General features: G+C 48.7%; 4 protein-coding genes across 8 annotated transcripts; 3 read left to right on the top strand and 1 right to left on the bottom strand.

Moving 5' to 3' along the window:
• The first annotated feature begins 16,806 nt into the window (after positions 1-16,806).
• Positions 16,807-18,943, top strand: b9d1 (B9 protein domain 1). Its single transcript, XM_037476073.2, has 7 exons — positions 16,807-17,060; positions 17,218-17,286; positions 17,555-17,666; positions 17,759-17,855; positions 17,937-17,999; positions 18,276-18,343; positions 18,587-18,943. Exons 1-7 carry the CDS (start codon positions 16,998-17,000, stop codon positions 18,742-18,744), a joined length of 630 nt encoding a protein of 209 aa, XP_037331970.2. The 5' UTR covers positions 16,807-16,997; the 3' UTR covers positions 18,745-18,943.
• A 1,703-nt stretch (positions 18,944-20,646) lies between these two features.
• Positions 20,647-32,989, bottom strand: epn2 (epsin 2). 5 transcript variants are annotated; one of them, XM_037476068.2, is made up of 10 exons: positions 32,682-32,989; positions 27,247-27,942; positions 26,673-26,830; positions 24,565-24,689; positions 24,353-24,457; positions 24,138-24,249; positions 23,652-23,804; positions 23,275-23,367; positions 22,178-22,408; positions 20,647-21,977 (listed from the first exon to the last, which is right to left on the bottom strand). In XM_037476068.2, the coding sequence occupies exons 2-10, from the start codon at positions 27,675-27,677 to the stop codon at positions 21,691-21,693; spliced, it is 1,695 nt and encodes a 564-aa protein (XP_037331965.2). In that variant the 5' UTR covers positions 27,678-27,942; positions 32,682-32,989; the 3' UTR covers positions 20,647-21,690. The 5 variants fall into 5 exon arrangements, with proteins under 5 accessions (XP_037331965.2, XP_037331968.2, XP_037331967.2 ...); XM_037476071.2 differs by having other exon boundaries at positions 23,338-23,367; XM_037476070.2 differs by having other exon boundaries at positions 24,577-24,689; positions 32,682-32,988.
• Positions 32,990-36,030: 3,041 nt separating this feature from the next.
• Positions 36,031-50,725, top strand: grapa (GRB2 related adaptor protein a). The gene is made up of 5 exons (XM_037477317.2): positions 36,031-37,078; positions 39,983-40,080; positions 40,907-41,026; positions 47,200-47,368; positions 49,863-50,725. Exons 1-5 carry the CDS (start codon positions 37,001-37,003, stop codon positions 50,046-50,048), a joined length of 651 nt encoding a protein of 216 aa, XP_037333214.2. The 5' UTR covers positions 36,031-37,000; the 3' UTR covers positions 50,049-50,725.
• Positions 50,726-54,805: 4,080 nt separating this feature from the next.
• Positions 54,806-63,625, top strand: LOC119221137 (protein FAM83G-like). The gene is made up of 5 exons (XM_037477598.2): positions 54,806-55,618; positions 56,402-56,569; positions 58,309-58,433; positions 58,629-60,963; positions 62,847-63,625. Exons 1-5 carry the CDS (start codon positions 55,154-55,156, stop codon positions 63,186-63,188), a joined length of 3,435 nt encoding a protein of 1,144 aa, XP_037333495.2. The 5' UTR covers positions 54,806-55,153; the 3' UTR covers positions 63,189-63,625.
• The last annotated feature ends 6,983 nt before the right edge of the window (positions 63,626-70,608 follow it).

Genomic DNA, 70,608 nt, shown 5'->3' with positions numbered 1-70,608 from the left:
ATTACCGGTAAAAACACTCCTTCAGGGACCCCCCCCCCCCGAGGGTAAGCAGGGCTCAGTGACAGGTGTGTGGGACTCTCTGTGTGTGCGTTTGTGTGTGTGTGTGTGTCACCATGCGGAGCAGAAACATTGCTTGCGGTTTTCAATTCATCGCTCATGTTCTTTCAGCCGGGCCCCAAACTGTTTGTGCAATTTCCTCCGACGAATAAACGTCTTGTGTTGAATAAAGCGACGGTGATTCAGAGCACGGAGCCGGACTTTATTCCTTCATTCCAGAGTCGGACTTTATTCTTCCCGAATACGTCATTAAGACACGTCCAATGTGTCTTTGCATTCTCTGTGGTGACCACCAGGGGGCGACGCCTCTGGTCCTATAGAAGTCTATGGGAAAATGACTACTTCTCTCCTGATTGAAACATTGTAAAACATAGTTTATAGTCTCAATCTCTAGTTTGAAGTGTTCTTCAGTACAGCCTGATGTTCCCGTAGTACTTTATGGTCCATTTAGAGTCAGACAGACCATAGAGCAGGGGATGCTTTAGGGCAGGCTAACTTGTGAATGACAGGTCTCCATCTGAGATGTATACGCCGTCTCTTTGTTCCTCCTCCAAAGCCCAAATATGATCACGTTTGATGGACTTTGAGCCAAGCTAAGCCAAGTGACTGCTTATACTTACACGGTAGAGACATGTTCTCAGCCTGGGAGCAAATGAGCATAAACAAAGCACTACATTAAAAGCCTTATATGATTGGGGAATTAAGTTCGGCTCTAAATTAAAATGTATCTCAAAATTGAAAATGGGGGCTTTAACTGTCTGGTTAATGCAGCCCTGATGACATTCCATCCTGCCACCTTAGTATGACACAGTAACCACAGCCATGATAACATCAAACCCCTCCTCCGCAGAACCAGGACGATGATGTCCAAGGTCTCACGACGAGGACGCTCGACGAAAGCGAGGGAAGTGAGTCTTTATCTTCAGTCAGCTGCAGAAACAGCGTTCCAGCGGCTGAACATCTGGGCCATATCTAGTAGTCATTACTGCTTTAATATGAGCGTGCCAGATTTATCAAATTACTTAAAAGGTAATAAGCAGTAATTGATCTCAAGGTGGCGGCGCAGATGCCTTTTTAATTGTCCACCGAGCCAAATCCCTTGTATGTGCAAACCCACTTTGCAATGAACCGTTCCCGGTTCTGTAATGTTGATGTCTGTATGTAATCATCCCTCTTTGAGCTGAGCCGTGTTTTTCTGCCTCTCAGTGACTGGGGTCACAGCTGGATTCAAACTGTGTTCATCAAAAGTTGTTTATTTTACTGTACATGTCATTTTGACTACAGTAAATCCCACGATTCTTAAAAAACGCCAACCGCGCCGCTTTCATCCTTTTATCCAAGAGGTTTTCGTGGGGTCACCCTACTGTCACTCATGCGGTTACTAAGCAACCAAGACCGGCAATGACGGAGCTGGGATGATTTAGGAGCGAGCCTCGATGACTAAAACTAATTGGAAAAATAGGTCAAATGGATTTCGGGGCAACGTAAATCCGTCACCGGAGCTCACTGCTCGATGCTCTTTTTCCGCGTCGCTTCGTCCGACCTTTCGCCCTGACGTTCGGCTCTAAAAGGATTAACCTTCACATATTTACTGTACACCGATATTTGTCCTGCACAAGGACACATCGACACCGAGGAGCCGGTCTTCTGATTGTGTGACGGAAGGGCGACCTCTCTCTACCCCTGGGCCACTGTCGCCCCCTTCCCCTCATCCGCTCACCCCCCCCGTTCCACCCCGTCCCTGTCCCCTCACTGCTACACCCCCCCCCCCCCCCCCATAACAACGTAAAATAAATGAAATACCACCTCTCTCCAGCTACTGACAGCGTTATGAAACAGACCGGAGAGTTTTACCGCGTTCTCCCTGATCGACTTCCTCCGACTGACATCTGCTCCGTCACGGCGGCTGCCATGGTTACGTGGCGATTTGTGATCAAAACTCCCTACACTCAAATCTCAGCACCCACAGAAACCTGGTTACGGTATTAAAAAAAATCCAAAAAAGACCATGGGGGTACTTTACGGGAACAGACACATCCATCACTGCATGTTCATTAAATTAGCAACGGGACTGTGCCGTAAACCGGAGCTTAAAAGGTGGAGCATCGTGAGGGTGGATTCTAAAGGGTTCAAAGCGCTGCGATGAAGTCGCCAGAGTTCTGACAGCTAACCCGGCTCTCCTTTTATTTACGTATCTCGCACAGTGTCAAAGAACATCAATCACTCAGCTCTCTACTGCGCCCACTCTCTCACTGGCACACACACACTCCCAAGAGGCAGAGGTGGGCGATGTCGTCGGGGTTACCACGGCGACCTGCCGTTGAACCCTCGGGCCGCTGGTTCTAGAAGAGCTCGGAGATGTGATCGCTCAGCTGTCAATAATGAACCAAGTGTAACTAATGGTGTGTGTGTGTTGCTGTGCAAACACGTTACATCCAGTTAAGTACACAACAGGGAGGGGGAGTGTGTGTGTGTGTGTGTGAGTAGGCTCTGGGTAATTAAAGTGAGAGGTTTAATGTTCCTCTGCAACAATCCTCTGCTCAGTGGGACAGTAAAACCTCTCAGCGAAAACGGTTAACTTACATCACTCCCTTCAATGGAGGTGTGTGTGTGTGTGTGTGTGTGTGTGGATTGATATAAAAAAAAGTATACTCTGACTGCATATATGGTGAAAGTTGAATATGTAGCTGCATCACGTTAGCTTAGCTCAACAAAAAGACAGCTGACTAGTACATCAGTTATATCTTGCTTAAATAATTCGTTCAAAAGACAAAGTGTAAAAAAAAAACATTGCATTGTCTCCACTGGTTGCCTGACAGCCAATATGGACAACCAAGAAAATATATATTTTTTTTTTTCCATGACATTTTACGACTTTAGAGATTTTGACTTTAGATAGGACTTAATTTTTTTTAAATCTTTTTTTACATGGATATTTTTCAACATTTTAAAATATATTTTTTTCATGACTTTTTTTGACAACAATTTTTTGACTCATTTTTTCATTAATTTTAAACAAATTAAACATATAATATATTCTTCCAAAATATTTTGGGATTTTTTTTCCATGACATTTTACAACTTTAGAGATTTTGACTTTAGATAATAGAAAAAAGTTTGACTTAATTTTTTTTTAATCTTTTTTTACATGGATATTTTTCAACCTTTTAAAATATATTTTTTTCATGCCTTTTTTCGACAACAATTTTTTGACTCATTTTTTCATTAATTTTAAACAAATTAAACATATAATATATTCTTCCAAAATATTTTGGGATTTTTTTTCCATGATATTTTACGACTTTAGAGATTTTGACTTTAGATAATAGAAATATGTTTGACTTAATATTTTTTTACATGGATATTTTTCAACATTTTTAAAATATATTTTTTTCATGACTTTCTTTAACCAAAATTTTTTAGACTCATTTTTTTTTCATGACTTTTTTTGACAACAATTTTTTGACTCATTTTTTCATTAATTTTAAACAAATTAAACATATAATATATTCTTCCAAAATATTTTGGGATTTTTTTTCCATAACATTTTACAACTTTAGAGATTTTGACTTTAGATAATAGAAAAAAGTTTGACTTATTTTTTTTTAAATATTTTTTTACATGGATATTTTTCAACATTTTTAAAATATATTTTTTTCATGACTTTCTTTAACCAAAATTTTTTAGACTCATTTTTTTTTCATGACTTTTTTTGACAACAATTTTTTGACTCATTTTTTCATTAATTTTAAACAAATTAAACATATAATATATTCTTCCAAAATATTTTGGGATTTTTTTTCCATTTCATTTTACGACTTTAGAGATTTTGACTTTAGATAATAGAAAAATGTTTGACTTAATATTTTTTTACATGGATATTTTTCAACATTTTTAAAATATATTTTTTTCATGACTTTCTTTAACCAACATTTTTTAGACTCATTTTTTTTTCATGACTTTTTTTGACAACAATTTTTTGACTCATTTTTTCATTAATTTTAAACAAATTAAACATATAATATATTCTTCCAAAATATTTTGGGATTTTTTTTCCATGACATTTTACAACTTTAGAGATTTTGACTTTAGATAATAGAAAAATGTTTGACTTAATATTTTTTTACATGGATATTTTTCAACATTTTTAAAATATATTTTTTTCATGACTTTCTTTAACCAAAATTTTTTAGACTCATTTTTTCATTAATTTTAAACAAAATAAACATATTATATATTCTTCCAAAATATTTTGGGATTTTTTTTCCATGACATTTTACGACTTTAGAGATTTTGACTTAAGATAATAGAAAAATGAAATTGAAATTTTTCAAGCTTACATGGATAATATTTATATAATATATATATTATATATATATTTTTTCATGACTTATTTTGACCAACATTTTATATTACTTTTTCAATTAAACATAATGAATATTCTTTCCAACAAATAATTTGACCTAATATATATTTGTTTTCTTCAATAATATTTTTTGACCAAATATATTATGACTTGAAATAATAAAAACAATATTTGAATCGACTTTTGTTTCAAAAAATTTTGTAATCACTTTTAAACTTTTTTTCAGAAATGAGTAGCTATTCTTCAATGCAGTTCTGCTAAATGTACAATTTGGAAGAGTAACAAATTCAAAAGATATGTATGTTTCAGCCACTCATGACGAGGATATGTATCCGATTACAGTCCAGACCGGCTCATCGCAGAAGTGGCACTGAAAAGACGAGAGTAACCCCGGCCTGACTGTCAGGAGCCAGATTAGGAGCAAACACAGGATCCCAGGAAATCTGCTCTTTGTTCTTCCTGCTGACTATGACAGGGATTACATAACCCCACCCGCCCTTACATAAGTGTCATTTGTCTGCAGTCTTTTCCAAATTCCTGTTGAAATGAACTAAAAACAGAAGGCTGCTCTCCTGGTGACCTAGATTCTCCGGCCGGACACGGATCCTTTTGTCCACTCTGATCCCGGAGACCGTCTTTGCACAGCACAACTTTTATGTATCTCTTAATGGACGGAATGTCCTGTTTTGTGCAGAATACACAGTGAAGAGGACGGGGGGGAAGCAGAGGGAAGCCTGAGAAATGCTGAATATGGACGAGCAGATTGTGTCAACTGGGATTTCTGTGCATGCTGTAAGCTTTATTATGAAGCATTTAATTCATGATGACTCAACTAAACTCATCAAAGGACAGCTGGTCACGTCGATGAGACGTCAGATTTTCATAGACCAGAAATATTCTGTCCTCAATGATTATTAGTAGCAATAATCATGATTAGGAGAATATTTTTCATCCCATTAAACAATGAAATAAATAATGTCCAGTTATGGCTGCGAGGGTCTCTCTCTCTTTCCCTCGGCCTCCTTGATTGCGGATAGTCGGCATCGTATCGGCACGCGAGGCTCATTACAAACTCTCTTTGAGCCTGATTGGGTGTGATCCTCCGGCTCTCCGAGGAAATCAAAAGTCGTGCAGCTTCACACCTCGTGCCCGCCGAAGTCCGGAGGCACTGCTCAGCGGCATCGCCGAGGCTCAGAAAAAACCCGACCAGCTGGCGAGGAAGAAGGCCAAACCGGTGGGGCCGAGCCAATTCACGTTTACTCTCTAACCCCCGGTGCAAATTACACTGAGAGACAACGACGCAGAAGCCTCTTCATCCAAAAACATCGTGTATGTTGAGCTCTTAGCAGAATTTACTCGATGACCACAGTTAACGGTCAAAAGTAAATTATGTCGATGCGCAAGATCTTTCGACTCCACATTCCCTCCAGCCTCTTGTGATCCCGTCACAGGTGTCGACCCCACCAAGTGCGGGCTGCCCCCGCTGAACAGCTGATGACGGAGATGATGCGGCACAACGAAACCAAAGGCTGCTGAGAATCCGTGTTCTTCGTGTGCAGGAGACTTTCTGTGTGCGTTAGTGGAGCTCCACGGGGGGAGTCGAGCAAATAGAGCAAAAATAAAATCGCCTTCTTCACTTGATTCCCTTTTTCTCTCCTTCTCTGACCCCGAGGAAGCGTAATCAAATGGGAATGAAACTTTTCTGATTTAAGTATATCTTGATACCATACCTTCCCCAAATGCACAGTGGGAAAATCCATTTTAAAGTTCAGCGCTAGCTAAAATGAGGCTGGAGCTCGATGAAGAATGATAGAACTCATAAACCTAAATCTAAAGAGGACTGGGCTGAGCTCAGATTAAGGAACCGCTGCCAGTCTGGATTTATCAAAAACAAACTGTATGAGCCAGTTATTGTTTCCCTGATTCAATATAAATGGCAGGACTTGTGGGAAATTGTTCTTTAATTCCACGTTACGGATGATTTCAATGCTTCGCCGGTGCAGTTTGAACAAGACGAGAGAGACACAAAAACACACACAAATAAAAGATGCAAAGAGAGCAGACATTATATTAAAGGGAATATACCATCAAACAACGTCAAAACTATTGCGGGAAATAAAAAAGATTGTCTTCTGTTTTTCTCAACGTCCCATTTTAGTTTCAACGACCTGATGACGAGAGCTGCAGGAAAGAGAGGACGGGGGGATGGAGGAGATGGAGATGGAAAAGGGGGGGATGGGTGTGATGGAGGGACAAAGATGGAGAGGAAAAACACTGGTGTGTGCATGCGTGTGTGTGTGTGAGAGAGACAGAGAAGGATACTAATATATAACAATATTAACAATGCTTTTCCTCCATGTTACAGCAGGAAGTGTGATGCAACATGTCAGCAACATGTCCCTTTATAGAGATGTCATCACTACATTAACATCTTGTCACTAAAAGATACGCATCATTCGTCCCATCAAAACACCGACACACTAAACACGCACACTAAATCCAGCTGTAAATCACACACACACACTAACACACACACACAGATGTTTGCTGACACAAAGACAATGTCGCTACGGCAAATAACCAGCTGCTACATGAAAGTCATACAGCATGCAGTCATCATTTTGAGGGGTGGGGGGGGTTGACGGGGGGGGGGGGGGTGTGGAGAGGGAGGGAAGGGAGGAGTGTTGAGATACACACAAGCACGTTTACTACTGGACCCTGATCTCAGATCTGAATCGTAACCCTTCACCCAAAGTGTGTCACATGACCTTGGTGATCACACACACACACCTCGGATTCTTTAGCCTAACAGCTGCAAATGCTGGGATTTCTTTTCTCAAACCGCGCACACACACACACACACACACTCAGGCTGTCTAACACATACGGTCACATGATGCACCCACCAGCCATTCAATTCCAGGTTTACTGTAACATCACATATACATTTGGGGCGCACATCCGACCAGAAGTGAATGCTGCAGACGAAGAACCGTGAGCAGTAAACTCTGCATCGTTCATGGATCAAAGAACCGCCTGTTTGGTTCTTCACGGACGGTACGGTGTCCACACACATGGGAAATCATAGAATCGCCGTATTAATATCGACCAGAACTCACTTCTTTCCGTCACATATGAGAAAATCCAAAACATTCAACTTAAACAATAGGTCATTTAAAATGATGAAATGAAATGAAATGAAATGATGATCGTAAATTCTTTACAGATATACGATCTAAATGAAATGTGTAATGTTCAAAATGATTGCAGTAACGTTAGCATGCCGGCTACATAGCAGCTAGCACACTGGATCGAGCCTCAGTTTGGTCATGTTTCATTCATGAGACGTTGCCACTGTTGCTCAGTTAGCCAAGTGGTTAAGTAATATGGATTATCTTCTGCACATACACACACACACACACACACACACACACTCACTCACACACAACCAAGCATTCAGTAACTCCAGGAATGAAAAAAAGTCCCTGAGACCGACTATTGATTGATTTTACTCAATTTTGAGTATTGATTTTTTTGCCCGCCTTAGGTGTTCCACTGAAAAAAAGAACAAAAATCACAAGAATTCACATTTCGGGCGACAACAACCGGAGCACTAAAGAGTTACTTTGGTGCCGTTGTGTTGTTTTGATGTATTAATTCAGCATAGCTCCTCCCCCTTTGTTCAATGCCCAATCAGGATTTGGACTCGACTGAGTGGGACGCCCCCTTGTGGAGAAACCCCAGACTTTACTGCCAGATTACAAATTGGTTTATCTTGTGTCATCGCGAGGGAGAGAGTGAGAGATTTTATGTATATTTCATTTCCAAACATCGTGTAGATTGAAACCAAAACATGTCAAACACAAAGTCAGTGGGACACTTGGGACACGATGGGAGACATTACATTACCACCCGGTATGTTTTCCACCTGGGAAAGAAACCCGAGTCAAGGGCCTTTTATCTGCAGCGCCTGAATCCATGCGGCGCAGCAGAATTGGCGCCAATCCCGTCCAACCAATCCCGCCTCGTCTGGCCGGATTAAAGCCTTCTACTAACGCTTGGATTTGTGGGTCATATCCAGCTGCTCAGCGAGATACCGCATTACAATCGACTTTATCCAAATCCACTCTGTATCTATTGTCAAATGCGTAAAACTGCGCACACACTGCCACCGCCGCAGGGAGGGGGGGCATTCCCTCACACACACACACACACACACACACACACTGGGCCACATCTGTAAACACACAATTACACCAGCAGATAAGCCTAATCTTGAGCTACTGTTGTGTAGGTTTGTGTCACGATTAGTTCATTAGTTATCCAGTATGGACATGATGCCTCTGGGCTGCATGTGTTACACACACACACACACACACACACACACAGGCGCACACACACACACACACACAGGCATACATTGGGCCTCTATCGATGCTGCTAATACAGCCTCTGTTGTCACTCTGAAGTACCCAGTGTATTACTTCAGGCTGCAGGGGCAAATGATAAAGTTATGCATGTTTCTTTATCTAGGCCAGAGGGAAGGTTGGGAGGGGGGGAGGGGGGGTTATCAAGACATGCAGAATTCCCACGCTGCAATCAGCAGAGGGAAAAAGGGATGAGCAATGGATGGTTAGAGGGAGAGAAAGAAAGCTGAAGATGAGAACTTCAAAGCCCCCCCCCCCCTCCCTACCACCCCCGCCATGATGCTGCAGAGCTGGGAGGAGGACTCCTTCCTTCCTCTCTCTCTCTCTCTCTCTCTCTCTCTCTCCCTCCCTCTCATGTCGCACGACGCATGACGCGCTGTCTCTCAGCCAGGCGGCGGTGGGAAGGAGCGCTTCCAGGTGACTCTGTAGTTCAAACGCTCACGCCGGAAAAAGAGAGGGGGGGGGGGGGGGTTCTGTTGCCATGCGACCAGACTGTGCCGTTTGAGAGCATAACCGTCCAAGCTGCGAGGAGTTGGTGCATGCACACGCACACACACACAGATGCATGCACCCACGCACATGCGGAATCGGTGGGAATCCGCAGACACAAACACTCCCACCGCGTTCAGACGCGTCACAATGTTGGGCACGCGTGTGAGTGTGTGCGTGTGTGTGTGTGTGTGTGTGTGCTCTCTCTCTCTCTAGTTGTTTTATTAATCTCTCTACATTTTTCTTTAAAGATGACATGTGTTTGCTCACTCTCTCTCTCCTTCTAGTTGTTTTATTAATCTCTCCACATCTTCCCTAAAAGATGACATGTGTTGCGCTGCTGACCCCCCCCCCCCCCCTCCCCCCCTCCCCAGGGAGACGGGCCCCTCCTCGGCGGCTCTCCCCTTTTGTTTCTTCCCACGTTAAAGGTTTGTTTGGTCGGATCTGGTACGTGAGCGAGATTCACTCATTGCCTCCACAGCTGCTTCATGTCCCGTGGCGTTATTTCCATATTTCATAAGAGCCTCCTGCCCGTTGGGGAGATCTTCTGAGCGCGTCTTGTCCAGCACAGCTTCACCAGAGCATCAGACCCCGTGAAGTTATTCATTCATGCCGTGTTATGAAATGGTTCAACATTGCAGATAATTAACCACCAAACAAACCCAGCACAGAGGAATAATAAATAGGATGTGAATCACACGGTTTAACTTTAATCTCGTCAATCTGCGTGTGGAATATTTGGGGTTTTTCTGCGGTCCGTTCTGCTCCCACTGAGACTTCTCACGTGCAGCTTTGACCTTTAATCTGATGAGTAAAACAAATCATCCGTAAACTTGAGTAAATCAACGGCAGGCTGAAAATGAAGGTTGTGCAGCTCTTTGGCTAAAAAGAGGCGTGAAGAGGGCGACTCCTCTGCTCCCATAGACGTCTTTGAGGAAATGACTCTACTTCTGTGTAGTGACCAGCAGGGGGCGACTCCTCTGCTCCCATAGACGTCTATGAGGAAATGACTCTACTTCTGTGTAGTGACCAGCAGGGGGCGACTCCTCTGCTCCCATAGACGTCTATGAGGAAATGACTCTACTTCTGTGTAGTGACCAGCAGGGGGCGACTCCTCTGCTCCCATAGACGTCTATGAGGAAATGACTCTACTTCTGTGTAGTGACCAGCAGGGGGCGACTCCTCTGCTCCCATAGACGTCTATGAGGAAATGACTCTACTTCTGTGTAGTGACCAGCAGGGGGCGACTCCTCTGCTCCCATAGACGTCTATGAGGAAATGACTCTACTTCTGTGTAGTGACCAGCAGGGGGCGACTCCTCTGCTCCCATAGACGTCTTTGAGGAAATGACTCTACTTCTGTGTAGTGACCAGCAGGGGGCGACTCCTCTGCTCCCATAGACGTCTATGAGGAAATGACTCTACTTCTGTGTAGTGACCAGCAGGGGGCGACTCCTCTGCTCCCATAGACGTCTTTGAGGAAATGACTCTACTTCTGTGTAGTGACCAGCAGGGGGCGACTCCTCTGCTCCCATAGACGTCTTTGAGGAAATGACTCCACTTCTGTGTAGTGACCAGCAGGGGGCGACTCCTCTGCTCCCATAGACGTCTATGAGGAAATGACTCTACTTCTGTGTAGTGACCAGCAGGGGGCGACTCCTCTGCTCCCATAGACGTCTATGAGGAAATGACTCTACTTCTGTGTAGGGACCAGCAGGGGGCGACTCCTCTGCTCCCATAGACGTCTATGAGGAAATGACTACTTCTGTGTAGTGACCAGCAGTCTCCTTCAATAAGCATGATGTTCATTCAGTAAATGATGGTGGACTCAAACTATAGTTCTACTAAACCCCGGGTCCTGAAGACAGTGAAAAGGTCACGGCTCATATTGATGTGCACACCGCAGTGTGGTACTTTTCCATTTCCCCGCACATGGACGCAGGGACGGTCCCTGTCCGCACTGCAGGAGGTGGAAGGTGAAGAGCAAAACACGAGCCATAAAAGGAAGGAAACAGACATCGGGACGGCACGCCAGAGCGCACGTTAATCCCAATAGTTTGTTTGTTTGATTGTGCGTGCTGCTCGGAATGAGTCAGGCGGCGAGTCTAGAGGGTTCGCGGCCCTTCGTGGGGGGGAGCGTGGTGGACAGGGAGGCGTGTAAATCCCCCCCCCCGGGTGTCGTCCGTGGCCTCGTTATCAGCATAAATCCCAGATAATCTGCTGAGGGGCCGCGTGTCGGTTTGTCGTTTTCCGGCGTGCGATCCGGTGTTTCCTTCCTCCTGTTTCTCTCTTTGTCGAATGTGTCTATGTCTCTTCCTCCGTGGCCTTCTTCTTCCAACCCCCCCAGCCCCCCCCCCCCACTCACACTGGTCTTCAAAGCAGCAAGAGGAAGAAGTCCACAGCAGCTCTTGAAAAATAGATTGGACAGCCGGTGGGACGCTGCCTCGCTGCTCCGGACATATCTGAACATCTGAAACATGTGCACACACACGCACACACACGCACACACACACACACACACACACACACACTCTAAATCTCTCCGGCTCTCTGTGATACAACGTATTGTTTACAAATTCATTGTTCCCACCAGCGTCCTTCAATCCAATTTAAAGCATTAAAATAAATGTTCATATTATTTCAATGCTACAAAGTGAAATCGTTACACATTTGTTGACTTTTTCACATCAAATTCGTTTGAATCATAAATCTGTTAATTTCTGTTTTATCTTAATTTGACGCCCTCAAATTCACGTCCTGATTCTCAATCTGAGAACTATTTGCAACTAATTAGCAATGTTGTGATGTTTGGTTCCACTCACGTACGACTCGTTCTTTCTCAACGCGTCCCGACCTGCCGACTAAAGCCAAACAAAACCGACCTTTTCCCTGATTAGAGGAGGACGTTTATTCCCTCCATAAGACAAAAAATGGAGCTCTGTGACATTTTCTCTACATCATCTAACTCCAGAGTTACAGTAAACACTGCAAAGTCTGTCTCTCTGGTTCTGAGCTCTCTGCTCCGCTTCCCGTCATCCCTTCTTTCATTATTGATTAGTTGAACAAAGCCTCTCAGATCACAAGGAGTAGTGTGTGTGTGTGTGTGTGTGTGTGTGTGTGTGTCTCTCCCGGCTGCACTTTGCCCCCGTCGACATCACCATTTGCCGGGTGTGTTCATAACGACGGTGACCCCCGTCGTCTTGGCGACCGCCATTACGTTGTCAGGGAAGCACTCAGGCTAATGGCGCCGTGGTGTAAATGATGCCGTCCCTCCGCTCCGCCCCCCCTTCCCCCCCCCCCCCCCACATGCAGGAATATGCACACGTTACTAATGGCCCTCCGTGATGAACGGCGTCCGCGTCCGTCGGACGCCAGCCGTGAATCGATGGCGCTTTTTGCGCGGCCTGCTTTCTCTCAGTCTGTGTGCAGGACTCATTTCAGCGATCGATGAGACTTTCATTGAGAGGTCGCTCGTCATCTGTAAACAAAACGAGGCCCATGATCCATCGTTTGGATGGACGATGATCTGTGTGACACACACACACACACACACACATACACACACACACAGATCATGTCTTGGTTTTCTCTCCATCAGCGACACATGCCCGTGAAGAGTGTGTGTGTGTGTGTGTGTGTGTGTGTGTGCTCACATATTTGTCCCTGATTGCTGGAACCACTTTGTGTACATGCCTGTGTGCCTGTTTGGGTGTAGGTAACAGCTGAGTATGTGTTTGTTCTGGTGGTTGTGTGTCCCTGTGTGTGTGTGTGTGTTTTTGTGGTCAGAAGTAGAATGTTCTGGTTTCACTTCGTCCTGAACTCAATGACATTGAATGAATTCCAGACGTCAGCAAATCGTCATGTTGAATAATAATAATAATAATAATTAATACTTTGATTCTATCAGGCGGTCTGATGGAGCACTAAAGATGGAGGAAACCCACTTTGTCCCAATCGACCCCATCGCTCGAAGTCGAGTACAGCGAAGATGTCAGAGAGTATCGGTGATGAGCCAGAGGACGTTCACATCACACAAATGTGAGCGAAGACGATCTGACGTCCGGAGAGGACAAGTCGCTCTCTTTCTTCTTCGGAGCCACCAGGATTCTGACTAATTACTCCTCAGCAGACCAGGCTCACCCTAAAGACTCACCCTAAAGACTCACCCCAGGGACGGATGTAGAAATAAGCTCCGTCCCCTCCTCCGCTGCTCGATGTTCTGCTTCAACTCCGTAAAAAAAGGCCGAGGTAGATGAAGGAGACGAGGTGGATGGAGGAGACGAGGTGGATGGAAGGGAGAAGGTGGATGGAAGAGACGAGGTGGATGAAGGGGACGAGGTGGATGAAGGGGACGAGGTGGATGAAGGAGACGAGGTGGATGGAGGAGACAATGTGGATGGAAGAGATGAGGTGGATGAAGGAGACGAGGTGGATGGAGGAGACGACGTGGATGAAGGGAACGAGGTGGATGAAGGAGACGAGGTGGATGGAGGAGACAATGTGGATGGAAGAGATGAGGTGGATGGAAGAGATGAGGTGGATGGAAGAGATGAGGTGGATGAAGGAGACGAGGTGGATGGAGGCCTGGTTCTGGATAGACCCCCCCCCCTCCCTCCCCCTCCCCACCACCCGGGGTGCCAAGAGGACCCGAAGACTGTGGCAGACAGACATGTGGAAAGAGGGGGTCGGTTTAAAAATAGGTTTGAGTTTTGGGCCAGAGACCCCACACACACACACACACACACACACACACACACACTTGGACAAGGAACTTCTGCAGACAGAAACAAGGAGAGCGGGGTGAGGGGGGGGCAAGCTTGTTAAACTGAATGTGCCCAGTTTGGAATCTTTTTATTGGACAGACTGGGTGTCCCGACTGTTGCAGGTGTCATCACACAGATGGTTGTCCCCATGAGGGCCCATGAAGACGGCTGTAATGGGTGACTTCAGGTGCGGAGGAACCTGCTCATATCTGTTCATCCTTCCTCCTTGGGCTCTAATCACAGTCTGTGTGTGAGTTTCCATATTGGAATGCAGAGGAGTGACGCAGTGTACCGCTCTGGTTGCAGCAGCTACCTGTCAATCAGCGTTAGGCCCCGCCCTGAAGCATCCCCTGCTTTATGGTCCGTTTGCCTCTAAATGGACCATCATTCACTAAATGAGCATCATGCTGCATTAAAGAAGACTTGAAACTAGAGATTCAGACCATAAACTCGTGTTTACAATGTTTACTGAGGGAATAAATCAAGAGAGAAGTAGAGTCATTTCCTCATAGACGTCTATGGGAGCAGAGGAGTCGCCCCCTGCTGGTCAGAGGAGAGATCGCTAAACATTTTGAATCGAAGGTCGCCTCCTGACTGCAACAAATGTGGTAACCCAGTGGCATGGTGGGCCAGCGTGCACAATCCCACAGCCATGACCCAGAAGAAGCCTTCATTCAACTCATTATTTCCACCCAAAAGAATTCTAGAAAAGGAAAGCGAAAGGAGAGACTCTTTTTCATTTCTTCCTTTAAGTCACTTCCGCGGCCGGCGTTGTCCGCGGGTTGAGCGTCGCTTCTCCGTCCCAGTGAACCGGCGGTCACGGACCATTAGTCACGCTAAGTGTCATTTGAAAACTAGATGAATATGACTCACTGAATCACACATAATGTCTTGTGACGGTTTGTTAGCGGGGCAAAGAGCCCCAGTGTGAGCGTGAGTGATTCACTTACCCAGGAGGCACCTGTGAAGGACACCTCGGCGAGACGGACGTCTCGCGATGCGGTCACATAGTGTGCAAGACACGTGAAGCGGCCCTTCGGAGTCACTCCGAGGCGCCATGGAGCGGCCAAGGAAGTGTGTTCTCACGGGTCGAGCGATTAGCAAAACGATCCCAACGAGGGGGTCTAAATCCTATAAAAAAAACAAGATGTGGCGGTACGGCGCGTGATTTGTGGGACTTTCTTTGGAAACACACACACACACACACGCACACGCAGGCTTTAATTTGAGTTTCCAGCTTCCAGAGTAAATGAGATCCCAGATGACCGCTTGTTGGGATGCGGCCGCTCCACCGAGCTTTAAATGGGCCGCCGGGCCGTCTGGCTGTAAATCAGGCGTTTGGCCGGGATGAGCAGGGCTATGGAGGTGGAAGAGCAAACAAAACAAGAGGGGGGTGGGGGGTGGATCAGAAACATGGGAGACGAGGAAAACAGAAGGAAGACAGGAAGGAAGGACGCGGGGGGAGTAGATGAGGCGGGCGAATGTGAGGAAGATAAGAGAGGAACGAAGGGGGAGGAACGAAAGGGGGAGGAACGCCACGGCGCTGAAATGACGAGGAGGAGACGGGGAGTCGGCTGTGAGGAGGAGGAGGAGGCTGAGGAGGAGAGAAAATAGCCGGGACGTTGGGGAGATGTTGGCGAGAGAAGAGAAAGCGACAGGGCGACTGAAGATGAAAAAAACGGGATGGAGGGATTGAAGGAGAAAGGTGGAGACAGAAAGAAAGACCCAAAACTGGCAGGTGGAGAGGGAGGGGGAGGGGGCGGTGAAGTGCTGGGATGAAGGGAGGGAGGGAGGGAGATGAAAAGTGATGGGGTTGTAGTGGAGTGGGTGGGGGGGAGGATGCAGGGAGGAAGGAGATGAGAGACGGGGAGTTTTCTGAGGGGAAGGGAGGAATGAATCAGTGAGAGGTGGCATTTCATCACATGGAGGACTTATTGTGGAGTATTTTCATTAGTCATTTCTTGATTCCTTGATTTTATTCTGTGGGGGGGGGGGGGGGGGGGAGTAGTGGAGTCGGGATGGGAGGCGACAGGGCGGGAAAAAAAACACAACCAAGGCAAATGAACAGCTCAGTTCAAAAAGATGGAGGATGGGAAGAGAGCTGTTGTTTGGGCAGAATAAAAAGGTCAGAGACTCTGGGTGGGGATGGGGGGGGTTGTGCTGCTCTGCCACATCGGGACACTAAGGGGGGGGGCGTGTGGGGGGAGAGGGAGAAAAGATATTGGTCTGTTTTGGTTTCCGACTAAACGGTAATTATCCGAACAAAGGCAGTAAATGAATACTAATACCACCAATCCCCCTTAGCTGCACGCTCAGAGGCTCCTCACAGCAGTGCATTGTGGGACGTGTGGGCCTCCTGCAAGGGTCGTTTGCTACAGCAGAGCTGAGTCAAAGCAACATTACATGCAAGGGGGACACATATGAAATTAAAATTATGATTATTTATTATTTATTAAGAATATTGATATATTGGTTTGGTACACAGCACCAAACTGTTATATACTGTGTGTGTGTGTGTGTGTGTGTCAAGTCAATTTAGTTTACCTTTATTTTAATAATGGAGTCTTTAGCAATTCCAAACTTTATAACTTGAGTTCCCTCGCGGCCCTGGTGGAGGCGTCGTTCTCTCCAGGTAACCTCGACCCGCGGGACACTGTGCTCGGTCGCTACTTTTGTCGCCATCGTGTGGATGATTCCGCCGCTGCTTCGGCGCTGCCGTTAGGTTTGGGCCTCGCGGGGAGCCGTAGTGGAGCCACGGCCGTCGCCCTGGCAACAGGAGGGAGCTCGGCCCTGTTTGCTGTGCGCGAGCGGCAGCAGGATTCTTCCAAAAAACTGGGAGGAATTCCGCCGGGACGCAACGACGACTTAAATCTCCCGGCTGCCGACTGAAGCCGCGATGGCCACGAGCAACCCGTCCGTGTTTCTGCTCACGGTTAACGGACAGATTGAGGGCGCGGACGTGAGTGGTTCCCCCCCCCCCCGTGTGTTAGCCTAGTTAGCCTCGCGGCTAATTTCGAACCGCGTTAGCGACGGCTAACGTCAACATCGCAACGTCACCGCGTGTCTCGCTATGCAGTTCATTACTTAAAGGCAGTGTTTCTGCTGCTGTGTTTCAGTTTCCAGAGTATGACAACTTGTACTGCAAATACTGTTTCGTCTACGGCCACGACTGGGCTCCAACCTCGGTGAGAAGTCTGGTGTATTAGTGAGAAATGATGTGTTCAGGGCCACATTGTGCTAACGTTACCTTTCTGCATGTGTGCACGGCGAAGCTCCTCTGCAGGGCAACAAGTAACGTTCAAAACTCTTAATATATACAAAAAGTACTGAATAATAAATCGATATTAAAGTAAATAAACTATTAAGTCCTGCCAAATTGTTAAAAGAACTTTTCATAGCATGCATATCATGTTTGGTTAATGGTTTGTTTACTGCTCATCGGTTGGTCTGTAGGGGTTGGAGGAAGGCATCACTCAAATAACGTGTAAAGGCCGTCAGTCATCACACAAGTTAATATGGAACTTCCCCCTGGAGACTACGTTCAAGAGCACGAACCCTTCTGGATGTGAGCAACACACACACACACACACACACGCTGGAAAGGTCTCATTCCTTCACACGAAATGCATCTCTGATCGTATCCCATGTATTTCCCAGGGCCTCAGCTGGTGGTGAGCGTGTACGGGCCGGATGTGTTTGGCAACGACGTGGTCAGAGGCTACGGAGCAACACACATTCCCTTCACACCTGGACAGTGAGTATCATCCACCCTGCCGCGGTCAGATTGTGCTGATGAAGATGATGAATGATTGTGATCTGTCATTTGGTTCCTCAGACACAGACGAATAATCCCCATGTTTGTTCCTGAGCCCACATGGAGACTCCAGAAATTCACCAGGTACAACGTTTGTGTGTTCCGGATCCTTTCATATCCCACAACACAGTAGAGAGGCAACGTTTCACATCTGGACCTTTTGCTTGCTCAGTTTACATATCGCCATAGGGATCACATTCTGTGTTTGATCTGCAGAAGTATCACAAGTGGGTCTGGGTGGTGCTTTTTCCTTTTTCACTTGTGCAATCTTCCCCAGATGTACTTAAACGCATCACTTGCTGTCTGCCAGAGAGGACCCATATGCCTGCCTCTGGTTTCTAATGTTCTCCTCTCGTTCAGCTGGCTGCTGGGGCGGCGGCCCGAGTACACAGACCCTAAAGTAGTGGCCCAGGGCGAAGGCAGAGAAGGTTGGTCGGGCTTCTTCCTCTTCCTTAACAGCGACTTACAAGTTTCTCTGGGGATAACGACATTATCGAGCAAATAAATCAAACAAATAAAAGTAAAACGGTAAACAGCTCACTCGCTTGCTTTGAAAGTTGTAATAGAAACATCTGGAGTCGTGATCTACAGCAGAGGCTGACTCCAATACATGTGGATGAATATGTGTCCTTTTCTACGTTGTTACCGACATGCCGCCCCCTGTGCTGCAGTCACGCGGGTTCAATCCCAAGGCTTCGTCGGCGTCTCCTTTCACATCATCACCAAAGACATGAAGAAGCTGGGCTACGACGTCGGGCCGCCCAGCTCGGCCATCGCAGCGTCCGCCACATCTGGCTGGTCCACGGAGGAGCAGCCGCACAGCCTGTAAGGGCCGCCATGAGGGAACACTGATGGGGGTCTATTGTTTAGGATATAAACCCCCTCCAAAGCAAAGGCATGACATTCATGTTAAACGACTCGTGTGCTAAATAGACACCAAGCAACAAATGTTATTTATTTTAACCTATTTTCAGATTCTTACGCTTTTGTACCTTTTAAAAATAAATACGCTACCTCCAATTTGTCAATACTTGAATGCATTGATCCTTCTCACACACACACACACCTCTCAAAGAAGCAGACATCACAGTGACGGAGCTGAAGTGATACATTTTATTTTTTGAACCAATGCAGCTACAGTCGTGCTCATCCGACAGCCTCCGCTCGTTTAGATGCCGTTAAAATACCACGGTGACTTTTCCTACAAAAACCCATTACACAGAATAATAAAAAGGTATACAGAGGAACAGTATGTTACAATAGTACAAATGATAAATTATATTATACAGTTATAATGCCAACAGGTTGAGCACGTATCCGATAAAAAGAAAACAAAAGCATCCTGCTCCCAGTACTATGAGGAGGGCAGATAGAGACGTGGAAAAGGTCAAAGGAGGCTGTTAAAGCATATAAAGACAGGTCAGTTAGTCCTCTTGATAAAAGCATAGTGAATACATAGTTACACACACACAAGAGCCACATTTTCACTGCACCGTCGCCACGATGGTCAAACTGCAGTCAGGGATTAGGAAGTGTCCAGCTGCTACTTGGTGTTTAAAAAAAAAAAGTTATTTTTGTCTCCGTTCCGTTGCTTCAGTCGCTGGCGTCCCGTTAGAAGGTTATAGTAGCTTTAACACATCAAGTGTCAATCCATTCACTTTTTTAAACCGTTTTAACCCCCACATTTTTGCATCCGTTTAGTTTAAAAATGTTTGCTGGTCTGCGTAGTGTAACATCCATTCATTCAGGACCCCAAGCATCCTCTTTAAAACCCCATACACAAGGTGGGAGCTGTCCCTTCTTTTTGCCTGAGAGAAATACCAGTTTGTGTTTGGTGGAAACACCACAGGGCCCCTGCTGTCCTACCGCAGCAGACCAGGAGGGGGCGCCGGCTCACGCCTCAAGAAAAGAAACACTCCTTCCCCAGCTCTAACCCTGGCAGTGATAACAGAACCCGAGAGAAGGAAGTGCACGAGAAGGCAGTGCACGTGACCCAAAGACAACAAGACTCCATCGCAACGTCTCAGCAGCACGTTTTTCTTCCCCCACCGACGGAAACCGGAGTCGCTCAGTGAATGTGCCCAAATTCAGCCACCTGTGACACGTTCTCACACACACACACACACACGGAAATATCAAACGTTACAAACAACGGATCCATAAACACAAGAAACACAGAGGGAGCGAACCCTCAGGAATCACAGTCGCTTTGACTTCCAAGAGGAGAGGATGACACAGCCCCCCCCCCCCATAGTGGGCCAGAGAGGAGGCTGGTTCACCTGTGAGCGGCTCCGGATCACAGCACACAACACAAAAGTAACCCACAAAACTAAAGGAACAACTGCCGTCTGCTATCGGGATTCCCTGTGCGACCAATAGACCATCTGTGTGTGTGTGTGTGTGTGTGTGTGTGTGTGTGTGTGTGTGGCAGGTGATGTATTTTTGTGGGTGGATTAGCCGCAGTAAATCCAGTCGGGAGGTAAACTCTCCTGATGCCGGGCGGCTGACATGCTCTTTAAACCGTCACCATAGTAACACTCTGTGATATGTGGTTGCACACTGTCTCTCTCTCTCTCTCTTAAGGCTGCAGATGTCTATATCAAAGTACATTTTTGTGAAGTCAGTTTCCACTTTACAGAGTGAGAAATGAAGGAACAATAATGCTCGCTCATTAAAAGTACACTTGGAAGCTAAACGTATCCCATGCGCGCACACAAACACACACGCACGGCCCGCCCTCATCCCTTTGATCCTAGAAACAAACTACACAGAAGGAACTAAAATAAAAATTAAAAACCTGTCCCATGATGCATCACTGCATCCATATGTTCAGATAGCACACTACTGATGCCATCACAGCTCATGTTTTTTCTTTACAACACACACTTGGGAGGGGGGGGGGGGGGGTTGTGACATGTGGCTGTTGGTATGAGAGCATTAACTGCAGTTACACATCACCCCCCCCGCCCGGGACAATGTGTCCCCCCTTAGTGTCCATTGTTAGTTTTGTGACCCCTGGAGGTCAAAGTTCACATGGATGGTGGGGGTCCAATTTTGACAGGAAGTGACCGAAAGAGTCGTGAGTGACACGGAAAGACGAGGCGGTGGGTCTCATCCGCCCCCCCTCCCTCGCTAAGGTGTAACGGTGAGCCCAACAGCCGCAGACAGAAGAAGAAATAAAAGACGAAAGGTTGTGCAAAATCCCTGCTTAGTCACACACACACACACACACACACACACACACACACACACACACACACACACACACACACACACACACACACACACACACACACACACACACACACACACACACACACACACACACACACACACACACACACAGGGTTTATACAAGATTAGCTCTAGTGAAGAGATACAATCCTTGTGTTCGCATGGTCGGACTGTCTCACTCTACCACAGAAGAAGAGAACGAGTAGTCCAAAAAGGAGGGGGGTGGGGGGGTGGAGAAGGGAGGGGCTCCTGTCCCGCCTCGGTGGAAAGACTGTAAACACCACTGCAGCTCTGAGTCCGTCATCAACACCACCGTCGGATCCGTTTGGAACACGTGGGACTGGGCAGCTTGTAGCATTGAGACAAAGGGGGGGGGGTTAACGTGTGTGGGGGGGGTGGTGTGTTAACGTGTGCTGGGTGAGGCAATAGACGGGATAAGACGTCTCCTTGTTTATTTTGAAGCTTCATAAGTGGCCAGAGAAGGGGGAGGGGGGAGGAGGGTTACTCTGGGTCAAGTTGTCGTCGTCACCCCCCCCCACTCTCACAAGAGGAAGGGGTTTGTGGTCCCGCCGGGCTGCGCCCCGCCCTGCTGTGCCGGCATGCTCATCAGGGGCTGTGGCATGGACATCATGGAGCCCGGCCCCACCCCGGGCGCCGCCCGGGGAGCCATGGCAACGGGGTGAGCCGGCACCGAGGGGACGGCCATCGGCTCCGCCAGGCCGAAGCCGGAGGGCATGGGGCTCACGCGCATCTGGTTGAGGGTGGGGGGCGCCGGCTGGCTCACCTGGAAGGGGTTGGCGTGGGCCGCTGCAGCCGGAGCCGAGAGACCTGACGGAAGAGGGAGGGAGGGGTTAAGGGGACGGAGCTCTGTGTGTGTGTGTGTGTGTGTGTGTGTGTGTGTGTGTGTGTGTGTGTCTAAGCACAATCTGCTCTGAGATCAGTGAACCGGTGTGTCACGTTTGTACGTGACTATAAAATAACTGATTTCCTTGTTGCAATGTTTTCCGCTTCCTCGTATCTCCTCCCACCTGTGGAGGCCAGGAAGGGGTTGACGACCGGCGGCGGCTGGGCCGGTTTGGTCACCAGCGAGTCCAGGTTGACCAGCGCGGCGTTGGGACCCAGGAAGGACTCCGGGGTCTTCCTGGTGGGGTTGCCGATGCCGGACATGGACATGGAGCCGGGCAGGGGGTCGAAGAGGTCAAGGCTGCCGCTGCTAGCCAGGCTGGCTTGAGAGAGGATGGAGGCCACGCCCCCGTCGCCTGGGAGACAAGCAGCAGTTTGTGTTAGATCCCTTAGTAACACAACACGGAGGACATTATCTCTTATCTAGTTGGCAGACTCAACACTCCCAGCATTTTGCATGAAAGCTTTGTTTATTAAGTAAACACATTTAGCTAAAAAGGATCACACGTGGTCTTATTCTTATTGCGCCCGCTTGTACGTGAGCTGTAAAACTCACTTTTAACGTGAGATCAAAAAACAAGGCGATGCAATAAAATGTGCCGAAGATGCTTCTCTTGTGAGGACATCATAGGCAGACATTCACTAACGCACACAGGAAATGTCAAAGATTAAAAGCGCCGTCTCAGAGCAGAAACAGAAGAGCCTGAAGAAACAAAAAGGGGGATCAGACGTTTGGGTTAAAGCTGCTTCCTGAAGTCCTCCTCGCTGCCGCGAATGCCGACTCGGCATTCTGGGAAAAGGGACTTTGTGCGCCCGTGTTTGCGTTCCCTCTCACCTCGTCCTTGACGGTATCGGTGTTGTGTTTGTGTTGAGCTGGAGCAACAGTTAAAGACGCCAATGTCACCCCTCCCAGGACGGCATAACACGCACGGTACATAAAAACACACAAAACCCCTCCCGACCCGACACGGCGTCTCCAACCACAGGCGAAGGCATCAAGTGGCTTCGGTCTAATATGCAAACAAACAAACACATTTCCCCCCCCCACAGAGAGTCGGCACCAGACCGGAGCAAAATGCAATTCAGAAACATTTCTCTTTTGCTCAGGTCTGGTGTCATTTACATGGAAAGACAAGACGTGTGTGTGTGTGTGTGTGTGTCACCCCGTGGAGAAACAACACAGACTTGCTGACATTAGAGAGACGAAGACAAGGGTGAGTACCAGTGGGGACAGAGGAGGAAGAGCGCAGGCTGTCAAACTCTGAGAAGTCCTCTTTAGACGTACCGTTGGATGCATTGAACAGGTCAAAGCTACCTGAAAGGTGACAACACACACAGACACACACAGACACACACAGACACAGACAGTAGGAATGAGTTTGGATAACTGGGTAGACTTGATCCATGAACACAATAAGCCGGGAAAACCCTGCGGATGTGCAGCAGCAATCGTCACTTTGACAGATTTTTAAAAATATTTAGAAACAGAACTCGAAACTAAGAGGCCAAACAGAGTTACTGCTGACCAGTGACCTTATGGATGTCCCCGTAGATGATGTCTGGACAAAACAGAACCCCCCCCGGCACCCCGCTGGTCACCTGTGTTGGAAGCCTGAGGGCGGGAGGCTGCGGAGCCCCAGGGGTCAGCGGCAGGAAGGGAGTTGGATGACCAGGGATCGCTGCTCTTCATGGGCGGGACAGAGGCAGCGGTGCCCCACGGGTCCACGGGGGGGGCGGGCTTGGGTGCAGACCCTGGGGAGAGGTCCAGAGTTGTGAAGGACGAGGGGTGGGAGGTGGGAGACAGGAGGAGAGCGGAAGAAAGGTACAATAAGACCTCAGTTTGATCTCTCCTTTCAACATTTACATATCTACCCCCCAAAAAACCCTACGGCCTTCTTGCTCAGTCTCCCTGTCCTTCCACACTCATCAATTCCTTTAACCCCTCCCCCCTCCACCCCCTCCTCCTCCTCCCCCCGCAGTAATGCCGCTGAGCTGGTGGAGCAGCATTCCTAGGAGCCACAGGTGGAGCAGAGAGAACTCCTCACAGTTCAGAGATCATGTGACACCCGAGTGAAGAGTGTGTACCGTAAGACTGCCAGGGGTCTTCTGGTGCTGCTGCTCCGGCCCCCGCCCCCCAGGGGTCAGCGGTGGCCCTGGGCTCCGGGACGCTCATCAGATCCATCAGAGCGGACTGTGGCTGGAAAGCAGACGGAGAGAGCGATGAGGAGGAGGAGGAAACAGGAAGAATGAAGCTCAGCCATCGGGGGGGGGGGGGGGGGGGGGGGACATCCTGCGTATACCTCTTTCTTCTTCTTGGCCAGCTTTGCTGATTCTGGACCTCCTTTCTTACTCTCCTCCAAGGCCATCTGCAGTCGCAGGTCGTCCCCTCTGCGTATGCGGTCCTCCTAAATACACACACGCAAATTCTCTACAGTTATTTTCTGCTTTCAGCAGGCGTCATGTGACCACACAACACCACCACACAATGCCAACAGGTCCCGCGGAGTCAAACCTGCGTGTGTACCTGCTCGGCCGCCTCTCGGCTCATGGCCAGAGCCAGCTGCAGCTGCAGCTCCTCCTCCCCGCTGGTCTGGGGTCTGGCCTGCTCCAGTTCCGAGCCGGCGTTGGGAGACGTGGCTGAACGGGACCCACACAAACACACAATCAGAGGGAGAAAACGCGCTGCCATCGTGAGACGCCGCGGTACAACGGGGGATGGAGGTTGTGTGTGAGAGAAAGAGAGATTAGAGTCTGTATGGTCAATTCAGTTTATTAGATCAGACGGGGCCATGTGGCAAGGCCAAGAAAACACACACAAACACACACACACACACACACACACACACACGGGAACTCTGAAAAGTGACTTAGACTCCGCCACACTTTGTTTCCGTGGGAACCAAAGTGTGGGAGGCGAAGAGAAGACTGCGCGGTCTCTATGAGACCTCATCCTTTCTGCCCCCCCCCCGATTACCAGCACCCCCACCTAGTTCAGGTCGTACATGCAGACGTTGGCGCTGTTTTTTTTTGGTCCTTGCGGAAAGGTGTTCATGTTCGAGCCGTGAAATGAAGTCACATGGTAGGATTCGTCTCAGACTTGAACCTTCCCGTCGTGACACGCCCCCATGCCTCTGAAAGGGACCATGACTCAGAACACCACGACCATCCTGTGACATCACTGATGTCTCATGGAAGGCACACACACACACATCATCATCATCATCAACAACACTGCCGGGACTCGGGGAAACGCTGATGCTTAGTTTCACTATTAGACACAATTAACGCTAAATAACTTCCTCCTGGCCTCTCAAGAACTGTGGGGGAAGTAGACGTCACATGACGTTACGGAATCAATTGCAAACATCAGATGTTTCCACATTGGCCTTCCTAGAAATTACTTAGTACTTCACCATACACCAGTCTTTTAGGTGATGATCAAGCAACAGCAATGATATTTCTATCAATGCATCATATTCTTTTAATCAAAAGGAATATTTTCTCTGTTGCTCCACGAGACAAAAACTTTTGAGTATCGAGGCAGAAGGACAAATGAAACCTAAAGCCAACTGCCACACAGCGGCTTCTCGCCCAGCACGGTGAGAAGGGACCGTATGTCACAACTTCCTGGCATTCCTCAGTCACAGATCTGGACCACGAGTTCCGTGGAGAAATAGTCAGCGGTGGAAGATCGATGCCTCGCGGCTACGGCAGGTTCCTCAAACAAAACCTCTCGGTTTATTCAAACATTCCGCGTTAAACTGTGAAAAACGTTTCGACACAGGTTCTGTGACCACACACACACACACACACACACACACGTGTGAGAGAGATAAAAAGGTCGATGGGGGATCACATTGAGAAGAAGCTCTTTTCAGGTACTGGGAGATATTCGGGGAGAACACTCGCAGGAACGTTCATTCACAGCCGCCTGAACAGCAAAACCAGAGAAGAAAAGGTTCCAACTGGAATCCCAAAAATCCTGCGCCGGAACGTCCCGCCCCCCCCCCATTGGTCCGCGTTTCCCCTTTCCAGTTTCCTCAATGATGACTCAGCGAACCAAACACACATGCAGGAATGTGGGGGGGGGGGGGGGACAGATGGACACACGTAGGAAACCACATGTGTGAAAAAAGACCAACACACACACCCTCATGCCATCCTGCTGGGCACAAAGGAGCGGGGGCGCGGGGGGGGGGGGGGGGGGGTCAGAGGCCGAGGTCCACTCCTTCCCTCGGTCCCCTCGCCACGTTTCCTGAACAGGTTTCTGGTGGTTTTCAGCCCCCCCCCCTCACTTCATCTGAACTTTCACTCGGCAGAGAGGGGAGCAGATTCCTCCGTCATGGGGATGGGAGAAGCTGGAAGGGGGGGGGTGTAAACTCTGCTTCCTCTTCTGTGTGTGTCTGCGCGCGTGCATGTGTGTGTGTTTGCTGAGGAATGCAGCCCTACTGCGGCAACGCAAGCCAGACACAGAGCAGGGGGAGGGGCACGTTTTTCAGGGTGTAGGCCAACGTTTCACCAACTGGGACACGATGCACTATAAAGAGCATGTTATGGATCCCACGTGTAGCTTAAACATGTGGACCGAGGTGTGTGTGTGTGTGTGTGTGTGTTACTCACAGCCGTGGTAGGAGGCGGGGGAGCCCTCGGACCTCTGGCCGTACTCTTCGCTGTAGGAGGTGGAGAGGTTGGGCTGAGACGAGCCCCTGCCGAAGCCCACCTGACCGCTGCCAGTGGACACCTGGGCCATCCGCTCTTTGGTCTTCAGGGCCTGAGAGCTAGAGGGGCCCATAAATAACAGCGGTTTACCATGTTTGAGTGACGTTGAATGAAAAAAGGAAAAGGAATCCGTGCAGCTGGTCTGGGGAGAACTAGTTAAAATTATAAAGTCTTTATGCCAAAGCATCCCGGGAACAGAGCTTTTAACCGTCTTCCAAGCTTAATTAGGATTACACGTGCTGCCAAAACAATGAAGCACCTTTGGGCAAAATCTGGAAAACAATGCAACGCTCTGGTTTTAGAGTCTGAAGAAGACAGAAAGATGAACAAAAAGCAATTACTGACATAAACGTGGGAGACAATTGCTCTTTTACTTTAACTAATGCGTGGGAAAGACGTCAACAAAGGGCTTAAGTTTCCACTTGCTGGAGATCCAGTGTGGGATCCCCCCCCCCCCCCAACGCGACGCCCTTACCGCTCTCCCTTGAGGCGCTCGTCGTCTTTGAGGAGCACCACCAGCTGCTTGCTCTTCTCCCGCACGTTGATGCCCTGGTCCTTGCCGTCCCGGTCGATGTACTGGAAGTCCTTCAGCGTCTGGATGGCGAAGATGTTCTCCTTGCACTGCAGCGCCACGCGCTCCGAGCCCGTCTTGATCAGGTAGTCGAGCAGCGTGAGCGCCTTGTAGACGTGGCGCCAGTTCTTGCCGTGGTCGTTGAGCCGCTTCCAGATCATGCTCATGATCTCGCTGAAGGCGACCACGTTGTAGGTGAGGTCGGCGATCTCGGACATGAGCGACGACGACGGGCCCCAGGGGTCGTTGGAGGTGGCCTCCCTGACCTTCTTCTCCGCGTCAGAGTAGTTGTTCACCATGTTCTTCATCTGCCGGCGGATGGTGGAGCGCGGCATGGTGGCGGCGTTGGGAAAGAGGAAAGCGGAAAGCGGAGCTTGGAAAAAACGTTTGGGTCGAGGGCGTAGATGGGAGTGGTCGCTGTGCGCGCCGGTGTCCTTCCTCAAGGCGCGGCGGCGTGTACGTGTGAATCTTCTAGTGCGTGTGCGTTGGTTTATGAGGCTTCTGAAGGCCAGCGCAGGGTTCCCGAGTCCTCCAGAACGGCGTCTGCTAAATTCATCTCCAAACACACAGTGCTGGCTGCACGCATGACTGCGCCATCACCTGGGACACACAGGGAGAGACAACAGGTCAGTGGCAGGAAGAAGAGGACGAGGAGGAGGACATTTGGGGAGCGCCGGCAGCTCCGTATTCAACCCGGCGTGGTTTCTCTTAAACGACAACAAGCACCAAACCCAACACAATCCTTCACCCAAGTAGTCACTGATCACAAGATAAACGAGTCCCGGGTACCGTTGGATTTCTTAGACGAGTTGTTGTAATCCTGATGTCAACACCTGGACCTTTAACTGCGTTCATCGGAGACGCTGCAGTGCCTTCCCTTTTGAAACTAAACCAAAAAAAAAAAAAAAACATGTTTCATACGTTCACGCCTCGTTGATCTGAGAGCCGGCCTCAGAGCATCAGGGTTCTACTGAGCTCTCTCACTTGAGTTTACAGTAACCCGACATGGCGGGGGCGGGGGGGGGGGGGGGCGGTCTGTTTGGAGTTGATGTGTCGGTGCTGCGTTGGCTAGAATTATAAGACTGAAAACTATCAATCTACTGGGAGGGATGCAAGGTTTTTTCTCTACTAAGAAAATTATTTTTTTTATCCTAAATAGTTTCATCGATGGTCTCAATCTTAGTATCGTATAAAACACTGATAGAAAGGAGCGAAGCCTGTGTGATCTTCTGTATGAGAGGGCCTTCCATGACATGTGAATGAATAGTGCTTCGTCGAACTGGAAGAAGGCCTCTTCCCGACAGATGTTACTCTGACAAACCTCTGCAGGGGCGCCTTACCTATCACAGGTAATCTGCAGAGATACGAGAACTACCACAAAAACAACGGCTGATTACAGCTTGATTTGAGCGCGGCTCTCAAACTGCAGTTGAACGAGGCTCTTCGCTCTTTACCCTCAAGTGAGCCAATAGTCCTGTGACGGACGGCAGAACAATCGGTGAGTAAAAAAATGCTTTTCCACCCGTTGGTGGGCGGCGCCATTTCCAGTTTGAAGATGACTACGGGAGTTTACTGATGACGCCTCCGTCCCGTTTCTGACAGATCAGCAGCCCAGCTGTAAATCACTCCCTGACAAACACGCCAGTGTTGAAAGTGTGTTTAGAGACACACACACACACACACACACACACAGCTGCACTCTTTACACAGCTCATAACCATGAGCAAACTCTCTTGATCATGAGTGAAGTCCCTTTAGTACGTGCACTTAAGTTAATAAACAGCCTTCCGTTGACCACCTTCATGCGCTCGGGATGTTTGGAGGGAGACGTCCATTCCAAGGAAGGAGGATATCGTAAAAGGGCTTGAGCTCCGATCCAAACGGACCTCAGGCGGATGTCCTCGGCCCGATCACCCACACAGATTACTACATCCGTTTGTCAGAGTACACACACTCTTCCCCCCCCCCCCCCTCCCCCTCCACTACTGCCATGCAGCCCAGTGGCTGAGTTACACACATCAAAATCATCTGCAAACTCACTAAATTAGTGTCTCGTCTCAACTGTTCTGGTGGCAAAAAGGCAGCTTGGCACCGTTCCTCCGGGGGAGACCCGGGATGACTTATCCTATTCAGTAATCTGATCCCTGCACCAGGCCTGCACCGACATGCCCCACAACCCAATGCTCCCAGGAACAGAGGGAGAGTGTTGGAAGCCATCAGCAGTCTGCGCGCACGCCGTGTTCAATGCAACACTTAGAATGTTTCCCTTTGACAACGTGCACCGATGCGTCTGGAAGAGTTGCTCTCTGGGAGCTTCCTGGATGCCATGGAAAGGCAGCAGAGTCTATGTGCTGGGTCGGGACAACTCGGAACACACCCTAAATGTATTAAACGCACACAAAATGTGAGTCACGTGGCCCATGCCCCCCCCCCCCCCCCAAGAGGTTCGCTCCTCACCCTGCCTCCGCATGAATGCAGTTCAGACCTAATGGCACATCTGCTGCTTTAATCACCTATTCACCAATGGCAGACAAGAGGAAGAGAGGAGAGTCTGTCTTCTCACACACACACACGATAAATATTCATGTGCGAGCAGGTTCATTATGTCTGAATGACACGATGCATCGCTCGGGGCGGATAAAAGGGATGACCAAACAAAAACGTAATTTAGGGTCTACTTCTTGAACTCACAAACCTTTTGAGCTCACGCTCTCCTCCTCTGACAGGGGACCCTGGATTCACATCCTCCGTCCCTACCTTCCTTTTATGTTTTGATGTGTTAGTAATTGTTGTCCCATTGATGTAGAACTTCTTAACCCTACGATGCTTATAGATGGACGGGACTTAAGTATCCGTAGAAAACTGACTGTACTCACAAGAAGAGCCTTTTTTGAAAGGGTGAAAAAAAAAAAAAACTGACCACCGTATCTCCCCGATGGATTAGGACAACACAGTTAAAGTGCACAGTTACATTGAAAGTCACAACATTTTAATTCATTGTTGTGATTATCATCACACCTGTGCGCAATACCATTTGATGTTGTGATCTTTCTAATATACCAATAATCGTTTTAAAAGAATGTAGCCGATTATTACAAAAAACGCCGGCGGACAATTGTACTCAACAAAAACAATGTTGATTGCTCCAGCAAACCTTAAAGCAGCTGGATTGCAAAGTGAATAAAAGTGCACACTCAGGATATAAATGAATGCTGTGAACAGACGGACAACAATGTGGTGTTGATCGAGGTGTTGATCATCAAGGTCAAATCGCTTCCTGAACTATAAATAACCTCCTCAGGCAGAGGAATCTAAGACGGGTGGGAACAATAGATCATTTGTGGGACACTTATCAGGGCGTATCACAGGTTTTTTTTTGCATCTGTCACTTTCTGATTCGGTTTGTTGTGGTTGTCAGCTAGAAGAAAAACACCCAATCATACAAGGTTAAAACCCTGGAACCTCACAGTGGGGCGAACGAATGACCTGCACATGAACCGCAGAGCGTGCAAACACACACACACACACACACAGACACACACAAACAGTAGATGATATGAATACAAATATGCTAATCATATAAATGTGGGAAAAAGCATTCATCTGGCTTTACAGATGACTCTCTGCAGGTGCTGTTGTCGCCGGTATAGAAGAGAATGTAAAAGAGAAGCAGGGTGGGAAACGACGGGATGCAGCAGTGTGTCGAGCTCTCAAATACATGACGGTAAACGCCGAGAACACAACCACCCAGAGCTTTTCCGTGTGCAAGTATCTGGGTGTGTCTTGGCTAAACCAAGGTAAACTGATTAACATTAATGCCCGAGGAGAACAGGTCTACCTGGCCCGACCCACACAACAGGAGCAAAGCTGATCTGACTGAAGATAGGCAGCGTTGCACAACCAGGTGCCCATATGTCTGACCAAATCTGTGTGTGTGTGTGTGCAACATCAAGTTAAAGCAGCCAGTTCCTTCCCCATTTACTCTTGAGCCCTTTTAAGGGTTACCTCCACGCGTAATAAATCATTAGAATTAGATTCCTCTAACTTTAAACCTCCCACCCCCCACGAGAAAATAAAGCAAACATGTCTTCCGAAAGGCTTCAAGTGACCTGTGAGGAGCAGAGAGCCTCGAAGCAATGAGGGGAGAAGACACACAATGCCAAAGCCAGGGGAGGGAGGACGGTGATGATGCGTGTGTGCCCCCACCGTGAGTGACAGATCACCCTGACAATAGACAAAGCTATTTGCGCGCCCCCCCCCCCCCCCCCAGCCACGTTTATGAGAGCCCTGCTCAGAATGCACCTCCACCACAGAAATAAACCCCCAACACTGTGTGTCGGTAGATGGTCTAAAGCTATCGGGGGGGGGGGGGGGGCAGACAGCGCCCACTGGGCGAACAATTCCCCCCAAAATAGTACAGGGACGTCCAGTTTTGCCGTGATGACTGAATAGTACGATCTCATTGCGCAATCTCCACCTCAGAAACGCGTTAAATTGGTTTAAAAAAAAAGAGGAAACAATAAAAAAAACACAAATCACGGCGTTTCATTGAATTGATGCGGTTGATAGCATATAAGCTAATGTAGCTTTAGCTAACAATAGCGAAGTAACGTTAAACTGTCCCAATCACATTTGTAATCATTTAGTAACAATTTGTAACATTACCTCCTTGAAAACACAAACTATTTGGGTGCAGTCGAGCGGTTTGCGTAACACATCGGATTCAATGACGTTAGCCCGCTTGCTACCAACGGTTACCGCAAACGTTAGCCAGCTGGGTGCAAACTTGCGGCAAGAAGTTGTCGTTAGCTAGCAATAATAAGCTAGCGGGACAACGGTAACTTGCTTAGTTTGTTGACTCGGTGCGTACTCGGGTGTACAAGCAGACTTAAAAGTGTGTTTCATTCCCCGTTGTGAACCACTCGGTTGTGAGTCTGGACTTTGTGCGCTCGCGAACGCAACCGCTGACTAAAAGTTTATTACTGATAGGAGATCAAAAGAAAAAAGTTGGATGGAGGCTAGCGAAGCTTGTGTTCGGATAGCCGGTGGCAGACTCCCCCCCCCCCTCCACGGTTCATGAAAAAAAAAGTCAACTGTTGAACACCAAGCTCACCATTCATCACATGCACGGGTATTCACGGTAAACACGCAGCTGCTCCGGTCGGCCCGTGCGCGTGTTTTTTTTTTTCCCTGTGCCAAAACTGCCAACTAGCATGCTAAGCTAAGCTAGCGATCCCTTCAGCTAGCAGCCGAGGAGACGGGTGCTCGGTGGAGACATCGCCGGAGCAAAGTGGATTACTAAGACAACCCGACTGTCCCCAAAGCCGAGGTTCACTCACCATATATGTTTCGTTGACGACAACTCGGGTTCAGCCGTTAATCCAGTGGGGCGGGGGGAGAGGGGGTCAAAACCATAAACGAGTTTCGTTAATTCCAAAAGGGGGAAGAGGAGGAAGAGGGGAGAAGGGGGGAGGGGGGCTCCACGACGGAGTACTTATTCCTGGCGTTCAAGGGAGCTTGTTGCGCCTCCGCCTAGCCGAGTGTTGCTAATGCTAAGCCAGCTAAAGCCAGGCTACCAGAATCTCCTCCTCCGGAACATGGCGGGCAGAGCGGGAGGGGAGGGGTGAGAGGCCGGGAAGGGTGTGACCGAGGCGGGCAGAGAGAGAGAGAGAGAGACCATGAATGTAAAAAAAAAAATCACAGTCCCCATCATGACACACACACACACCCCCCCCCGGAGCACGCAGCAGGGCGGGCCCGATATCCGGCAGAGTGCGTGTTTAACACGAATCACGGCGCCCGGTTGACAAAGACGCTGCTGTTTCAAAACACGCGTCTCTTGTGTAATTTACTGCCTTTGTAAAGACACCTGTGTCGGCCACGGGGAATAAAAATGCTAAGGCTTACCAAACAAGCAAGTACATGTCATGATGTGTTAATGGAAAACATAATCCTGTGTGTGTGTGTGTGTGTGTGTGTGTGTGTGTTACAGGTGTGTCGGAAACAAGCCTCGAGCGTGTGCAGGACAGCATTCCATCACTCAGACTTTTCCACCGCGCCTCTTTATTCAATTAAAGTAAAGAACGTGTTTGTTTCCGACACACGCACGTCACAAAAAAAAACAGTTCATTAGTTCCAATTAGGCTGCTATGAATAGAAAGGGCACAGCTTAAAAATAGAAGTGGGGGGGGTTAAAAACGTCACAGTTTTACTGTAAGAGAAAAGTTACCGGCGCTTTATCCGCAGTAGATGTAATGTCTGCACACTTTATTTTGGCTCACTGTTGATATACTCCACCTCCCGGCTGGCAGTGGCGTTTTATTTAGGTACTTTCTCTTCTTTCACCCACCCTGTGTATCTGTGTATCTCACATGGAGCTGCACTCTGTCTGCAGATGGCTGAGAGCACAGGGTGAGCCCGGAGCTAAGCCTAAGCCACTTGTGTGTGTGTGTGTGTGTGTGTGTGTGTGTGTGTGTGTGTGTGTGTGTGTGTGTGTGTGTGTGTGTGTGTGTGTGTGTGTGTGTGTGTCTGTCTCTGCGTGAGACAACAAGAGACACTCAGCCACAAGTTTAGGGTCCCGTCCTTCATTTGGTTCCTGACTTCACCTGGTTCTGATGGTTGGTGCTTTCGTATCCCGCCTGCCTGGACCGGTATCACGTGTGTCAGTGGGAGGGCCGTCTCACAGAGTGCTGGGGCCACCTGCTGACCACAACACATCGCGCTCCTCTGCAGCTTCGACGTCAGCCAATAGAGGTCAGCGTTGTTCTACTTGTCACCAGAGGTGGTGAGATGATATGTGATAAGCGGCTTCATTTAGTAACTCACCGCAGCCAATTAGCATTAAACACTGAACCCCATTCACAACCCTGGAACCCCATCAGGGAGTCTTTGGGCTTTTGGGGGAAACTGGACAGATCGACCATTTAGCGTTTGACCATTTAAACCAGAAGAAGAAGACATGAATAGGGATCATTTGTAATAGATGCTACTCCTGCCGGCTAATTAGCTCACTCGTCATGTGGGTGCAACTGGTGTAAAATCCACCTGTGGTGAAGAACAGCATTTTTTTAAACATTTACACATTTGCCTCTGTGAGTTTAACCAAAGTTTAGGAGATCAACTCTTGTGAGGGACGAAGGGCGCCCGGCGACATCTTTAAATGTATAATTCAGGAATCGCTCCGGGCCTTTTGTTTGCAGCGCCACGCTGTGGTTTCCCGGGCCATCCACAAAAACGAATCCGTGCCAACAGATACAGAGGGAAGCGTGAACTAAACGCCCCGTTCACCCGACCCGGCTGCACGGCTAAGTGCACTCAAGCTGAGGTCGGCTCTTCTTCTGCACAGCTGGAGGAACCAGAGATCCTCCCAACCGAAGGGTTCTCGGCGACTCTTTCCTGCTAATTTACAACATGGACAGTTTTCTGGCAAAATCGGTGAGAGAAGAGCAGAGAGAGAGAGAGACACAGGGGGGGGGGGGGGGGGCGAGAGACGAGCGACAGCCACTGGACACGAGGGACGCAGAGCGCGGTGAAAGAGAGGAAGCGAGGAAACTAACCAATGAGAAACCGCCCCCTTCAGACCAAGCAGACGGTGACAGCCGCAGTCGTCGTGGTCTTTGAAGGGAAATTGAAAGACTTTGTTCCCACCTGCTCTTCCTGCCGGTGCCCGCTTCTTCCGCTGGCACACACACACACACACACACACACACACACACTGCGGCCTCCACCGCCGCGCCCCCCCCCCCCCCCCCCGACGGGGTGAAATGCTCTTATCACTTTGCACTCGAGGTGTGAGAGCGTTCGCTCATTAGTTCATGTGAGGATTGTGGGACGAAACCAATCACGTTATCAACAAGTCACGAGGCGACAAACGCCACTTCGCCGCCGAAGACGGCCAACGGGGAAGTGACGCCAGGGCATCGGGGCCGAGCGAGCTGAACGGGCGTGAACGCAGCCGAGAGGAGGCCGAATGGAAGGAGGAACAGAGGGAACACACTCAGAGAGAGAGAGAAGAGAAACGGACCCTTAGAGCAGCGAGCGCCGATTAGCAGCAATTAGCTTCGCGCGCTCGCAGGAGGACGCCCGGGTGTTTGACTTGTGAATCCTGCGACTTGCACGTGCACGGCTCTGATGATGCAATGAAATTCTATTAACGTGTATGTGTGTGTGTGTGTGTGTGTGTCGCTCTCTGTGGTTTGTTTCTTCATTGAGGTGCAAAAACACGTCTTCATGTGCAGGGGGACAAAGTCAGTTGTAGAAGTAGATTGTGCTTTTGGCCCCCTTTGAGCTGAGGGGAAGTTTCACTTCCTCTTTCTCTTCCTCTTCTATTCTTTCAGCAGCGCCTCATCTCTTCCTCCTGCGATCCCTCTTCTCGAGGCTGAGTCAACAGAGCAGCTGACCGCGGGGGCGGGGGGGTGGGGGAGGTTCCAGGTCAGGTCACGCTATCTGTCCAGGTCCTTTCAAACGTGGATCTCACAATCGGAGCTGGTTTTTTCGAACGATTAGCCGGTCGAATAGAGAGACTCGTGACATATTCTGACAAAGCAAAAGGGCCGCAGCGTCCCCCCCCCACCCCCCCTGCAACAGCTCGCTGTGTCGTTGTCGATGTGCGCGCTGATGCAACCGTTGGTGCGATATCCTGCGGTCCGCATAGCAAGCCTCAGTGACTTTATGGGCTAACATCTGAGTCCATGACGGGAACCAGAGTGCGTGCTGTCCACACGCCGACGTGTTTCAGTGTGCTTTGACAATCAAAAACACAGACATGTTTTCTTCACATTGTGAGCAGCATTTGACCTTTGGGCCGAGGGGGGCCGGGCCTTTGCGTTTTCTCAGTTTCATTTCCGCCCACCGTGTGCCGGTGCCGTGTTTTACTTTCAATATCGAAAAAAAAAGAAGCTTTTGCCTGTGTGTCCAGCTTTACTCCAGGGCACCTTCTTCCACCCATTATTCTCTCTTCTTAAACTCGCAAAGGTCCATCCAGCCGGCCTCTGCGGCCATGTTGGCTGTGTGACTGGCACGCGGCGGGAGAGAAACCGACCCAACAACACATTGAAACAGAAACGTGTCATCATGCAAGAACGACAATGAATAATTCAAGTGTTTTCCGTGTTTTTTAAGAAGACTCCTTTTATTCACACCCTCTCTTCAGCCAACCCCAAAACCAAGTCGGTTTGCACGCGTAGCGACAAACTACCCGCAGATACGTGCAAAACGCGCTCGCACACACAAAGAACCTACAGCAACCGCGTGAGACCAATATACACACAGGAAGTGCCTCCCACCCCCTCGCCCCTACATGCTGCCTCTCTCTCTCTCTCTCTCTCTCTCTCTCTCTGAATGTTACTCATGGTCGTGTGTTGCTGAGCAGCAGCCAGTTGTGTTCCCCCCCCCCTCTCTCTCTCTCTCTCTCTGTGTCTCTGTCTCTCGCTCTGCTCTCACTCCCTTGTGCTCTCCCCGGCTCAGCGGACGGACGGATAAGACCTTCTCTACTCTCTACTCTCTCTCTTCGTCCTTTGTTTTTTTTTGTCTTTATCTGTTTTTATTTCAAAACATAGCCTCCCAAACCCCCCCTCCCCCCTCCCCCCTGTGCCAGGGGCAGTAGTGGGGGTCTCAGATTGTGGGGTGTGTGAGTGAGTGTTGGGGGGGGGGTTTCGTCATGGAAGCAGTGGCACTGTATACGTTCCGTGCCACAGAGGGCGATGAACTCAGCTTCAACAAGGGAGACCTGCTCAAGGTAAGGAAGCTTTATCCATCTCTCCATGTATCAGTCCATCGGTCTGCCTGTCATCTGCCTGTCAATCCGTCTCTCTAACATTTCTACCTGTCTATCTACCTCACACACAGTCCTACTTGTCGAGCCGATTGGTGGATTGACCGATCGAGCACCCACCCCCCCCCCCTCTCTCTCTCTGCTACCACTGTGATAATTGCAAAGATTATAAGTTTACTGTTTTCAGCTCTCGACTCTGTATCCAGATGTTGTTGCTGCTGTAAGAGCCGTAGGAGGAACCAACCAATGGATGTCACAGACCTTTTTGAGGGAGATGCTAAAAACTGTGGTTTAAACTTCCTTTTTCTTGGAGGGGAAATACACTTTTTTTAATGTCTTAACTTCTATCTATAAGCTAAATATGTAACTAACTATCCGAGCAGCTAAGTAGCATTAAGAAGCAGCTAAACTGGCTTCCTCCAAGGCACCTGAAACTGGACCGATGTAAACCGTCCTTAATGTTTTGTCTGAACCCCAAACCGGTCAAGTTCATGTATTTTCTAAAAATACTTTTTAAAACTAGTCTTTGACATGGATGCAGAAAACCAATATTGGCTTCAATGCAGCGCCGAGACGGAACTGCTTCACAGGCTGGACAGCAGTGGAGTAGAAGATTGTCCCTCAGCAGTGAAACTCAGTGAAAGAGCGAGATCTTCTCTGTCGATGTACGCTGCGTCACCAGCTGTTCCATGGCCAAACACAACTGTGAGACCCCCCCCCGCCCCACCCCAGCCTCAGGAGACCAGAGAGCTGCAGAACACCTTGCAGGTGCGCCTCTAACTTTTGAATGGCCCGGAGAAAGAGACCCATTTGTTCTCATTGGTCTCAATGTCGAGTCGCTTGTGAAAGTCAGGCTGGGAAAAGGTTGGAAAATTTCCTTTTGAGGTGGAAATAGTCGAGCCAGGGAAAAGCAGAGTAACTGGTGACATGTGTGAAACGGGATGATAAAGCCTGAAGGTCACCTTCGGGGCAGGTATTTTTTTTTACTCCTGCCGGTTCAAGGTCAGACGACACAAGGCGAAGTCGAGGTATGACGCATCAACGATGAGCTGGTGTATGGAGTCGCATTTGCAGTATTTACTGACAGATGTCAGACTCTTTGTTGTCTCCCTTGTTTCCCTTTGGTCAGCGGACTGGGACACAATCGCGTCCATACCTTGATGGTTTCGGTCTTACTGCCTCACTGGAAACTCCCGCGTCGAAGCCACAGTGACACATTTCGCTGTGACTAAATTTGGCTCATGTAATTTTTTTCTCTCTCCCTCTTCCCCGCTTGGATGAAAAATGCTGTTTAGACTCCGGCCAAACAGCTCCGGTTCAGACCTGGGTCAAACGGTACTTTTAGATAATTCCTCGCGTTGGTTCGATTTCGACTCGCGGCGCCAGATGGTTCGGCGCTGTTTCCATTTCACCGTGACTCATACAGCATCACGCAGTGTGCCCATCATTTGAAAGGACTCCACGGGGACTGTCAGCCACTTTCCTGTGTCACTACTTTCTGGTGCTTTTGTCCCCAATAATTCCATCTCTAAATGAACCCATCGGTTTGAGCGTCAATGAAATGATAAAAATAGCTTCACGGTCAAATGAAGCCCTTTGGAGTTCAAATCCTCCATCGTTGTGACTCACATCATGTGGGTTGTTTGCGGGTGAGAAAGTGCGACTATTTCTATGTTCACTTCCTGGTGGGATGCAAAGGCCTGGTGATGAGATGTTGGAGCACTAGAAATAAAAAGGGAAGCTCTGGGTGCAGGCTGGCTTCGCTTGAATTGTTAGTCTCACCCTTCAATTGGGCTTGATGTGTTACATCCAGGCGAAACGAGTGAAGCTGATGAGAAGGAGTCTTCAACCTGCACTCTCTCTCTCCTGGCCACCAAGGGGCGACTCCTCTGGTCCCATAGATGTCTATAAGAAAATTACTCTACTTCTCTCCTGATTAATTCCACAGTAAACATTGTAAACATACATTTATGCTCTCTATCTATATATTCAGGTTTTCTTCGATGCAGCATGATGTTCATCTCTTAAATTATGGTCCATTTAGTGTCAAACAGACTATAAAGCAGGGGGTGCTTTAGGGCGGGGCTACTGTGATTGACAGGTCTCAACCCCTTTCAGAGCCATCTTGAAACCTGTACAAAGTAGTTTTAAATATAGCATTCAGTTCTGTGATTGGACAATGATTGATGCTGGGAGCAGTTAATCACTCCACCGCAACACACTTTACAATGCGCGTGATTGTGCGCAGCATTAAAGTAGGTGATGCATGAAATGAAATTCCTCTGTGGGGACAGGATACGGGACAACTTTTTGGCGGAGCTGGAACCATCGAAGACGCGTTAAATGGCCGCAGACGTAACGTTCGACTGTATTTCAAGCTCTGCTTGCCGTCAGTCTTTAAGTCTGTGATTTAGTTAGTTTGAGGTTGACTGATACAACGCAGCTTCAAAAGCGATGAAGCGTAGCTCCGTAAGGATAATAAAAAAAACAGGGGATTATAAATCACCGCAGATGGAGAGGAAAACAATGCCAAAGAATGTCATTGTCGGATTAGATTACCGAATAGAAAATGACAAGATGGCAGAAACAAAACAGCCACCAGACAGAGAAAGCGGTGAAACGGGGTGACATTAAAGCAGTCCAACTGGATCATATCGGGTGTCTCCACCAATCAAAGGCCGCCCCGGGTGTTTCTACGCCTCCAAACTATCCATCCGGCATAAGTCCTTTAACCCCACGCGGCTCCGTTCGACTGATGGCGAAAGACGCTGTGTTGGCAAAGAGAGGGGGGGGGGGAGGGGGCACAGAGACCAATGACGGAGGCTATATTTCATCGGCCTCTGTGTGTGTGTGTGTGTTTGCTTGTAGATCACCAACATGGAGGATGATCCTAACTGGTACACAGCTGAGCTCCACAACAGAAAAGGCTTTGTGCCAAAAAACTACATCAACCTGCGACCACATGCGTAAGTACACACACACACACACACACACACACACACACACACACACACACACACACACACGTTGGAGAACTGGTCCATCCAACAGCTCCTGAGTAAGTGTGTGCCGCTGCGGGCGTTCTGCTTTGGACATCTGCATGACGGCATAAGGAGGCCCACCCAAAGGGACACACTCACCGGCTGGCTTACGTAATCACACACGATACAGTGTGTGTGTGTGTGTGTGTGTCCACGGTGAAGCCGCTGGTACACCATCCATCAGATGGTCACACACCAGCTGGCCGTGCACCTTCAGATGGAAGCGTTGCAGCGGCTCGGGGCTCGTTAGTGAACCCCGGTGCCGGTCCGGTTGGAGCTTCGTGGCCCGCCGGTGACCTTTAGCCCCGTCACGCGCCTCTCCTCGTCGGAGCCGTCACTCTGCAGAGCGTATCGTAACAAACCGCCTGGAACAAGCGGGGAATAATGAGCTGGATTTTTAAGAAAAAGTGGAGAAAAAAAACGGCACGGTTAATTACGCTCCCCAGCTGACAGCTGACGGGTTTGTTTTAGCGTGCATATTTCAAAAATAACTTCACAAATGTGCTAATTTTACTTCTTCCCCTTTCCACCTCTCTCTCCCTGTCACTGTCAGCATTGATCTGTGCGATTGAGAGCGTCTTTTTCTTTTAAAATGTCATCGTTTGCACTGGAAATAGAAACCTCAAAACCCATTAGATACCCAGATGAATAATTCAAAAGTGTGCAAAATTGTGTCGTAGAGCCGGTTCACGTGCATAAAAGCCACAATGAGTGACTTCTTCCCCATGTGCTTCCCTCTCTCCGCCTCCAGCTGGTTCGCCGGTCGGATATCTCGCGGCGTGGCGGAAAGTCGGCTCCGACACCGGGAGTGCGGCGCCTTTCTGGTCCGAGAGAGCGAGAGCGCCCCCGGGGAGTTCTCCATGTCCGTCAGGTACGACGCGCTGGACCCATCGCAGGGTCCCTAACCTGCACCTCCTGCACCTGCACCTCCTGCACCACCTGCACGCATCGCTTTAGTCTAATGGGTGGATTTCCTGGTCTCATGCATCCTTGTCAGGACTCCGCAGGGATCATTCAATCTAATCAGGAGATCAATGCAAACATGTAGTCTGCGCACATGGCCTTGTCCTCCCTTGTGTGAACTTTAATTAAATGCTGAGTGGAGGTGGGGGGGGGGGGGGGGGGGGAGGCGAGATGAGGAGGCTGAGAGGATCTGCAGCTCCACTGCATGTGAGCTAATCCTTTCTGGCACACCACAGTACATCTGGAGCTGCTGATGGGGGGGATCGGTTGTTCTTTGGGTGCCGGGGGGTTGGCGATCAGGGGTGCAGCTGAGGCTCTGTGGGGGGGGGGGGGGGGGCTGGCATGTGGCTTCCTCTCTGGCTTTGCTGCTCCTGCGAGGTGGAGGTGGTGGAATCAAGCGCTTGCTGTATTATTTCTTGGCTTTAAGGTCAACAGGAGTCACTATTATTCACAGAATACACCTTTAAATCCCATCGGTCCATCAGTGCTCCGTGGTATTAAACCTTGGATCAGGTGTCACCTCTACGTGTTGTTGTTGTGATGAATAATTATATTTGTACAAAATTGTCTTATAATCCCCCCTCTTTGGTGTTAATTCACTCTGACATCATTTCTAACGTTCCCATCAGAAAGCTGTGAATGCTTATTTCGGCGTTCATCAATCAGAGGCCGTTATGATGAAATGCACAGCGGGGACCACGGGCTTTTTAGAAATACTGATTTCAACGGAACGCTGCACACAATCCGCTGATTAATAGGGTTTCAAAAGCTTGATTGGACCATGAAGGATCGAGATTGGGATCCGGGTTAGTGCACCCACGGAGCGAGAGAGACTTTAACAACGTTTAAATGTTAAATACAGCTCCTTTAATCCTTGACTTTATCCACCAAATGAAGATGCATGGTATCCATTGCACAGCAGTATAATTAAATCAATCTTTTATTAGTGCATGTATAGATGTTAGAGGCCCTGATGGCAGAATATAGCCAATATACAAGCAAGAATATCCCTGAACTCACCAGTAAAATGATCTGACATTGTGGAATTTCCCAGAGGCTTCTGAGACCATCAGGTAAGACGACGCGGAGCAGGTGATCCGTCTTCATTGAGATTAAAAGCTTTCTGGGGTCTGAATTGGAGGCCTGCGGTCCGCAGACGGACCTCTTAAGTGCTGTTCGGATGGCTTGATCAAAGGTGGTTCTGAAAGAAGTTGTGGCTGGTGACCAGCTTCAGGTTGAAACTGTCCCAATGGGTTATTTAGTAGCTTATTTTTGGAAAGTGGAGCGGAGTGATGCCAACTTAGACTTCTATCCCGGAGATGACGGGGAATCCATTTTGCTTAGCTGTGCTTTTACAGACTCGGCAGCAAGATTCCACCTCAGGACGTGTTTTCTGCTCCTTCCTCAACGCTGTGTTAGAGATCCGGTTTGCAAAAAGGAAGCAGCCGAAGAACATAAACACACGTATCTATATATATATTTAGATAGAGATTAAAGAGGCGGCCTGTTGTTTTCTTTCTCTTTTGGGGTTTGTTTTGTGTCTGTGTGGTATTTTCTACGACTTTGCTGACGAGAGACATAAGTTTCACTTTCCCTCCAACGGAAACATCTCGCTTCCTTTCGCCACAATCCTCGATATCAGTCCTTCCGCCCACGCGGAAAAGAGCCACCGACCCCGCCACTCGCGAAAAGACGTTCTAAGGACCTCTGAGAGCTAAACGCCCAAAGCTGCGGCGTCACTAAGGTTCCGGCGGTCGCAGCTTCTCAAAAGGCGAGAGAGAGTCAAACGGTAAGAGAGTCGTCCTCCTGCTCATCGTTTGCGTGATGGAGCTGGAGGTGGTCCCACCACAGCTCGGCCCTCCACACACGCCACTGACTCACTGTGTATTTTTACCGTATGGTCGCCTCTCACTCACACACACACACACACACGCACGCACACACGCTAGGTTTTCCGGTCTTTTTTCTAATGTCTCTCAACAACTTTGTGTCTAGAAAAGCTCAACAATAATTGTCATCATCAGTCTGTTATTCGGGGTCAAACATTGATTGGAACCATAAAGGGACGCGACTGTTCATGCTTTGAATAACACACTGTTTAGTTTAGTTGGACTAATTTGAATAATGGCCCCAAGGAGGTGAAGAAGTCAACAGCCTTTGGGAGTAAATACACGGTGCAGGTTGTTTTTATGTTGAATTGTTTTGAAAATCTCCGTACTTTTTTGGTTGAGAGTCAGATGCTAAGCTAACCAGCTTCACATTCACTGCAGGCCACCTATAAATAAGTGGTATCGATCTTTTCATCTCTCACAAAAAGCTCCTGGAGGGTTTGGTTTCATCCCCAATGAAGACAAATGGCACCTCAGAACCTCAGAAAAGCCATCTTCTCTATCTTGTTTTGTTTTATTTCCATCATTGCGTCTCTTTTGGAACCAAGAGACTCAGTCCAGTTGGGCTTTTTGCAGCTTACGCCTCAGCTCAATGGCCCCAGAGTGAAAAGTCACCAAATCACAAGAGCCTTAAGTACAGAGAAGAGAAGGGAGAAGATGGAGCGAGACGGAGGAGCAAATCAAAGAGGAGCTTATGGAAGGTGGAGGAGGTGAATGATTTCACTTTTTTATTCCCCTGCTTTCTCACATCGACGGAGGTGAAGTGAGACGATCCAGATCTCCAGAGGGTCTCCTCCTCTTTCTCCCGTTTGACTTATCTGTTTTTTTCATTACATTCTTCACTCCTATTCTCTCCGTCCTTATCGATCACATCGATACATGAAAGGTTCTGCAAAAGCAACCGTACGTCATCAATAAACAAATGCATGACGTTTTCCTTCCAGAGATTTAGTTTCAGTCTACGCTACAGGCCTTAAACTTAAAGGGACACTTCGAAAGACATTACAAATATATCTGTTAGCACCTACAGAGCTCACGTATTAACATTTAATGTGTAAACACAACAATAAAGGAGGTTATGTGCTTTAGTATTTATGGACTGTGGACTTTTTTGTTACTTTTGAACAAAACCAAACCAGCTATTTCTCCCCATTCCCACCCTTTTAGCATTTAGCGTCAGTTTTCGCTTTGCTAACTAGCGTAGCGAATCTCCTCGGTGGGGTTCGGCTGGTCTGAACTTTCATCTTGGTAAGAAAAGTCGGGTAGAACGTGTGAACGGGCACAGTAGGGTTTTTTTTTTTTTCTTCTCCTTGGTTTAAATAATTTACCTCGGTATCTTAAACTAGCCGGAGGTCTTGCTAGCATAGCGCTGCTTAGCGGTGGCTCTGTTGAGATGGAACTAAACTCATTTCTTTCCCCGAGGCGTAACTACATCTACATCGGTCTGTGAGGCCTCCGCTCTGCTGATTCTCCGCCCCCCCCCCCCCCCCCCCCCCCGAAACCGTCACACACAAACAGGCGTGTTGTCACTTCCAAAAGTGATTGAGGAAACTCTGCTGTTTGTTCAGGTGGTCGCTTTCTTTTACGATGGCCGCTGTCTCGAGGTGGAGAGTCTTGCTCCCTCGGAGCCTCAAAGTCAACTCGCTCTGGGCCAAATTGCAAACATCCAACAAACATCTTTTATCACGCTTCCCTTCATTCGCTCCATCTCACACACACACAGACACACACACACACACACACGTCCTCATCCTTCTGACGGATGATGGAGAATATTTACTGATGCTGCAGGAGGAGCTGAACCTCTCACTCCATCGCCCCGCGGCCACCACACTTCACGCACGAGATAACGGACGCACACCCGGGCGCTGATGACTCCTCGACAACACCGTCAGTCACCGACGCACACGCACACACACACAGTCATATAGTTAAACTGACCGGGTGGTAACGGTTTAGGAACTGAACATCAGATTAGAAGGTGGAGGAAGGGGGGGGGGGGCAGGAGGAGGAGAGACAGAGAAAACAGGGAAGCGAGACTCGATTGATGGAGAGAAAGTCGAGAGAAAGACGGACGGATGACCTTCGTGCGTCTTGAATTGTGCTGGCGCAGAGCAAAAGTTTTATAAATAACTTCTGTCCTCATCTAGTCCATCTCTCTCTCTCTCTCTCTCTCTCCCTCTCCCTTTGTCTCTGTCTCTCTCTCTCACTGTGTGTGTGTGTGTGTGTGTGTGTGTGTGCTCTGTCTATTTCATTTTCTCTCTTTCAATCTTTCTCATTCTCTGTTAATCTCTCTCTCGCCCATTTCCTCTCAGTTGGAAAAAGAAAATAATCTCTCTATCGCTGTGGGCCTTAATTACACTGGATCAGGGAGATGAGAGGGCACTTGGAGTGTGTGTGTGTGTGTGTGTGTGTGACAGATGCTGTCGGTGTTATGCACTCTGCTTCTCTGATGTCTCTGGGTAATAATTAAAGAGTAACTGCACTCTTCTTTAAAGCTATAAAACAAGCTAAATGAACTGTGATAAAACAGCAGAGCTCATTTTCATATTGACATTTTTACGCTTTTTTAAATCTGCGTTTAATGCCTTAAACGGCCCAAAACGCCATCTAACGTTTTAAATCAGACCCAGTCTTGCGAGGGCCCATCCTGAGTCACCCGCCCGGGGTCCTAATAATCTGTGTCATGAAATATCAGACCGCCACGAGGCCATGAGAGCTTCACAGCATCCAGCGAGTCGCCGTTAATGACTCACCATCTGGCCATCGTCGAAACAAGCGCACCCGTCCCGTACCGCTGTCCTGCCATCCCCTGTCTCACCTTACAGGAGACACCACAACGAGACCACCGAGGCCCAAGGAAGAGATGGCACTCGGGGGTTTGAATAACCACGTGACAGCGCTTGCACACGCACACACACACACACACACACAAAAGGAATGTGGGATATTTATGCATGAGGGCAGCGTGAGGAGGCTCGAGGTGTGTTGGGTTTGAATCATTCGTGGGGGGGGTTTTCTCTCATTGTAAGGCTTTTCTGGTCTATATTTCAGGGCTTTACTCCTTCACTCCAGCGGTGCAGTGATGCAGTTTTAAGTGTCGCTCGATGAATGTCTGAAGCGATTCTGGTCACCGCGGGACATTTCGGTTACGTTTATTTCACCTTTGACACTACGTGCAGAACGGATATGCAAGATTTAGGATTACATCATCCATCTGTCTTTCTCCATCATCTTTATTGCATCCAGTGAAATGAGAGGTTTGTATTGTCTCATCCTCTTCTCTGGTAATCACTCTTTCTTCAAGCTGTATTTTCTTTATTTAGAGCAGTGTTTTTTAGTCAAGACAACAGATTAATACAAGCTGGTTTCAGCTTAAAAGAATGTCTTGTCTCCCCCTTCTCACCGGGGGGGGGGGGCACCGGCCCGAGTACCAGGTACCACCTCTGGGCGTCACGCTGGGACCAACAGCTGCACAGCTGGTGGCAGTAACAAAGCCCAGCCAGCAAGGGGCAGCAGATGGCATCAGTGAGGGAGGGGGGGAAAGAGGGGGTGAGATAGGGAGGGAAAAGTTGGATAGAAGTGAGATAAGATGGGAGGGAATACAGACCCAGGGGCAGAGACGAAGCAGTGAGTTGACTCCAGAAACGAGACCCGTGTGCTTTCTGAGGGGAATCCGCTCCCATCTGACACCAACACACACACACACACACACACACACCCCCTCGTGGGTGATGAGTAAAGAGTTATGGGGGCGGGTTGGGGGGGCGGGTTGACTTCAGCGCGCATACTGGCTGCAGTTATCTAACGAGGTGTCCACATTTCTGAAGATGAGCTGGCGGGTTACCTAGCAACCGGCGCGGAGCCGGCGAGGGGAGCAGGTACCGCTGCCAATGAGTAGCGGCCAGGCGCTTTGAGTCATGGCCACGGGGGGCCACGTGCACGCCGGCTGCGCACGTGGCCGTAAGGAGAAATGTTCCTCATTGGTTTACACAGATGAGTCACTGCTTAACGGGCCGGTTCGTTCCCTTGGGGCTGGCAGGTCAAAGGTCATTTATCTGCTCTTCTTAAACATCACCCACCCACTCTCCACTTCCTCTACCGCTATCCATGAAAATAAGCACAGACTCTGGGAGGAGCGAAATCAGGAGAAATCCTCTTTAACTTCCGCCTTTTGTTCCTTTTGTTGCAGTTACGGGGACCACGTTCAGCACTTCAAGGTGCTGCAGGACCGCTGCTGTCAGTACTACGTGTGGGAGGAGGTCTTCTCCTCCCTCAACGAGCTGGTGGAGTTCTACCATAGCAACAGCATCGCCAAGGAGAGGACCGTCTTCCTGAAGGACCCCGAGCACTTCGCCCGGGTGAGTCTCAAAGCACATTATCGATGGACCAATCAGTACCATAAACCATTTTAAAGTTCATACAGGTTCAAAAATACTAAACAAATGATTGATCATTGGATCACACAACATATCCCTCTGCTATTGGATGAGTATCACATGACTCAACATGTGTCTTTTCTCTGCCTGTCGTGGCAGGTTTATTTTACTCGCACAACGAGATCTTCACGTTTCATATCGCCGTGACGTTGAGGTTCCACCGGTTTGAATTTCTTTGTGAATGCAATTAGAACCCTTCATATGTGGAATTCCCCCCCCCCTCCCCTCACGCACACATTCATAAGCTGTTCCAGCCGAGTCAGAGCGTCTCTTCTTTGTTCAGGTGAACTTCTCGCATGTGTCTCGGGGGGCTTTACATTCTGCAGCTCCCATCAACACCCTCTGTTGTTGTCATCCGTGCATCTTCAGCCAAAGGCCTCCGTCAGGTCCACTCAGATAAGAATCTAAGGGACAGCCAGTGGTGAGGGGGGGGGGGGGAATTGTGCAGCCATCATGCAGATCGGAGTCGCGTTGCACGCTCGGTTGCTCCTAGGTGGGGGGGGGGGGGGGGGGTGATGCATCATCACGTCTTCATCTGTTAACACACAGCATCACCATCGACAAAGGGAGTCACACGAGCACTTATTTCCAACTTGACTGTTCAGTCGAGGTGTTTTTCTTCTGTTAAACGTGTGAAGCCATTCTCACACCTTCGACTACCCGTCTCCTCGGCCCTTCACCAACCCCCCCCCCCAGCGGGGAAGGTGCGATGGCCCTCCCCCCCCCCGAGGTGCGAGGTGATCCTCCAGAACGCTGTCCTAAAGAACACATGGAGTATGTAATGAGTGCTTGGACATATCGGTTTATGAGTGTAGCAAAAAATCTTGCAAAGTGCCATCTTGAAGGATCCACATTTATTGATCTCTGTGGTGTGTGAGCTGCCCCCCCCCCCCTCCCTTCTCCCACTCATTGCATAAGCTGGAGTCCAACGCGGCGTTGGAGTGAGCGCCCACTCACACGTAAGGTTATTGCATCGTTGCTCTTTTTTAATCCTAAAAACAGGGTTTGATTTCTCAAAGTGGCTTAAGTCTTAAGTTGTTGTTCGGTAGGTTCTTGTCCCCCCCCCCCCCCCCCCCCCTCCCACACCTGAACAGTTTCATGCGTGCTCTAAACCGCCGCAGGCCGCGGGACGCCGCCGCAGCGGGGGGGAGCAGGTGCGTTGTAGCTACTTGGCTTCGGGCCGTTGTGATGGCGGTCAAACTGGGGAGACAGCGTCCCCGCGGGGGGGGGGGGTCTGTGCGACCTAAATACTGTCGCAGTCCGCATCCCTTTCTCTGCAGCAGCTACTCCTCGCCGTCACCAACGCCTCCGCTAGCGAGCCGCCGCGCTCCCGGAGCTCGGGGGGGCGGCGTGCTGGAGGTGCCGGACTAAGCATCCGCCATTCCTCACCCACATCACGGCACCTTAGTCACACCTTTGTGTCTGTGGCCTTGTTTGCTCTGCAACTGTCTCAACACCAGTTTCATGTTTATTTTACCAATACAAAAAATCGACGACATCAAAGTCCTTCCGTCGCTTCCCTTTGCGGCCTCGTAGCTTTTGTATCTGAAATATTCACAGTGAGCCCACTTCTTCAAATACCAGGACGCCATTTCATCGCCGCTTCACACGAGTCTCAGGCGGCGACGCCAAGAGCAGAAAAACGAGTTCTTCGGTCGCTCCCTTCGAACCATTAGTTTTATTATTTATTTATTATTAAATGATTGCATTAAAAAACGAGTTCTTGTTTTCCTTTCTTCCCTCGTTACGTCCCAAATGACGACAGCTCCTCAAAGATACACTATGGAGCACATTTGTCCTTCCAGAGCCGCGGCTCTTTTTCCGTCGACGAGCAAACGCACACACAGGAGCAAACAGAGGCCTGCACACACACGTTCTCCGCGCCCACGCACACACACACACACGCGCACACACACACACACTAATGAGAAGTCTAGACTGCATCAGCAGAACAATAGAGAATGACTCTGTGAGGGTTTAATAGATTTGTAAGATTTATTAACTGTGTCTGTAGCTCAGGGTCCTAATCCAGCTGTCTGGTTATTGTGTGTGTGTGTGTGTGGGGGGGGGGGGGGGGGGCAGGTATCTGTTTTTCAGCTGTATTTCTATTGACTGCTTTGTGCACTTCCACTAAGGCCGATATAATGGTGACCAGTGGATGACGAGGCAGTCGACAGCAATAAAGGCCAGAATTGCAACATAGACACCAACCCAGACACACACACACGCACACACACACACACACACACACACACAGACACACACTGTTGGGTTGAGGACGCTCTCCTTAAAACAGCTTCTTTTGTTCTGCTGCCTTTCAAACTGCTTTAAAGTCGATCAGAGGAGGAGCGAGAAAGAGTAAAGCATCACACCTCAGATATTAACTCTCTTTCTCTCCCCCCCCCCCCCCCCACAGCGTCCCCATCATGCCCACGCTCTCTTCGACTTCGCCCCCCAGCACCCATCCCAGCTACGTTTCCTGCGCGGTGACGTCATCGAACTCATGGACTGCTCCGATTCGCTGCGCTGGAGGGGCCGTTGCCACGGACACGTGGGCTTCTTCCCCCCCGAGTACGTCCAGCCCATCCACCACTGCCAATGACCCCCCCTCCACCCGAACCCCACCCCCACAGCGCCCCCCCCCCAGTGTGCCCTTTCGCTTCTGGAGAACCGACGGGCCGCGAGTGAGCCTGCTCGTCGCGTGACTGACTCCTCCCACTGTCCCTCGTGGTGCCACCTGTCAATCACAAGCTCGTGTCCAATCCGCTGCTCGGGCCCCTCCGTCACTGCCACAGCCCCACCCTCCCTTTGATCATGTAAAAAGCTACAAGAAGACGGGCCTACGCGCCGTGGAGAACTCATGCGCCCCGGTGGCGGCTAAATACACACACACAGACACACACACACACACGAAGGTGTGTGGCCCACAGGAGGGTCATGGAGGACGTTGACGCGGAGAGACCCGGTGACACACAGCGCCGTCGGGATGTGAATATTCAGGCCCCCTCCCAGGGCACTGACACAGCAGATTCCTGGCTCCCTGGACACGTGTGTGTGTGTGTGTGTGTGTGTGTGTGTGTGCAGCCTCGGCCTGTGGGGACCAGTAGATGAACTTTGTTTTTAAATACACAGCTGAAGATGTGATATCCTCCACTAAACGTAAGAGTAAATTGTTTGTTTGTCTCCATGTATTTATTCTTGTTTGTGTGCAGAATTCATATATTACAAGTAAGAGGAGGTTTTTTTTTTTTCTCCCGTTGCAACAAATCGTCTAAGAAAGCCACATTTCATGTGATTTATGAGCTTGGACCAGTCTTCCTGAACATTGTAATGACGAATCATTCAAATAAAGTGAGACGTTTACCTCTTTGACAGAAGAATATTGTGATACGAGTCTGCGTGTGAACAAGGTCACTGAAGCCACGATAAACATGATGTCGTATTTCCCTCTTTTCAAATAGTCACTTTTTTCTCTTTGAGTTCGTCTGTGCCAAAAGTTGCACTTTGTGACACGTTGTGCATTAAAGGCCATTGCGTGCTTGTGTTGCGTTATGATGTCACAGAATGACATTGAAAGCACACAAAACCTCTTTATTTAATGTGTAAATTACAATTTCAAGTTGCCTTCATCCTTCACAAAAAGCAGGTTAAATCACACAGAATGAACTCAATTTGGGGTTTTTTCCGCAACCAATAAATGGAACATGCCAAATTTGGAATGAGGAAGAATGACAAATATATACGGCTGTGGTAGCGTCAGCAACCTGTCAATCACAGTAAGCCCCGCCCTGCACCATAAACTCATCAGTCATTTATTAAGAGAAAGCATCAAGGGTCGCTGGTTAAAGCTTGTCTGTCTTAATATCTGGTTTGTTAACTTTGGGCTCCAGGAATATTCTACTATTTCTTTAAATTATATAGCTAACAATAAATTAAAAAAATAACTGTACATTAGTTGTAACATCTCCCCGAAAACCGCCTCTGAAGTCATTTTAATTAAATTAAATATGTCATTAAGAGGAGAGAGCTCAGTGGCATGTGTGTGTGTGTGTGTGTGTGTGTGTGTGTGTGTGTGTGTGTGTGTGCGTTGCATACAGTTAAAGGCTCTGTGAGTTACGCCTCTCTCACTCGAGGCCGTCTCTTCATCCTGTAAATCCCCCCCCCCGGGTCTGAATCACCTCGCTCCCCTTTGCTTCCGCCCTTTTGTGTTTTTATTTCCTTATTGTTGGCGTTACGAGGCGCTTCTTTTGTGCGGCCTCGCCTCCAGCTGCTCGCCGGCGTCAAGTTGGTAAACCAGCGGAGAGAAAAAGGCCTCAATGAAAAGCCACAAAGAAGAACCAACCGCCGCTCTGTGCTTTCTCCCTGAAAGCGCCCGGTCACCTCGACACGTCGACACACATGTGACGCGTTGACCTTTTGACACACATGTGTCACTGTGATGTACGTGTGTCACAGTGACACAGTAATAACACAACAACAACAACACTACTACTACTACTCCTGTATCGAGAGACGCAAGGGAAAGGATCGGAGGGCTGAACGCTAGAACAGGTTTACCAGTTCAACCGTCTGACTGGTTGACTGTCTAACTGACAGACTGGTTGACTGACTGTCTAACTGACTGTCTGACTGGGTGACTGTCTGACTGGTTGACTGTCTAACTGACAGACTGGTTGACTGACTGTCTAACTGACTGTCTGACTGGGTGACTGTCTGACTGGTTGACTGTCTAACTGACAGACTGGTTGACTGACTGTCTAACTGACTGTCTGACTGGGTGACTGTCTGACTGGTTGACTGTCTAACTGACAGACTGGTTGACTGACTGTCTAACTGACTGTCTGACTGGGTGACTGTCTGACTGGTTGACTGTCTAACTGACTGACTGGTTGACTGACTGTCTAACTGACTGTCTGACTGGGTGACTGTCTGACTGGTTGACTGACTGGTTGACTGACTGGTTGACTGTCTAACTGATTGACTTGTTGACTGACTGGTTAACGGTGTAAATGGCTGTCAGACTGACTGAGACGTAGAATGGCGCCGTCGATGAGTCACAGAGCGATTCACCCGGCGGTTCGTTAAACGCTTGATCACAGAGAGGAAGCTTTAAATATTAAAGGGGCCTCAACTAATGATGTCCCTGTCAACGGAGACGTAACCCCACAGGACCAGAAAGCTTTTTCACCTCGTCCAACAGGAGGCGTCCCGCTTGTGGCGTGAGGCTACGAACTGAAGACAACTTGACCCACCCGATCCACCCCCTCCCCCCCCCCCGGGACCTATTTTGTCCTGGTTATAATCATAAATAATTACATTAGGCGTACCTGCCGGGATTAATGCAGGCTGAGTCATGTGACGGATTAATCAGCCGCAAATTTGACCTTGAGGCTATGTCTTTGATTTGTTTGATGCTTGAGAGGACATGTCTTCTAATGTGACGGGTTAAGTACATGTTCCTGTGAAACTTCTTAGTATTTATTAACTTTGAAAGTGATATTATAGTTGAAGCTTGAGTTATCATCAGTTCCTCCCACAAACTGAAGCCCTAAATGATCATAATGATGGTGTGAATGGTTTATTGTTTATTAAATGAACATCATGCTGTACGGAAGAAGACTTTAAACTAGAGATTGAGACCGTAAACTCATGTTTATAATGTTTACTCAGGTAACGAATCAAGAGTAAAGTAGCGTTGTCCTCCCATAGGAATCAGAGGAGTCGCCCCCTGGTGGACAGCGGATATTAGCTTTTGCTGTCCGTGTCAGGAGACAGTCACGTTACATTTTAGTCACAGTACAGTAACCTTGAGAATAAATAACATGGATACCTCAGTGACTTGAATGAAAACTAAAGTGAAAGACATGATCTAGGGCAGTGATTCTCGACTGGTGGGTCTCGCGGACCCGTTTTTAGTGGGTTGCGGGCCTTTTGCTTGGAAAAATAAAAATTAGAAAAAGAAAAAAAAAACCTGTGATTTTATTTTGAAGGGACTTTTTTAATGCAGCGGAGTGTCTTATTTTTGCCGGCTCGTCCGTCCATGTTTTCAGTAGCGTGTGCCAGGTTGGGTCAAAACATTGTGATAAGGGGGAGACATTGGGTTTTTAGGATAATTAAACATCCTGAATATAAAATTCAGCTTATGAAGTTGATTTTGAATAAATTTGAGATGTTGAGAATGTTCCTTCTCTGGGCCTTTGTTGCGCCCCTGCAAAGGGGAGAAATAATCACAAGAGTGATTTTATGTTGCTTCCTCCAGAATCTTTATTTACGAGCATTTACGACACAGACCATAACAGGACAATCTTTACATAAATGCGTCATTGACAGGCGACTTGGCAAGATCGCTGCGTCCCAACGCCACACATGCGGCTAAACCCGCTCCGTGTTAACGTCGACACATTCCAAAAAACAACGTACACGCTCTCTTGTCACCGTGGACTCGTCTGGCCATCATTCCAACCGCTTTACAACTGTGCGACGACATTGACATACCTGCAATGGGGAGAAACAATCTCAAGTCTTCCTCCAGTGACGCAAACTCCAGACCACGAGGCGAAGCGAAGTTAGTGGGGATACCTGCATTTTGTTCATGCAATTTTGCACCCGCACCTGGTTCATGGAAAATATATCTTTATAAGGATCTTTGTCAGAGAGATCCCAGAAGATATTTGTTAAATGTTCTTAAATGCTTTGTTGGCAGCAGTGATTTCTAAACGTTTTCAACCACTGGAAACCACTTTTTAAATCTGTATTGGTTGTTTGTCTGGATGTAAGTTAGATGACGTAAAGGTGAATGAAGTAAAGGTGCTGAAGTTTAATTGAAGCTGTTGATTCATGTTTTGTTGAAGCTTTATGTTAAGAACCTAGATTAAAAAATGTAAAAATAATTATATTTGAATAGCGGTGTAGAATAGTGGTGAATAAACAAATCAAGTAATAATTACTTAATTGTTCTCAATAGAATAAGGAAAAAAAACAAGAATCATCCATCATCATTTTACATGGGTTTTGTAATTAGATGTAGCATGAGTGAAGATTACTAACAAAGATTAAATACATTTAATGACTAAGGAAATATTTTGCAAGTACGATTTACTTCAATATTTTGGATAAGAAACCATTCTTACTAGTAAGTAAACTTCACTTGATAATTCATGTGTGAAAATGGCTTTTTACAAGTAATTGTTACTGATTTTCTCCTTCATTGTGTGAGGAGACATGGCGGCTCCTCTGGTCTTTGTGAGGGGGAACAGGCGCCTTAATGATTTAAAGAGGCGCAGGAAAAGAGGGCGGCACGGCCTCATCAATCAATCCCATGTGTCACAGTCACACCTGGGTGAAAGCCCCGTACGTTACGTGACAAAAGGTGCGCATGTTTCTGCGTGTGGGTGGGGCGGCGCCACACCTGTCGGGCGGCGCCTCCAGCGGGTGTCACTCACTCTCTCACTCACTCTCTCTATCTATCTGTGTGCCGGTCATGAACGTGGGGACGTCGAATGGCGCAGTGTTGATGCCACATGGCCGGTCAAAGGACCTCCACGCAGACCGAAGGAGGGAAACCACGTGACGCTGATGCGCGAAGAGTCCGCCGCGTGAAGCGAACAGCTGTTTGAGCCGCACAGCTGCGAACGTTTAACAAAAGTTCAGTTTTCTTTTTTTTTGTGGTCTTTTTTCCCCCCCACCCCACCCGGGAGCGCGCGAGACATGGCTCTGTCCCAGGTCCAGTGCCTGGACGACAACCACGTGAACCCGCGCACGCACGAGTCCAAAGCGGAGTTCCTGTACTGCGAGGACCAGCGGCTCGCCCTGGAGGCCTTCCTGCGGGACGGCCGCGACGCGCTGGCGGAGTTCCTGTGCGCGCACGGCCTGCGCGGCTTCCTCTCGGACCCGGAGCTGGAGAGCCTCGCTGAGGCGGCGGAGCCCTACGACCCGGGCTCCGAGCTCTTTTTCCCGGAGAACGCAGAGGAGGAGAAGGGCGGCGGGCGGCCGCTGTCGCTGCAGTACTGGCCCGAGTTGTCGGACACGTCCATCCCGCAGATGGACCTGAGCTGGCTGGACAACGTCTCCTACCGCGGGGTGACGCGCACCACCGTGTACACGCAGCCGCCCCTGGAGGGGCAGGTGCCCATCAAAGAGGTCGTCAGGAAAATGATTGCGCAGGCGCAAAAGGTAAGCCCAAGGGCTTATTCATAATGCACAGAATGGCATTATTTTAAAGCCATAAAAGATTGGGCGTATTATTGCTTAATTATACATGTTAATATTTATATTACATGTCATTAAGCTTTTATCCAAAGCGACGATTTCCAACTTTTTATAGATAAGCGCCATTATAAGTACACTTTAAGTTTTGCATTTTTAGTCAAGATAAGAATGCTGGATGATAAAAATCAAACATCAGCACAAGATAGAGTGATATTTAATAGTACAGGTTTACACAGTGAGAGTATTGTGGATGTAATGACTGACCACGTGCAGACTGACAGTTAGTCATTATATCAGAGCACAGACCCAATGAGACAATCAGGGGTAAAGTGCAGCTCGATTAAGCTGCTTTATCAGCGGCTGAGGGTTGCGTGGGACATTTGCGCGATGGTGCGCTCCGCGGCCCGGCTCGCATGCGTGTGTGAGCGAGGCCTTCTGTCCGCTCACGAGCTGACTCACGTGAAGTGCAAGCGAGGCGTGATATTTCTCAGTGGCGTGTGTTACATGACGGGTCCCGTGGGCATTTTCACTGAAGGATAAATGGGTCATGTACGCTGGGAGGAAATGCATACATCTCCCTCATTGTTGCCTTTTAGAACTTTCTCCTTAAGCTCCTCGGCTCTTATTTTACTCAAACCTGTGGAGCAGCTTCCCACAGAAAAAGCCTGTGTCCCACTTTTAACATAGGCCCGCCCCCACAGCGCTGTGACGAAGTGCGTTTTTTTTTTTTGTCTTGCGTGCGCCCAGGTGATCGCGGTGGTGATGGACGTGTTCACCGACGTCGACATCTTCAGAGATCTGCTGGACGCCGGTTTCAGGAGGAAGGTTTCCGTCTACATCCTGTTGGAACGCAAGACTCTACCGCACTTCCAGTCCATGTGCCAGAGGGCCAACATGCACGCCGGGCACCTCAAGGTGAGGCGCCGCGCCGCCACCATCAGCACCGCGGTCGCGTCTCATTATTCATTCAAATGTTGATGGAAACCGCGTTGGCTCACTCAAATTTCTCAACAACTCGACAATTATTCATTTTTTTTTACACCTTCCAGTGTCCCAAAGAGTAAATGTTTACTAATGGAGAGTGAACCTTTTATAGCACAGGGGTTCTCCAGATGTTTGAAGCTGAACTCCATCCGTCAGGAGCACCACACACCAGCAGAACATGCTGTGTTCTGACAGACAAGCGACTGGCGTCAGCAGGGTTTTCGCTGTGCGCGGATAAGTAAAAGCACACGACGTCGCAGCTTAAATAACAACCAGCCGACCCCCCTCAGTTGGAACAGTACAACAGATTAATCTCCTGATGAACACACTGCAGAACAACTTGTTTTGGTCATGTAGCGGCACGCAGCAGTAAGTCATGGGGTAAACAGAACCATCTTCAGTGATCTCTTTATCTCTGCATATCTCTTTAATGGTTAGCTAGAAGTCAGACTTTTCCTCATCATTTGTTTATTCCAACATGCAGCAGAAGCCGTGCTGCATGTGTTCGCACAAAGGCTCCCAATGTGCTGAGCTAAATGTGCACCGATGCTCTGGATCAGTGTTTGGCAGGCGGAAGAAAGAGGCTCTAAGACGTATTGACTCGCGCACGCACTGCCCGTATCCTGCACATCTATTTTTATCCATGATGAAACGTTCACGTCGTCTCATCTGTACCACACCGAACAGCTTCACTGTCCCATGTGGCAGATTGTACTGCATAAAGAAAAAAAAAACGGGCCTGGGACCCTTGGGAAATGTTCCAGAACTACATGCAAAGCCGTCGTTTTTTTTTTTTTTAAACCCAAACCGACTGGGCCGGCGGCACAAGCTGACGCCTGTTGTCAGAGCAAATATCATTACCGCAGACAGGCGGCTGACATTTGTATTTGCCGAGCTGCTGGCGCTGGTTCGCTCGCGCCCGACCTCGTCGAGTTCCGACAAGCCGCTGCGGCGACTTCGGGGGGGGAAGCTCGGCGAGGCGCGTTTTGACAGCCGGCACAACAAACGTCACGTCTCCGCGTCTCCAGTCAAAAGCGCACGCGGGGCTCCTCTGGGATCTGACCTTTTCAAAGTGGTCCCTTCCGCGTGCGTCTGCGACTGAATCCCACCGCCTCAGTGGCTCGCTGTCACCGCTGACTCTTCTGCAGCGACGTGATCTCCCGGCGTGACAAAGATGCCGCTTTGGCGGGGGGGAAGTATTTCAATAGCACGCGTGCGTAAATGCTCATTCATCCCGATTTACTTATTGATCCTGTCTTATGCACAACGTTGGGAGGTTCTCCTCTGCGGTTCGTAGAGGAATGTCCTGGGGGTGGGGAGCGCTCAGGGAGGGACGGAGACCAGTATTTCTAGTGCCACGCCCGAGCCGTGCTAGGAATCCTCCGCCCGCCCCATCAAGACAACTGGTTCCGGATTCGCTTTTTTGGGGGCTTCCTGCCAGTTTAGGAGCTTATGCCTCAGGACGAGTCGTGAATGCCTGAATCTGAACTGACTGCAGCCAAAATGGTGAAATGATACGAATGAAGTCAATGAAAAACGAACAAACGAGCCAGAGAGACGTTTGACTTTGCATATCGCTTTGAGGTATTTCTGGAATCGCATGTTGTTGCCGTCTTTAATGACTACGACACCTTAAACTGTACCCGTGTGTGTGTGTGTGTGTGCTACAGAACCTCCGTGTACGCTGCACAGATGGTGCCGAGTTCCACTCTCGATCCTGCACAAAGGTCAGAGGGCGAATGGGACACAGATTCATGTTCATCGATGGCGACAAAGCCGTATCTGGTTCATACAGGTCTGTGCACTTTTATCTTTGTGTGTGTGTGTGTTAGAGTGTGAGAAAGAAACCAGAAACAGTTTATCTCTGTGTGCTCCACCTGTCTTTGTTGTTGTGAGATTGTCACAGATCAAATTATTTAATAAATGACTAGACGGTATAATTAGTGTTTTTGTGCGTTGTACTTTAAAGAAGTCTACCTTTGTTCTATAGCTTCACCTGGATGTCATCGCGACTTGACAAAAACCTCATCACCGTGGTTACGGGCCAGGCAGTGGAGGCCTTCGACCGGCTGTTCTGCGTCCTCTACGCGACCTCCACCTCGGTTGACCTTCGGCAGGTCGCCACGGGGCCCCAACCCGAACCGGAGCCCCTCCCACAGCCGGTGCCAGTGGCCGCTACTTCGGCTGATATGGCCAGGAAAATGTACAGTCCCAAATATGCCCTCGCTTCTTTAGGTAACCCCGCCCTCTCCTCTGGCCCCAAAGAGACCCAAAACCTGGACAGCTCCAAGAACCCAGAAACCAAGAAGGGGGGGCGGAAGAGGCCGAGTAAAGAAGCCATCGACCCTCCCATCCACCCTGGACTCTCCAACTTGGAGAAAGTGTGCATGATGTCATACCTGCCCACCTGGCCGGAACCTGACCCCCCAAGTGACGTGATCGGGTTCATCAACATCCGTGACACCAGTAAACCGAATCAAGGCCATCTGCAGAGGTCCGAGATGTTTGAAACCAGCCAAGCGATCCGGTTCAGCAGTCCGTTCAGCGTGCCAGAGAAAACCCAGCCGCAGGTCGCCACGCCCAAACCGGCCGCGGTCCGGCACCAGCAGGCGAGCGAACGAGAGGAGGCCAAGGCCAGAGAGTCATGGACGGGCGGAGCGCCACCTGCGCCACCTGCGCCACCCAAAGGCCGCAGTCAAGCAGAGGCGACCGGACCAAAGAGTGAATCTGACACTGCTGAGGTCCTCCTCCCGGAGAACAAGCCCTGGGCAAACGCACCCACGCCACCGCTTCCCAGCACCGGGGGCCCTCCGAGCATCGCAGAGGCAGGGGGCCATGCAAACATGCAGCGTGACGTCTCGCAGGAGGCGCACCCGCGGCCTCCCGCCGACTCCCGCGGGCCAACAAAGACGCCATGCACGGATTCACGCACGCAAGCTGTTGGCGAGCAGGCGCCGGTCTCATGTGAACCGACCCCTAACGCCAACGTCCACGCGCCCCCCCCTTCTACTTCTGTCAGCTCCTCCTCGCTTTCACAAAACAGTCACACCTCCGGAGGGACTCTCGCTTCCTCTTCTTCTACAACTCCAGATCCTCTACTTCCCTCCTCCTCCTCACCGCCGTTGGCCTCAACCCCTCCCGTCCCGAAACCTCGCACCATCAAGCTGCTGATTGATGGCCGCAAGCTGCCGGAGTTGAGAAGCGCGGGGCTCCACCCTGAAGAGCCGAGGAGCGACCGCAGGGGTGAGAGGGCCGCGGCGAACGCCGGAGAAGCGGCGCGTCCAACGCAGGGCGGGACCTCGCCAGGGACGGCGGCCGAGGGACGACGCGAGAACGAGGCGGCGGTGCGGCCGTCCGCCGGAGACGAAGCCGAGTCGTGTGTTTCGGTGACTGAGGCGCGCAGTGCGAATATTCACAGGATTCTTCCAACGTATGGCGAGCCGGAGACCGCGACGGGCGCCAAACTGACCCCACAGGTCGAGCGCGCTGCCCCGGTACGGACGGAGACGAAGGCCCCGCGCAGCTCGGGCGGGCCAAGCGAACAAAGCGAGAGTCTCTCAGAGCGCAGAACGTACTTGGCGAGAGCTCAGGCCGCCCAGAGGATCTCGTACAGCGAGTCGACCCCGAGGGACGTCGTCGTGCTGCAGATTGTGGAGGAGCAAGACGCCGAAGCAAAGGCGCCCGAAAGACCCCGGCACTTGCGCCTTTCCGAGCCAGGCCTGGACGGAGGGACGCGCCCCCCCCCGGCTCGCCATCGCGCGCCGACCCCGGACAGATTTTCGCCACGCACGCCCAACTCGGACTCGCTGGATTTCCAGACGCCGACGTCCGACGGGTACGCGTCTGAGGAGTATTACGAGTGCGACGCCTTCACGCAACCTGTGAGAAACCGGGGCGCCTCTCTCGGCGACTCGGAGGGTTCGTCGGGCCCCGGCAGTGTCTCCTCCTGGTCGTCTTTAAAAGACAAAGCGTGGCCGGAAAACGTTACGAATGGGAGAGGAGAGGATGAAAGTGTCGGGAGGACAGAGGGAGGCACTGAGGACCCAAAGAGAACATCGGACCATTTGAAACGAGACCAACATCCAACGAGGGCAGAAGAAGAAAGCAAGGAGGCTCAAGCCCAGAAGACAAAGCGGGGACTGAACCAATCAGCAGCAGAGAACCTGGTCGACTGGGGAGGGACTTGGGGACAAATAACCAATGAGAGATTGTCCATTGGTGGCCTTCATCAAAAGACGCCTTCTTCTGAGAGACAGAGAACCGACAGGGAGGCTTTAGGACCTAGTGGTGCGGAATGGAGAGACAGGCCCCCTGATGTTCAGAAGGTATGAACAGTAAGCAGATGTTTTGCATCAAAAGTAACTAAACTGTACCGGCACCTCCTTTGTCTCACAACTTCCCCCCGATTTCCAGTCTTTGTGCTACATAGTTGCCAGAAGGGGGCTCAATAAAGACGTTTTGACAAAAGAAACACTTTTTTTGTCACTCAACAGAATTAAAAGTCAGAGGTGAGGAAGAAATGAGCGGGTAATACGCAGGTTATAAGCAGGTAGCTAGGAGGTAATAAATAGGTAATAAGTAGGTAATTAGCAGGGAGGTAATGAGCAGCTAATAAGTAGGTACTTAGCAGGGAGGTAATGAGCACGTAATAAGTAGGTACTTAGCAGGGAGGTAATGAGCACGTAATAAGTAGGTAATTACCAGGGAGGTAATGAGCACGTAATGAGTAGGTAATTACCAGGGAGGTAATGAGTAGGTAATTACCAGGGAGAGAATGAGTAGGTAATTACCAGGGAGGTAATGAGCAGGTAATGAGTAGGTAATTACCAGGGAGATAATGAGCATGTAATAAGTAGGTACTTAGCAGGGAGGTAATAAACACGTAAAAGGTAGGTAATTACCAGGGAGGTAATGAGCAGGTAATGAGTAGGTAATTAGCAGGGAGGTAATTGGCAGGGAGGTAATGAGCAGGTAATGAGTAGGTAATTAGCAGGGAGATAATGAGTAGGTAATTAGCAGGGAGGTAATGAGTAGGTAATTAACGGAGATAATGAGCAGGTAATGAGTAGGTAATTACCAGGGAGGTAATGAGTAGGTAATTACCAGCGAGGTAATGAGCAGGTAATGAGTAGGTAATTACCAGGGAGGTAATGAGCAGGTAATGAGTAGGTAATTACCAGGGAGGTAATGATCAGGTAATGAGTAGGTAATTACCAGGGAGGTAATGAGTAGGTAATTAGCAGGGAGGTAATGAGTAGGTAATTAACGGAGATAATGAGCAGGTAATGAGTAGGTAATTACCAGGGAGGTAATGAGTAGGTAATTACCAGGGAGGTAATGAGCAGGTAATGAGTAGGTAATTACCAGGGAGGTAATGAGCAGGTAATGAGTAGGTAATTACCAGGGAGGTAATGATCAGGTAATGAGTAGGTAATTACCAGGGAGGTAATGAGTAGCAACAAGGCAAATGAAGGCAACCCGACAACCAACTGAGAGAAAAACGGGAAACTTATCAGGCACAGGTTGGGATTCTAGGAGCTGATTGGAGGAAGGAGGCAGGTTAAATATTTCTCAAATGATAAAACTATAATGAAACTCTTCTCTTTTCATGATGTAAGTGGCAAGTCAGACCCATGCTGTACATTTTTGAAGATGCAATGATTAATGATGAAGTCATTTAATTTCAATGAACTTTTTGAGTAAGTCTAGCTGCACTAAAAAGACTGAGCCAGCAGAATACCAGCAGTTGATTTGTATAAAATGTGATGACCTGTTGCAATATTCTATATATACATCTAACACTAGCTCACCATTGATTTGTGAGTGTGTGTTGGGTATGCACCAGCGCAGCGTCACCCATCTGAAAACAAACCTTCACTTCATTATTGAACGAGGACACTGGACCCGAATTAATGTCACATATTTTTAATGAAGCCATCGTTCTCACGCCGATGCAATATTGATGAATCGGTAAAAGATTGATGGTTCCGCTTTGTCCCAAGCAGTTTAACTTGTATCGCCGACTGGTCCTTTTTTAAGGCCGTGAGGTGTTGCTGATGGGTCTTGAGTGGCGATAAAACGGATCCGGCGCCCAGGAACCCGTCTTTATGCATGTGCACGAGGCTCCTGTGTCCCTCGCCGCCGTGTGTGACTCGGTATGAGAAATGAACCCTCATCATGGCGACGTTGTTCTGCTCTCTTTCCAAAGCCCGGCGGCGGAGCGCCGTCGCCTCCCTCGGCGCCTCCGGGCCTCTCCACCGACCCGGCTTGGGGGCCCCGCCCCCGGGGGAGCCGTCAGCTGAACCAGGCGGAGGTTGCGGTGTTGGGCGAAGGCCCCCGCGGCCAGCGGAGCCCCGCCCCCCGACAGGGAGGGGCTCAACGTCCCGGCGCCAAACACGAGGCCGGCCGGCAGCAGCAGCAGCAGGCGGCGGCCCCCCCCCAGGAAGAAGGGAAGACCCCCTTTGGCCGGACGCTCAGCAGGCTGAAGGACAAGATGAGTAGGCTGCAGGCGCCGAGCAAGGACGGCAGCGCCGGCCCCCCAGGGCCGTGACCCACGGGCGCAGGCTAGATAGAAACATTTAAGAAAACAAAAGTGCCCGTCTGGACTTTGACCTGTTTAAACCTACATGTTTTACCCCCCCCCCCCCCCCCCCCGTTAATGAGCAAATGTTCCACAGACTAACCTCATGACAGCGGCTGTTTGTAACTCTTCTGTATTTACTATTGTTTAGATGAGCTTTTTTTATTTTTGGTCCTTTTTGTTCGCTGCAACGTTACAAAGGCTAAAGGGACCTTAGGGACCTTTTTTGGGGGGCGGGGGGGGGGGGATTCTGAACTAAGGTGAAGGAAACGTGCCCTGTTTACGACAAATAAACGCGTGGATGCCACGGGTGGAACGGCGCATGTGAGCGTACGTCGTGTGTGTTGCATGTGAGGCGCCCCCCCGCGGCCCGTCTTCTGGTTATTACGGAGCACTTTACTTCTGAAGGGGAACTCGCTCTGTCCCCCCCCCCCCCCCCCCCGGGGGGACTCGCTCCGAGGACATTTAGTCGTCGTCTGGTGCAAACCACGGTTGAATTGCTTCATGAAACATAGATGGTGGATCATGGATGGCTGCCCTTTTCGGGAGCCGCTCCGCATGCGATGTGCCGAACAGCTGATTTGTGTCTTCACCTCTGTCAACAACAACAACAACAACGTGAGGACGTCCCAATAATGCGCTGTGACACGGTCCTTGTGGTCAGATCGTGAGAGCAGCTCCACAAACTGCTGCTGGAGCGAGATGATGTGTTTCCCACAGCAGCAAACGCTCCGTAGCTCCAACGTGTGAAACCACCGACTCTAATTTGTGTGTGTGTGTGTGTGTGTGTGTGTGTGTGTGAGAGAAAGTGAAGCATCAGCAATCTGCTTCATTGGGGTCGGATGATGAATAATGGAAGGGCTCCTGAGCGCCGCTGTGTGGGCCGCACGTTGGATTGTGGGACAGCGTTCTCCGTGCAGTAAAACACGGAGCCGACAGGTTGACACGCCGAGTCTTGTTGGTTAAATCCAGGGACAGACGGGGGGGGGGGAGGCAGGGAGGACTCCAGGAAGACACAAGCAAACCCCAATGTGAGAAGCACAGCGAAGGAGTAACTTTTAAGGTTCTGTCTGGATTAGTCTTTGAGGTAATGAAGCCTGTTATTTGATCACCAATTAACTGTTAATATTGCAAAGCCCAATGAAACTGCTCCAAAGAGAACAAACTAAAATAAGTTCTACGTAGAAGTTCTACTTTCCACATGGCTAAATATTCCTGAAGGCTTCATAAAAATTGTCCCAACAGAGCAGCGAGTCGTCGATGTGCTGTGACAGACTCCAGAGTGACAGATGGGTGAAACTAAACTAAACGAAACCATGAAGACATGAAATATGCTTCATGAATAGAATAGTTTTCTGGGTCACGCAGATTTAGAATAACTGTCAAAAACATATAAAAGAAAGGGGGGGGGGGGGGGGTGTGTTCGTCACCACCGAAAAGGTGTGAAGCGAAAACGCTCGTGTTTCCATTTCTTTGCACGTAGATGCTGCGCACTGTACCTTTAAGAGCGTGGCTGCACAAGTCACAAAGCACAACTAACATCTCAAGCATTATGCCCATCTCTGAGCCAGCGACACACACACACACACACACACACACAGGCAGCCGGCATGGAGGAGGCCTTGTGATGATGTTTGGTTTTTTTTTTCCTGGATGATTGGACCTCATGATTACGGTGGCTCAATCCCAGAATAGCACACCGCGCACATTCAAACACTCATGGCATCCAGATAGAAAAAACCAACCCCTCTCCCTGAGGCCAATTATGTGGAGATGTGACGGACACACAAACGTAGAACCACACACACACACACACACACACACACACAGAGCGGCTGGTAGAGCATCCTCTCGTCGGAGCTGAGCTCTCGAAGCACATCGTAACTGATAATGCCGGACTTCCACTCATCCTCACAAGGGGCAATAGAGACAGAGATGACACAACGGGCTCTCTCGCACACACACACACTCACACACACACACACACAGCAGTGACTCAGACCCCTTTTGGGTCTGCTTTTGCAACCGCCGTAACACGCACACATATTTATATAAAGATATATTCATATATGTGCTGATTGCGAGACAGGTGTGCGTGTGTTTGTGTGTGTGTGTGTGTGTGCGCAGGAAGGTGGAGGTGAAGCCAGTCAAGCCGTCCTCTGATGTCACAACCCAGTCTCCAAAAAAAGCGTGAAATGGCTACGTTGGTCCACCGTGATAAACGTAGTCATGTTACGTTTTCCCCCAAAATAACGTTACTATGTTACGTTTCTTTTGGCCCATTCATTTACATTGCTTTGCAAATAGGTCACGTGACTATCAAGTTTCCCGGTAGCGAAAAGAAAAACATGGCGGACGGTCAGCATAATCTCCGTGAAAAACACAATATTTTAAGAAAGCATCAGCATTTGTATGCATTTCGATGGCATTTCTAGCGAGAAGTATGCGTTATTCTTTCATAATCTTCTATCAGAGACTGTAGAAGACCTTCCGTTTATTCGTTTCTGCGAAGATTTGAGTGTCTCTTTGAGAAAGCGTGGCTACGCAACGCCTTTAACGGCGCATTATTAAAAAAACACTTCCAGTGGGGGCGTTACCGTAAAGAAGCGTTCAGCCTTAAAGCCACTAATCGCCAAACAAAACAAACTCAAAGCACTCGAATCACATTATGACTTTTTAAACATAAATTCCGTTATTTTTATGAGTTTTCAATGAAAGAATGCATCATTTCCGGGGGTAGGCATGCCCGGGACATCCCGAATTATGGGCAATTTTGATTTGTCCAGTTTTTTGACAGCTCCAGTCCCGACTTCCAATCACAGCCTCCTAAATCAATGACGCGCCTAAAACTCTCGGATCGAACATTACGTCTTGTTTACATGGGAAAGGGGGGCGGGGCTTCGCCCTCAGAGCGGAGCGTCATTTCTCGCTCCACACGTCTCCTCTTTTTACTGGCCAGGAAAACGGGCGATCTATCCCACGTGGGTCTGGCTCCATTCCATTGGCTCTGACGAATCCATAGAGAGGCGGGACTTATAATTTGCCCGGCAAACGGAGAGATTTGAGCTGCATTGCTTCCACTGTGCGTGAAGTGGCCGTGAGGCCTCCACTAAAGTCTCTCTCTATTTGTTCTGCTTTACTCAATAAAAGTAAAACCTTTACAGATATACTGTCCACACACTAGGCTAACATAATGGAGACTTCCAGGCTTCGTCCTTTATGTTTTATGGGGATAAAGCCCCTGTAAGTAGTTTTTTCCCAAGCAAATCTGAGTTTCTTCTTTTTTTGTGTGTCCCATACAAATATCAAAATATATATACTGATTTTCACATCCAAACACACTCACTTATGTTCCCTTTTATCATGACAACAAGAAATTTCAAGATATACCTTTTGCTTTCATAAATCATACAGTTTTAGTGTGTAAATGCCCAGCAGTGTACGGTCCGAGGGCCCCTATCGGGCCACTTGTTAGATGGTTCGATTAGTCTATCACTACTATACTTTGATCTGACGACTAATTTGCACATCATGCTCGTACCGGCATGGCTTCGCCCTTCCCAGGCATAGTTCATCATCTTCCGGGGTCCTATAGCCAGTGTTGGGAAAGTTTACTTTCTACATTAACTAGTTCAAAGTTTAGTTTACAAATTTTAAAAAGGAACTAGTTCAGTTCTTTTTTTCCATACGTTGCTGCGAGCTATTTTTTTTTAAAATTATTGCCACAGCCCAGAACCACAGACAGCAATTATTTTATCAGTTTTAACACTGAAGCGATGCATCAGATTTAATCTTCTTATCCAATTTGAATCCTTATCCAACCAGGGTTTACATTAGCATTGAGGGGACAGCATTTCCCTAATGATTCTTTGATGCTATGTTGCTGTCTATTCACTCCACACTAGCAGCAGTTGCAGAGTTTACCCCTACACTACATTCTCAAACACATTAAATGGTCTTTTTTAAATAAGGAATTATTAAAAGAAAAACAGGACAGTAATCATTAAGGTGCAAATGTTTGCAAAGAAAGGTCAGATTCCTCCCATCCTCACCGACCTTGTCAGTAACTTCATAAGCTCTTTAAAATTATTATACGCCGCCTCTTTGCTACACTTATTAATGCGCGTTTATGGTGTGTTTTCTATAGAAATCTGGTACCCCATTGAACGATGTTAAGCTGAACGAACGCGCCGTTCATAGACACCAGAATGAACGAGAACAGTGACGTTCATCGGGCATTAATACAGTACGTTGAGTTCACGTTCGCCCAAAATATCAACAAGTTTATGAACGCGTTCAGGCACAACACTGTCCCAAAAGGGCCGGGATCGCACCTCACCCAGCATGCCTCGGCCTTCACTTTTTTCACTACAGAGTTTTGTTGCACCCTGTGACTCCGGCGTTAGACTCCTTCGACTGAGTTTTAAGATGGGTTGGATGGGTTACTGACTAAAATTTATGCCCCCACCCCCTAACTGCCTCAGGGAAACTTATATATAATAAGTCAAATAAGTCAAACAAGCAAGTTGTATCTGGTTTAACCCTTTTATTCCTGTAGGCGTTTTTTAGGTCTCATGCTGGAAATTGCATTTACACACTAAAACTAGGATAACGCATGTCTGATGATAGTGACAGTGAGTCTGTCGATCAAGATGAGGATGGAGACATAGTAGAGGTTGAAAATCCTCCTTGTTGAACACCCCACAATACATTCTGTGCTCCCTCTGGCATAACATTTCTAATGATATCATGTCCCCCCCTTCAGTATTTTAAGACATTCTTCAGGTTATTGTAGGCCAGTTGAATGTGTATGCCATAAAATTTGACACAAACAAGCCCTTTAAGTTTACATGTTTTGTATGTGGATTTTGTACATACAGTGTTGGTCATTTCATTTCTTTGTTTAATATTTTTGAATTTATGTTTGAATCCATTTGTGGTTAATGTGCTCAAAATGCACTACTTTCTTAATGCTTACATTGCTTGTTTGACTTATTATATTTACAAGTTACCCTGAGGCAACAGACCTAAATCAAGTTAGGGGGTGGGGGCATATATTTTAGTCGGTAACCCATCAAACCCATCTAACAAGTGGCCCGATAGGGGCCCTCGGACCGTACACTGCTGGGCATTTACACACTAAAACTGTATGATTTATGAAAGCAAAAGGTATATCTTGAAATTTCTTGTTGTCATGATAAAAGGGAACATAAGTGAGTGTGTTTGGATGTGAAAATCAGTATATATATTTTGATATTTGTATGGGACACACAAAAAAAGAAGAAACTCAGATTTGCTTGGGAAAAAACTACTTACAGGGGCTTTATCCCCATAAAACATAAAGGACGAAGCCTGGAAGTCTCCATTATGTTAGCCTAGTGTGTGGACAGTATATCTGTAAAGGTTTTACTTTTATTGAGTAAAGCAGAACAAATAGAGAGAGACTTTAGTGGAGGCCTCACGGCCACTTCACGCACAGTGGAAGCAATGCAGCTCAAATCTCTCCGTTTGCCGGGCAAATTATAAGTCCCGCCTCTCTATGGATTCGTCAGAGCCAATGGAATGGAGCCAGACCCACGTGGGATAGATCGCCCGTTTTCCTGGCCAGTAAAAAGAGGAGACGTGTGGAGCGAGAAATGACGCTCCGCTCTGAGGGCGAAGCCCCGCCCCCCTTTCCCATGTAAACAAGACGTAATGTTCGATCCGAGAGTTTTAGGCGCGTCATTGATTTAGGAGGCTGTGATTGGAAGTCGGGACTGGAGCTGTCAAAAAACTGGACAAATCAAAATTGCCCATAATTCGGGATGTCCCGGGCATGCCTACCCCCGGAAATGATGCATTCTTTCATTGAAAACTCATAAAAATAACGGAATTTATGTTTAAAAAGTCATAATGTGATTCGAGTGCTTTGAGTTTGTTTTGTTTGGCGATTAGTGGCTTTAAGGCTGAACGCTTCTTTACGGTAACGCCCCCACTGGAAGTGTTTTTTTTAATAATGCGCCGTTAAAGGCGTTGCGTAGCCACGCTTTCTCAAAGAGACACTCAAATCTTCGCAGAAACGAATAAACGGAAGGTCTTCTACAGTCTCTGATAGAAGATTATGAAAGAATAACGCATACTTCTCGCTAGAAATGCCATCGAAATGCATACAAATGCTGATGCTTTCTTAAAATATTGTGTTTTTCACGGAGATTATGCTGACCGTCCGCCATGTTTTTCTTTCGCTACCGGGAAACTTGATAGTCACGTGACCTATTTGCAAAGCAATGTAAATGAATGGGCCAAAAGAAACGTAACATAGTAACGTTATTTTGGGGGAAAACGTAACATGACTACGTTTATCACGGTGGACCAACGTAGCCATTTCACGCTTTTTTTGGAGACTGGGTTGGATGTCAACATTTTCTGACACAAGAAGTGAGTCATTCTTTAATTAGCGCGCTTTCCTGCTCCCGTGGTCCTCTGGGTAATGAAGTGTCCCATCAGCCTGTTTGGACCTGATTAAAGACACACACACACACACACATTTGTCCTCTCACTTTCTCACTCTGTGATGATGGAGGATGAAGACGTTTTAGTGTGTCTTAACTAATGAAGTGTGAAGTGGTCCTCGTGGCCCCTGATACGAGGGTCATTATTACTGACGGAGTCCACACGGGTGGAGTTTGCTGCCGTAGTCGGACAGAAATAGACACGTCCGCCTCTTTATGGTTCGTGAGCTCGACCTTTATCTGATCGAAGCCGTTCATCGTGCTCCGGTCAACCGTTTTCCCTTTCGGGGACAGGAAGTCAGGACGTGGTCCGACCACGACTGGATCCCTTCAAACCGTCACAACGTAAAAGGAGCGGCTTGAAGATATTTATTCAAGTTCAATGTTTTGCAAGCACTTAGCCCGATACTTACATTAGCCCATTAATATGAGATATAATCGCCATCTGCTGGTACTGGGTACTTTCTTCTGGAGTGTGATGGGGGGGCCATGCTGAATGTTTCCAAGTGGTTATGAAAAGTGTTTTTTCTCCCCATCTCGTGTCCTCTGGAGGCCCCGCGGTTTGTAACACCAGCTGACAGGAGGTGCAAAAGCCTCGCAGGAACAACACAGACGTGACACAGATTCAGACGACCTATTTTGGTTTGTTTTTTGTTTTTACACTAAGAAAGAAAAAGAAGTTCACACAGTCGCCGCCGCAGTAATAAAACAATTATTAGGCGGCGTGACCGAGGCTGATTCCGTCTGTCTCCGTAGAACCTTTAAATGCTAAGTGTCCATCACCGGTTTGACGTCTGGACGCCTGTTGTCGGGCCGCCATCTTTCTTTCGGGACAGAAGTGAGCGTATTTGGAGGAGCAGCTGCTAGCCGGCCATCACTCACGTTAGCTGTGGTGTTCA

Source organism: Pungitius pungitius, chromosome 12 (assembly GCF_949316345.1).
Source record: "Pungitius pungitius chromosome 12, fPunPun2.1, whole genome shotgun sequence".
In the NCBI taxonomy this organism is placed as follows: Eukaryota; Metazoa; Chordata; class Actinopteri; order Perciformes; family Gasterosteidae; genus Pungitius; species Pungitius pungitius.
This window is presented reverse-complemented; position numbering and strand designations above follow the sequence as displayed.

Coding starts and splice junctions, on each gene's coding strand:
- grapa (XM_037477317.2), top strand. CDS start 37,001: ATGGAAGCAGTGGCACTGTATACGTTCCGTGCCACAGAGGGCGATGAA. Junction 40,081..40,906: donor ATCAACCTGCGACCACATGC/GTAAGTACACAC, acceptor CTCCGCCTCCAG/CTGGTTCGCCGGTCGGATAT. Junction 47,369..49,862: donor ACCCCGAGCACTTCGCCCGG/GTGAGTCTCAAA, acceptor CCCCCCCCACAG/CGTCCCCATCATGCCCACGC.
- LOC119221137 (XM_037477598.2), top strand. CDS start 55,154: ATGGCTCTGTCCCAGGTCCAGTGCCTGGACGACAACCACGTGAACCCG. Junction 55,619..56,401: donor TGATTGCGCAGGCGCAAAAG/GTAAGCCCAAGG, acceptor GCGTGCGCCCAG/GTGATCGCGGTGGTGATGGA. Junction 58,434..58,628: donor GCCGTATCTGGTTCATACAG/GTCTGTGCACTT, acceptor TTTGTTCTATAG/CTTCACCTGGATGTCATCGC.
- b9d1 (XM_037476073.2), top strand. CDS start 16,998: ATGGCCACGAGCAACCCGTCCGTGTTTCTGCTCACGGTTAACGGACAG. Junction 17,061..17,217: donor GACAGATTGAGGGCGCGGAC/GTGAGTGGTTCC, acceptor GCTGTGTTTCAG/TTTCCAGAGTATGACAACTT. Junction 17,667..17,758: donor GAGCACGAACCCTTCTGGAT/GTGAGCAACACA, acceptor TGTATTTCCCAG/GGCCTCAGCTGGTGGTGAGC.
- epn2 (XM_037476068.2), bottom strand. CDS start 27,677: ATGCCGCGCTCCACCATCCGCCGGCAGATGAAGAACATGGTGAACAAC. Junction 24,250..24,352: donor TGGCCAAGAAGAAGAAAGAG/GTATACGCAGGA, acceptor TCTGCTTTCCAG/CCACAGTCCGCTCTGATGGA. Junction 22,409..23,274: donor TTCCTCCTCTGTCCCCACTG/GTACTCACCCTT, acceptor CTTGTCTCCCAG/GCGACGGGGGCGTGGCCTCC.